The sequence below is a fragment of the Phymastichus coffea genome, unplaced genomic scaffold, assembly GCF_024137745.1.
Source record: "Phymastichus coffea isolate CEN01 unplaced genomic scaffold, Cenicafe_Pcof_1.1 PCOF00059, whole genome shotgun sequence".
Lineage (NCBI taxonomy): Eukaryota > Metazoa > Arthropoda > Insecta > Hymenoptera > Eulophidae > Phymastichus > Phymastichus coffea.
The window spans coordinates 1,468,507-1,529,454 of record NW_026706870.1 but is presented as its reverse complement, the minus strand read 5'-3'; the positions used below and the strand labels follow the sequence as shown (position 1 = coordinate 1,529,454).

The following is a 60,948-nucleotide window of genomic DNA, read 5'->3' as shown; positions in this document are numbered from 1 at the left end:
TGTTGATCGGACGTGACAATAATGATTATGTTTATTATGAAAATGCTAAATAATTTTCAGGAGCTAACATTCATGCCAGCATGTAATAATGAAAATCGATTGAATCATGATCAATTGCATAATAGTAGTGTTTATTATGTGTTAGAGTTAGAGTCCTTTTTATGTGTTAGTTATAGAAGTGAAAATAATTGATAATTATGTGAAAATAATCTTACCTTACAATGCTGTACCAATGATTGGAAGTATTTTATATTATTGTCTGTTTTTTGTATATTTGCAATCTTGGGAAAATCGTAAAGACAGAAATTGACATAATTTTTGCAAGTGACGTTTTTCTGAAAGACAATAAATTTAATTATTCATTTATCGGTACTATAGATACTCCTAACAAGTGAGTAATAAGTTATGGTAGTTGCGGTTATCAGTGATAAATTTCTTCGACTTAGGATCGAAAAAGTTATAGTTTTCCAAAGTGCATATTGTAGATTGTTTTCTACTTGAGAACAATACCTGTTTAATAGCCGCGAGAATTTTATTTTCATAATTAAAGAGGAATTCTTCATCTGGAATATTCTGAAAAATAATAATAGTCAGAATTTCTTCGTAATTTTATTAACAATTTCTAGAATACCTGGATATATCCTTTAGCCTCATATAAAACAATAAACGAGAATAAAATTAAGAAAATCACTTTTCCGTGCGACATTTTTTCTCTAGTTAAAGTTTGTTTGTGAGCGTGATATAGACTGAACTGTACTTGTTTCTTAAGAGAAACGTTCAGTTTATATAACGCAATTTATCGCGAATTTGTATTCCTCTTGCACGATTGTTAGGTACAACTGTACAAACTTCATTATCTTCAAGATTTAGTTTTTATTTTCTACCTATTCTTAGAAGTGGTATTGTAATGTTATTTTATGAATTATTCAGTAAACAAGCATGCATAAAGGGTAGTTCTACTCAGCTAAATATTGTTCCATGGAATAATCCAATCGATCAATTATAAAAGTATTTCCACAAGGGACGATCCAACAGATTTTCAAATATTTGTGTTATTAATATGTAATTATTTTCAAGTATAGATTAAAGATAATTAAATTATAATAATTAATTAATTGTAAGTATAAGTATAATTAAAATGTATCATATGCGATTCCATAAGTGATTAATTGTAAAGTCAACGAAATTGTTCGCTATATCAATTTTCGTTCGCAGATATTATTCGTTTTATACCTTTCAGTTAATCAATACAGTTTCTTCATTTTGCATATTTAATATCCTTTCTTTGTTGGATCGTCTTTGTTGTGCCAAACGTTCTTTCCTTTATGAGAACCCTAAAAATAAAAAATAAAATGAAATATCAAGTATTCAAGAAATAATGAGGTAGATTTATGTAGTTTAATAATAATTTTAATTATATATTTAACAGTAGTAGTCCGACATATAGCTCGTCTATTTGATATTGATGTTAATTTAGTTTGTTTTTTGGTTTATTATATATTATTTGATATTACGGTTAGTTAATTATATATTAATGACCAGTGAATAAAACTACATCACCTGATTTACAATACAAATAAAAGGAAAAATAAAAAATGAAAATGTGTAGATTTTAAAGCTATTGTTTAATTAAGGAGCGATTATATCTCAACCCCATATATGATTAAAATTTTTTAATTTCACAAGAATAATTTTTCTAAGACCAACGACAGAGTCGAAACCGTTTCCCATGAGCTGTGGGAACAGAGCCGAGTGTCGCAGGGAAATTCTTGATAGTCTCCAAGCAATAGAATCTATAGTCTAAATTTATACAACCGTGCATTCATTTTTTCAATACGCTATTCTGCCCTTCGTACCTTCGCACTTACATATGAAGTGTATGCAACCTTCGAACACGTGAGCGCTGAGATGCCGATGAGAGAAGAGGGCCATAAAACTGCAATCTGTTTCCCCGTTCTAATTTTTCCCACCGAATTCTTCTTTTTTAAGAAGACAAAAAAATGTTTACTATTCAAAGAGAATGAAATAGAAATATTGAAGTTATAAAAATTAACCTTTCACATTCTATTATAAATAATTATGGCTCTCCTCATTCTTTTATCGACTCACCATTTTCCAACATCAAAATATACAATTTAAGTTAAATAATAGGATCATAAGAAACAATAGTCTATAGTAACTAATAACGTAACATTACGTTCAGACAAATTCACAAATATTATAAATTCGTTTATAATAATTAATCATAGAATTTTTACATTTTTAGAATTATTTCAACTTGTAATTGATTCCCTAGTATTAAGTGATAATGTAAAATTACAATTATGTACTCTGATTAACATTCGTTTGCGTTAATTAATTAAAAATAATAGCGTCACTCTTGCTCTCAAAAATGAAACTCTAAGAGCCATCTCTGGAGAAAAGGGCCCAAGTTTAGAAAAGAACCGCCCTCTCTCTCTGGAAACTCACGCCCTCCGACCAATTATGTATTCCGGTTCGACCAAGAAAATTCTTCGGCCAATACGGAAAACTTTGAGTTTGTCACTCCATGGGCCTGAAGAAGGGGGTTTCCACACAACCACCCCTAGGTTATAAAAAGCCCTGCACAAGGCCGCGATAGGCAGTCTAGTGAAAATTAATAAAGTCAGATTATTTTAAGAAGTTCAGTGGAAATTAATAAACTCAGATTCAAGTTGAAGGAGCCAAAACTATTTTAAGAAACATCGTCAGCCCGAAGGAAACTAGCCGGATTTAGAGAGAGCGAGAGCAAGATCGAGAGAGCAAGAGTGACTTTAAAGAAAGAAATCTTCCTTACTTCGAAACAAATAAAAAAGAGTAAGTTACAAGATTTATTTGGCTATCTTTTCCTTCCGTAATAGTTATCCCTTTTCGGAGATTCATTAAGCCTGAGTCTGGTGGATTTCCATTCAAGCCCCCTTAAGAGCACATTAAGCTAGAAGCCTGGTGTGCTCATAATAACATTTGGTTATCCCCATAATTAAGAGTTTCTGGAGCAACAATATTGCTCGTCCCGGCTAAAGTGTTACGCACATGCCAAATCAGAGCAACCCTGAGTCTACGCTTACTCCAAGCGTACCTGAGAGTGACTTCGACGTCACACGAATTACAAGCAGCTGTACAAAATCAATGTACTACTTTCCAACTCGCTATTCGCCTATACGTTTATGAACTAGTCCAAGAAATAGATTTGACGTTATTAGTTCGTTAATGTTCTCATCCTCCGAGATTTCGTCTATATCCATGTCAGTGCAATCAAAATAGTGATTCGTGTCGACTTTATCTTGGATTGTCCACCTTTCATACTTTCTATGAAAGAAAACTTCTTAAATATATAAAATGTTTACTTACATTATTTATAAATGTACCTTCTACTGTTAAAGTTTTATCATTTTCGAAGAGGCTAGAGTCACTTTTAAAAAATTTTTCTAATCGATGTTGCATTAAATGAGAATAATTTTAAAAAATTTCTTGAATATTTTCCTGCATTTCCGTAAATAATAGACTGTCGATAATTATTAACAAATGTATAGTTAATCTTGGACCTGTTGAAAGACCGAAAACTTTGATTCGTGTTAAGCGTGGCAATATAAAAGCTCATTATTATTGTTATCAAGAAATGTCCAACATGACGATCCGATGAATTCTAAGTCTGTGTTAAACGCTTAATCTATAATCACGCTCAATGATATCTGGTAACTTAGACACTAGTGTCGTCAAGCGTGCTTCACTTTTGTTTGCGTGCCATATTGAGCTGCAAGTCAAATCTATTTCTTAGACTAATTCATAGAGGCATAAGCAGAAGACGGGTTTCAAAAATAGTACATTTATTTCATTCAGCTGCTTGCAAAAGCAAAATTGCAACTGGTAGCAGCAAAACTTCAGCCAATCAAGGGAAGAAACATTTTATTTAAATTAATTCTTAAAGTTATAATAACAGCAAAATAAAGGCTAAATGGCCACACAGGTAGGAGACACGATGTCTACACCTACACAAAATAACACAGCAAAATGGACAACTGTAAGAGGAAAAAGACAACGAAATAGCCCAGATATTAAAACACGTCAAAAAACGGCAAGCCCAGTTACCAGACTACTGGCTGAGTCAATCTACCAATAGATACGAGATTCTTAAGGACAAACAAAACGTGAAAACAAACACACTAAATAATGATATTAATACATCAAAAATTAAATGTCTACAATGTAGAAAACATTCGACCACTAGAAAAACTGCTTAACGACGTCGCCAAAGATAGCTATATGTTTAAAGTATTGGGACAAAACAAATTAAAAATCTAACCGTCAACAACTAAAAAATACCTATAGTTAACGAATTAAAGAAAAAAAAACATCCAATTTTACACATATCAGCGAAAAGAAGATAAAGGATTTAAAACAATATTGAGAAGTATACATCATTCTGTTGCCATTGATGATCTAATGATCAGATTTTTTTGCAAAAAAAATTTTTTCAACTTTTATAACCTTACAGTGGTTTTTTCTAAAAAAGTTCAATAAATTTTCTACAATTTTCTAAGACATAAAAACTCCTATTTTTAATAATAGGCAAAAAATCATTAAACAAAATTGCTAGGTTTTAAAAATTATATTCATTTATTTTTCAGATGGTCTTTACAAAATGAAGATTCTTCCCAGAAATCAAGATATTATTAATAACAATAACTATACAAATGGATCGGATCAGACAGTTCGCCCTTTGTTTCAAAGCAACTTCAATAGAGCTAAAAGAGGATCAGTGAACCAGCAGCAAGAGCAGGGAGTTGTTCCCAAAGAAAATAATGATAATAATAGAGATAAATTTATAAACAAATTTAAATTGTTAATTGATTGTGTACTATTTATTATTATAGTAATTTGTTTATTATGTATTTTTTCAGTATTTCGTAACAGCCAGCAATTGCAGGTTCAAGTTAACGGAACTAACCATGGTAATCGTCCTGCTGACGGATGTAAGTTTTCATACATATAGTAATAATAATAAATTTGTATTAAACCACTATAAAAAAATTCAACTAATCAATCTATGTTATTTTACAGGTGTAACGTATGACAGAAATGCAGCTAGAATAAGAAAAAATAATATGGCACTATTTTTGTGGTGCTTGGCGAAACAGGGGACTGCATAACCACATATTTATAAGAGTGTTCCCAAATGAACAATGAAAATAAAAATGAAGACAATAATTTATAGTGCTAAATAAAAGATTGCTTAAAGCGCTAAATAAAAGGCTGCTTATTGTACTTCAGTCGCTATTAGCGCCTAAACTACTGTGAAAAAACATAATTATGTACGACTTCATTACAAGAATTATATTATATTTATATTTTTTACAGAATAATTTAATAATTTATTTATAAATATATTTTTTTTAATATAATACATTTACATAAAATAATACGAGAGTTTCTACATATTATCTTAATTTAGAAGAAGCTTTGATGGTTTTAAATCTCTCAGAACTCCTGAAAGATATTCACATTGAAAAATTTCATAATTTATTTATTCCGGATAACACGACAGAAAATAGAAAAACCGATAGAACGTGATGCGCGCAGCTGGTTCGGACTCGTTGGTCGTAATTATTTAAAAGAAAAAGGTCGAGCACGAAATGTGGAAATTATTTTTATAATTATTTTATATTATATTATTTTAAATTATTTTATACCTGCAACTATTTTTAATCATAGGTCAATAGTGATATTATTACAAGTGTTTCTTAGTCAAAGCGCAAAATACAACGAACTGAAAAACAAACAGAACAAAATCAACAACCAACAAATCGCCTAGCAACACTTCTTTTTTTATCGCGTTCTAAAATGCATAGGTCGATTCATAACAATATATATTCTTGGAATATATATCAAAGCTTTGAGTAATTTTATTATATCAGCAGTCGCTACAGAGCTTTCACGAGAAACTTTACGGAAACTTCCTATCTCATATATATAGAACCGTTCCTTTATCAAATGTTTTGGGCAGCATCGATTAACCTTCGGAATAAATATTTTATTATCAACAAAAACTTGTTGACGTGCTTCAAAAGTAACTGTAATTAGTCTAGACATATTTTTAGAAATGAAAAATTTGTCTGCACAAGCTCTTTTCGAAAACAATTCAATAGCTTCATTTTCCACCGTTTTTACTTCTTTTGATTGATAAATTGAATCATTTTTTAATAGACTGTGATGCTGGTTCTGAAGATAAAGTCGACTTTTAACTTTCTGGCTGAGGAGCTTTTTCTGTCTCTTCAAGTTCGTCGCTTTGACTTTGCTAACCGAGCGATGCAACTGTAAGTGCTACATAGAATATTACCAACCATAATTGTTGTAGCAAACAATCTAAGAGATCTTTGGCTTTACTATCCGTATCGACAGTTCGTTTCCATCCAACCATTTTTTCTTTGACTTACCACAGGCTATACATTTTTTACCAAGACTTAACATGGTGACTAAAGGCTGAAAAAAAGAATTCATTAGTAATTTCAGAGTTTCATTTAGAATTTAAAATTCATTTAGTTTCAGACGCTAATATCCCTGAAAGATAATGTATTTTTATTACAATAAAAAAATTGTCCGTTCTTTATGAAGCATACCCACAACTTGTTTAAATAATTTTTATGAATAATTGCAAACAAAAAAAATTTGTTTCATTGCCTGTGCCTTCATAGGTTAAATTTGTTTTTATATTTGTCTCTCTCTAATTCACGCGTTTTTAATCGCTTCATGTTTCCTAGCCTAACACGCTAGGAAACACGAAGCATGCTGCAGCAGTATCTCGGCTTCTCCCATTTATTCCCGCCATGGCGCGCACACGCGTACTGCTGATCATAGTGTCTTATCGCTATGTTCTTGGCCTTGGCGCGACATGAATGCGACTCTCGCAGGCGAAATCTTAAGTAGATATATTATAACAAAAAAAAATGAAATGGTCCGTCACGTAACAAACTATTTAAAATATGACATTTTTTATCGTACGTTAATATAAAAAATTGAGAAATGAAAGGCAAGTAAATATAACTTTCATATAATTTAGGCAGTTGTAAGAGTATAAAAAGCTTTAGATAAGATTACAAAAATCTTATTACTTGGATTTAGATAAGGTTCATTAATTTTATTTGAACAAATTTTGTGATTTATTATTCAATCATTTATTTATTTTTAATAAGTAGAACAACTAACCTCATTCAATTCTATAGATGATTGTTCGTAATTAACATTAAATAAGCAGATGGAAAAATGTCCAGCCCTATAGTTTCTTCTCTTAATTTATCAATTATTTCTATCTTTTTAACTATAAATATTTAGAACTTATGAGAAAAAACTATTCTCTACGTTATTTCTTTCTACACGACAAGTTAGCCTGGAAACTCAAACCTGAACCCACGAACCCTGGGTGCTGAAACCTTAACCCAACAGAAAGTTAACCTCAAAACTCGAATTCCAAGTACCCAACCCTCGGCTTTTGAAAAACCAAACTTCATATTTGAAGTGTTATGGACCGTCGATGAAAAATTTGGACAACCATCTCCGACAATTTAAAATACTTGTAGAAAAAACTTATCAAAATAGGAACAGATAAAACCCCTTCAATGCGTTGTCCTAGAACCAACTATCTGACGTGAACCACAGGATAACGATACAGATTGCTTTTTTTATCAATGAAATACGCGTGGTTTTAGCAAAAAATATTTGCACAAAATCAGATATCCTGATGTGAAAAGTCTGACCCCAGCCAAAATTGGTACTTTATTTTTAAGCTGCCCTATATATTCAACTTTCATAATACAGTCAGTTACTGATCACAGATATCCGTTCACAGCGGCGGCATTTAAACATCACTACGACATTGAGAACATTCAGCATGATGATCATCAAAGTTTCAATAGGAAAAGAACAAACTTTGATAGTTAGAGCTGAGAATCAATCACTTGAATAGTGTAATAAGGTGAATATCAAGCACGGTCTTTCTTACAATTATGTCGTTCTTACGACGAATTTTCAGCAAATCATACTTTGATATAGTAAAATACCTACCTACCGCTCGAGCTCTTCCAAATAATATTTAATCATAAAACCCTTTCTCTCTATCTAATGCTGTACAAGTATAGCGCCGTTACCTCTTTATAGGAAATCAATTATTTATTTGGATTGGTGGTAAAAATAACTATATATATATATATATATATATATATATATATATATATATATATATATATATATATGTCGAAATCACGCGAATTACCACAAGTGGAATGTTTGCGATCTTTGAGAAATGAATTCTTAAGACTGCATATTGATGTCATTGTCACATATTTCGTTGTTGTCAAATATCTTGTCTTATTTGTTTGGTGAATAATATTCAGTCGATTTTGTAGCACAAGCGAATGGATCTGCAAAAACCCGACTCGCATGAGCCAATCATCATCGGCTCATCTCTTACAAGCAAAAAATTATCTTTTTCTTGGCTTTACTTTGCTTTCATTTTTTTCAATGGAGTATTTAATACATATCTCTCAGTATGAAAACTTTTAAATAAAATATTCTTGAAGAGTTTTGAAAACTTAATAGAAATATTTTGTGAAATTTTTCAGAGCATTTATTCTCAGCTTTCTAAAATATTTTATTTAATAAAGCGTCTTCCTGGTTCACTCATCAGCAACTTAAAGGCATGAACCTGCCCGCGAGCGGCAAGATACACGTGCTTGTTGTAAAACTGCATAGCGACCAGTACACTGCAAGCGTCTAAGGCAGGTGTTTCCAACGAATAAATGAACGAAAACGCGGAATCAAACAAAGGTCTTAAGTAAATTTACTAAAAAAATTAGATATTTTAATATTACATTTTCTACTAGCAAATATCGATGAGACAACTATTGTGTATTAATATTATATAAGAATATAATAATATGTTATAATAATAATCATATCATAATTCTTTTCATTTATTTTATATATGTAATATACTTTTAATATCGTAGAAAAGAGTTCAGTAAATATTTTATAATCATTTTAGATGATAACAAGTTCGTCCTAAAAAGCATAAAAGTATACGGAAAAATGCAAAATATAAAAAACTAAAACAAATCGAAGAGAAAGACGCTCGATATTTCAGGACTGGTCGTTCTCTTCAATAAAAAATCTTCGTTACAGATTTCTGAATCAGATTTTCATCAATTGAATGAAAACGAGAATCTTGAAGTCATTGAGCTTCGGCTATTGTTATTTTTGTATAAAAAAATTTTACCGATATTTATATAAAGTCACCGAACTTTGTTGATATTCATAAGAACGAGATAAAAGTCATTTATCAAACTATTTTATAATACGTTTTATCAAAATTATATTGAAGTTTTATAAATTGTTACTTCTTTGTTAACAGTAATTTGAGTACGGTCTAGAAATAAAATCAAAACATATTAACCTTATAGTTTATTGTTGGACGGTATCAGTTTGATATTTGCACAATATATTAACAATTATTATTTTATCAACTGAATAAAAAAATACACAAAATACTGATATGTTATAATTATAAACATCATTATTAGGACACACGCTGGAGCTCCATCCAGATCGAAGTCAATTGTAACAAGACATATATATATATATATATTTGTTTATTTATAATTATATTTTATATATAATAATTATGCGTGCTAGTACGAAAAACAACAAGCACGAATGAAAATCAACTCTTAAGACGTCGGTACTTTGTAGCCCCCCTCCGATCAACCTTTTAAGTGAAAATTTTCAGCTTATGCTCGTAGCATCCCGCGCATAACTTGCATAAACGGAAATGTACAACAATATCGGCCAAAAAAAATTTCTTGAATTGATGCTTAAATAAAATAAAATCATTAATTGGCCTTTGTAATGCTTATTTTCACAATTCATAAAATATAGTATAATAATAATAATAATAATAATAATAATAATAATAATAATAATAATTATAATAATAATAACTGATGCTTAACAAAGTTTACAAAATTCTTCATTGTAATTTTTCCATTCTACAGTTTTATACTTTGTATCGCGAAAGTCCATTCACCATCGTAGAAAAAAATAATATGCTCATTCTAACAACCACACCCCTCTCTCTCTCTCTCTCTCTCTCTCTCTCTCTCTCTCTCTCTCTCTCTCTCTCTCTCTCTCTCTCTCTCTCTCTCTCTCTCTCACTCTGTTTATTTTTCTCTACAAAAAGATCATAATAAACCTAATTATTTAGAAAGTTACAGCTTCACGTCGACGCATCGTGCTAAATGCGCTTAAATATATTTCATTGTCTCATACATCCTCTTTCTTTGTTTACTTCCAATAAAAATTGCGAGTTTAACTATCGCGCAACGCTCACTCATTCGCGCACAGTAAAAATATTTCGACTATTACTACTTAATAATTATGCCCGCGAGTGGCTTTTAGTTGACAATGGAATGTATGTTATTGTTTTTTTCGTATTATTTAACACCTTTATGGTACACAAATTGATAGAATGATAAAAAAAACACTTCGTAGTAATAATATTTACAAGACTTACACATCACAACTATGTAGGAGATGTAAGGTCTACGACCATGCAGACTTTGTTGGAGCCCATGTTATAAAATCTATAGTAAAATTTTACATCTCTTTTTCTAAAATATTGAATGACACAAATCATATCGTGTCTATTGCAATTTGATCTTAATATTTTCGAAAAAATATATTCTCTTTCTTTTTCAATTGATCACGCTGAGTGGAAGACAACGTTTGGTTACAATATATCACAAGTCAACTCTTATTCGATAATATATTGTTCACAATTACATTACAAAATCGTCAACGAAGTAAAAAAAGTGAAGATCAAATAGCAATAGAAGGAAAAGGAAATCTTAAAACACATTGGTCTTTATACCACGCTCGGCGACCTAATCATTACAACCATATGTACAAACGCGCATAACGTCATGGATTATGACTCAGATTTGTCCTCTTCGACAAGTTGCTGTGTGTCCTTGCCTGAGTCAATGGGCGTTGGGTCAAGTTCGCGCCGCTTTAGGTGAAGTTGCAGTGCTTCTTTGTGCTGAACACTCGAGGGCTTCATCTCAGCTGGAACCTCGTAAATGCCACTCGAAGCTGTGTTAGTACCGTTCGTTGCCGTTGGACTAGTCGTCTCCATGTTCACCGCATCGTACATTGGGTTGCTGAAGTCGCGATTCTTATTTCCCACTTCAGTCAGGTTGTATTCGACATCCAAGGGTTCCTATTAAATAGAAAAATGATCGTTTATTCACCTGTAAATATTTACAAATCCAATATTTTTTCAAAGGAAAAAAATACAAACCATTCGATCACCTCCGGAGCCACCGAATTCAACATTGCTGCCTTGTCGAAACGAAACACTTTGAGCACCAGTTAAACCACCAATTGTCTTACCACTATACATTATAATTTACATTATTTCACTGTTCAAGAAAAATCAATCATAAAATAAAAATCAATTGATATAAAAACTTACAATGGTCGTTTTTTGAGTACCATGAAGATGGCCGCAGCAGCAAGTAGCACGAGAATGGCGACTATGATGGGTACAATGATCGAAGCGGTAGAACCACCTGCCATTGTTGATGCAAAACCAACCTCGCATGTTTCACCGTGGAAATCTATGGGGCATACGCAGATTAACTTGCCCGATTCATTCTCCTGGCAGAATCCACCATTTCGACATGGACAGATCTACAAGGAAAAAATTATAAATTAATAATATTAATTACTAAAAAATACGTTAATTAACGAATAAGTACCTTTGGTGATGGCCTTTCTCTTTCGATGGTCGCATCACAGATGATATCATTAATAACAACAGGGCTGAGTGGTCCCTGTCTGTCGGGACATAGACACCTGTGGCCCTTGGGTACAGCAACACACAAATGCGAGCATTCGACCGAGTGACAAGGATCTCGCAGTGTAATGTTATACCTCAACTGGTGGTAAACTTTTACGCCACCAGGACTACCAAGATTCCGTGATAGCATCTGTGGTACTCCTCTGCCAAATTTGTCCTGCCTGACGAGTTCGTTGGCTTTCGTCGACCAAAAGACATTACTCTCAAATACATCCAGACTAACTGGATGCTTAAGGTGATCGCCACTAATGATAACCCTACGATTATTTCCATCTATCTGGATAGTTTCGATAGTATTCAATTTGATATCCGCCCAGTATAGAACATGGTCCATAGCATAATCAATTGCCAGAGCTGACGGTTTCCCCAGTCGAGTTACGACAATCGCCTTACGATGACTACCATCCATCCACGCTAACTCGATCTTTGGTGAAGGACCACCGTCAGCAAAGAACACTCGACCTAGTTGCGGGTCGACAACCACAGAAGTCGGTTCTACAAGATCCGTGATCAGACTGCGCTTATATCGCCCGTCAGCCTTTGCAACAACAAGTCGTCCACCACTGCGTGGTGGCATATTATCCATTTCCGTCCAATAAAGGTTACCCGAGATCCAATCAACAGCTAAACTTGTTGGTATTGTTTCCGCTAAAAAAAATATAGGCGAATAGTATACGTTTACAAAATAAAACAGTCATTTTGAGAAAAAGTTACTTACTTTTTTCAGTTAGAGTTTGAGCAAAACCAATCTGAACCATTTTGCCGTCAACCATAACAGATCGCTTGATGACGCGATCGTGAGCGTCAATCCAATAGACGTATTCCATTTTAGGATCAAAATCAATAGCGTTTACTCGTTTTTCGTTGGCTACAACACCTAGTTCTTCATTTTGATATATTTTTAGCGCTCGAATTTCTTGTCCGCTTCCAAACATTACCAATACCTGTGATTCATAAATAACAATCTATTAGAACACTCCTCATAATTATCAAAAATTAAATTATAAAAATAAATTATAGCACTACCTTATCATCTTCAGCCCTACATACTCCGCTTAAATTATCAGAAAGCTTGAAGCCGTCACGGCAAGAGCAAGCATATGAGCCGTTCAAATTAGTACAGAGCTGCGAGCAAGTGTGCTGATTTTTGGTACATTCATTGATATCTTCACAGTGTTTGTGATTCTCTTCAGTAATAATATAGCCAGGGTAGCAAGCGCATATATAACCTCGCGGTGCTGCATCCGTAGATAGAGACAGTGTATCAGTTACATTCTGACAGTAATGGGCACAACCGCCCTTGTCTGCATCATTGCACACCTTGTTGTGATCTATAATTACAACAGAATCATATCATAAGCAACATTAATTTATAGAGAGAGCGATTATTTGATCAATGTGAAGGCACTTACGACATCCGAGTTCATCGGAAAAGTCACCACAATCGTTAGCGTAATCACAGATTTTAAGGCGATCGATACAATTCTTGTTAGCACATTGATATGAGGCGATTGGATTGCACGGAACAATTTTACGTGAACATAAGGTCATGTTGTTTTCATCACTGCCGTCACCACAGTTATCGATACCATCGCATAATTGGTATTTAGCAATGCAGCGATGGTTGACACACTGGAATCGTCTTGACGTGTCGCATTTGAATGTTGCTACAATATTAAATTAATTTTCTATTCAATATCATAAAAATCAGTAGTAATAAATATCAAGTATTATTGATAAGCTACAGCTTACCGCACATCGTTTGACTTTCGTCCGAACCATCACCGCAATCGTCGCTACCGTCACAACGATCTGATTGTGAGACACACAAGTTATTATCACACTGGAATTGATTTTCCGGACAGAATCTACCACCGGGATATTTCGGCATACATCCAATCTCATCGCTCATATCTTGACAATCGCGTGCACCATCACAACGTAATGAAATAGGTATACAATGACCACTTGCACATTGGAAAGTATCGTTCTGTAAAAATTTAAGATAATCGTTAATACCATTGAAATATGTATATATACGTTATAGAAGATAACAGTTACTCCTATGCGGATAACACACCTTGCACTTGAATTCGTGACAGTTAACCTCATCGCTTCTATCACCACAATCGTCTTCGTTGTCACACCTCCATCTCGAAGCAATGCACTTGCCGTTAGCACACTTGAATTCGCTCTCGGTACAATCTCGGTATCTTCCTGAACAGGTAGCTTTAGCCTCGTCTGAACCGTCACCGCAATCATCAGCAAAGTCGCATAGCCACTGCTTTGGCACGCATCTATTGTTTGCACACTTGAACTCGGTATTTGGATCGCACTTGGGACAGCTCTCGGATCTCTCATCGGAACCATCGCGACAATCATCTTTTCCATCGCAGAACAACCATTTAGGTATGCAGCGGTAGTTGGCGTGGCCAGGGCAACGTTGCCAGCCAGTAGTACAATTGCGTTGACGACACATAAACGCAGGCTCGTCACTATCATCACCACAGTCGTTATCGAAATCACACATCCATAATTTAGGGATACACTTTCCATTTTTACAAGAGAACTCAGTATCAGGGTCACAAACACGATTATCTGGAAACAACACAATTTAAAGAATAACAGTGAATAAGTGAGAAATAGTTTATTACTAGACTATTTCATGTTTAGAAAAAACATTTACGGCAAATAGCAGGATCTTCGTCTGAGCCGTCCTTGCAGTCAGCATCGTTATCACATTTCCATGAACCGTGAATACATCGTCCTGTACTCTTACATTTGAATTCAAGCTCCGGACAATCAAGAGCACAGTTGGTTTCGTCGCTCCTATCTCCACAATCATCAGTACCATCACACACGGTGATCGTAGGAACGCAATTCTTGTTCGTACATTGAAAGACGCCTGGGCGACATACTCGAGTCGTCGAGCAATTCATTAGTTCGTCAGATCCGTCTTTACAGTCTTTCTCGCCATCACACCTTGACGCAATAAATAATTAATAAATAATTTAATAAGATTATTTAAATTTGCACGTTAATGTAAATCAGTTAATGAAATAATAATGAAACTGCATAAAAATCTGAAACTCACTTCCAGAACCAAGGAATACACTTTTCGTCGGGTGGTCCGCAGCGGTGTTGTCCAGTTGTGCAGTTGGCAATACAATTTTTGCCATCTGTACTTAGAATGTATTGATTAGGACAAGCACACTTGTACTGGGTGACACCAGGCTGTCCATATCCTTCCAATAAATACGAGCTTGCAGGCGGTGCAATTAAACACAAATGGGAACAGCCTCCGTTATTCTGGGTACATGGATTGTTGTATGGTAGCTGTCTCAGTGGATGATAAATGTGAATATCGTATGGCCTATGAGTGGTATTTCTAAGTACAGTAAGATTGGCTCCGGAGAATTTCTCGGCACGACTAATAGTCTTCAAATTCCAATCGGTCCAGTAGATGTGATCGTCAAACACAGTTATAGCAAATACGTGCGGTACCGATGGTCCAGAGAGGACAATACGGCGATGATGACCCTCAAGATCGGTGAATGCGATATAGTCCAAATGAGCATCCGCAAAGAAGAGTCGGTCAGTTATGTAATCGATAGTCAGAGCATTCGGCCAAGCTATATCATCATTCCACGTTAGGATACGCGTCATATTACTACCATCCATACCCATTTTTCCAATAAAGGCCTGTTTTAAAAAAATTTAAATATATTATTAATAATGAACTAATATAATTAATCAAATTAGAATCGCAAATAATCACCTGTAGATGCCAGGACGTAAAGTATAAATAACCAGTACCAGGGTGAACAACAATTGCTCGAGGGTCAGCAATGCCACTCAACAAAGTTTTTCTGTTGGTACCATCCAGTTCAGATACATCCAGATGTTTAGCATGTCTGTCAAGCCAATAAAGCTTCCTTCCTATCCAATCAATGGCAATACCTTCAAGTCCTAGGCTGTTGTGTCGAATGACGGCTTCCTTTTCTCCACCAGCAATTGGAGCTCTAAAACAGTACAATTTGTCAGTTGAAAAGCTAAACTAAGTACAATCAACTCGATAAAAAACAATACAATTAACTTAACCTTTTACTTATTTTTAAGATCGACATTTACCTGTAAATAGCTTTAGCAGTCACATCGCAGAAGTAAAGCATCTCTTGCAAATAATCTGCATCGAGAGCTACGACGTTAATCAAATCTTGATGCATAATGTTGTACAATGTTGCATCAGTCGACATGTTTCTCACGTAATACTTATTGGTAAAAATGATCCATGGCTGAGTATTATCCCTCCTCTTGCACGTATGTTCATCCGGAGCTCTATCGTACCATTTCTCGTTACATTTACAGTAATATCTTCCTGGAGTATTCTCGCACTGCTGACTACAGACCCACGGTGTCTCAGTACATTCGTCGATGTCAGCACAAGCTTTGCCATCCTCAAGCAACTTGTAACCTGGATTACATTCGCAATAGTAAGATGTTGGAGTATCCACGCATCGGTGTCCACACTGATTTAACTCGACTCTAGCACATTCGTCGACATTGCAGTGAGCAGGTTCATCGCTACCGTCGTTGCAGTCTATTATTTTGTTACAGACCAGCTGCTGATCAATACACTGGCCCGAAGTGCAGCGGAATTCATTTGGATTTGGACATGTCACGTTCTTTCCTTTTGGAGCTGAAAACAATACACTTTCTAAGATTTTTTTAATAAAAATATTATCAACAAGAATTAAGATACTTATATGTGTAGAATGAAAATATTAAACTTATTGTAAAAATAAAAATTGAAAGTACAATTTTGAAAAGTTGTTAAAAAAATCTGATGATTAATAAAAATAACTATTTAAAAATATTTATCGACGATCTTATTTATATAATAAAAGATATTGAACTTACCACATCCAACTTCATCTGAGTGATCACCACAGTCATCTTGACCATCACAGTAAAATTGTTTTCTTATACATTTGAAGTTTTGGCAAGTGAATTCATTATCTGAACACTGTTTATACTTTGAATTACAGAATTTGCCTTCATCTGAACCGTCGCCGCAATCATTATCGTGATCACAGAGCCAACTACGGTTCAAACAACGTCCATTGTTGCAAGTGAACTGGTTATCCGAGCAAGGTGTAGGCTCTGGACAATGGTGGAGAGTTACATTTTCATCAGCTCCATCGACGCAATCAGGATCGCCATCACAAAGCCATTTCTGTGGTATACATTGGGCACGGTTCCAGGCTTTATTTGCTACGCAGGTAAATTCAGTTTCCTCATCACACTTTCGATCATCTGCAAGTAGGTAAACAATATGATCAAAGGAACAATCAAACGATACAAAAAAATGATAAATTTGAATTTGTGAAACATAGTAATTACACACATACACACACACACACATACACACATTAAAGAGAACGTTACTCACTGCACTGATGACGTTCGTCTTCGTCAGAGTTGTCCAAACAATCATTATCTCCGTCACAGATATATATTCTTGGTATGCAGTGTCCATTGTCGCAAGTGAATAAATCTCCGAAACACGTTCTTCCTTCAGAATGACAATACTCCGGTGGCTCATCACTTCCGTCCAAGCAATCGTCGTCGCCGTCACAATACCAAGTAGCAGGGATGCACCTATGGTTTGGACATCTGAAACTGTTCTGTGGGCAGGTTCTTTGAGAGCAATGTAGAGGATCCTCATCACTGTTGTCTCCGCAGTCATTATCTCCGTCACACAACCAATATGGTTCCACACAAATATTTGTTTTATCACATTTCAGATGGTTTGGTGGACAAGTAGTATTTCGTGGGCATCGTTCGTGAGTCTCATCACTAGTGACGTTGTCTTTACAATCATTTACACCATTACAAACTTGCGCCATAGGTATACAACGTTGGTTAGCGCAGGTAAACTCGCCATTAGCACAAGGTCGATAAACGCAACCTTCTTCATCGGAACCATCTTGGCAGTCGTCTTCGTGGTCACATTTCCATGATTTAAAGATGCACCTGCCGTTATTACACCGGAATTCGTTAGGACTACATGAATGATAAGCTGTAAATAAGATAACAAATTTGTATTACTTATTTAGTAATTATTTATGTATAAAATTGTCATATTACAGTAACTTTCAAATAATGAAAACTTACCACAGTAGTTCGGATCTTCATCAGAACCATCCCCGCAATCGCTGTCGCCGTCACAAGCCCACATTTTGGAAATACACTTTCCATTGCGACAGGCAAATTTACTTGGGTCACAAGTTATATTTTTAGGTACGCACATGCGGTTTTCATTGACCAATCGGTTGTTATCATCACATTTACATTCTACGGTACCATTCGGACCTGGAAAACAGGCATGATCACAGCCACCATTCTTGATATTACACGGATTAACTTTGCACTGCTGACGATTAGGTGAATAAATGTGAAGGTCACGTGGTGAGTCCTCTAATCTTTTAACTGCAATAAAAAAAATTAGTTAATTCAAAAATTATCTCTACAAACAAGATATCAACTTACACATTTTTTAATTACAGTAGATTATATTTTATTTAAATTTATTCAAAAAAGTATTCTAAAAGATTTCAATTTCAACTCGGTATTATATATTAGTTTATAAATATAAGATTTAAACAGTTGCTCAATCTTGTTTTTTAATATTTGAAGATTAAAGGAAATATATTTTACGAGATAGTAGTAAATTAGAATTTTCAATTTTCACAACAATCTAAAATTTAATATCATACCTAATTCAATACGATCGCCACCGGTGTATTTATCAGCACGATAGACACCACGTAATTGAAGGTCAGTCCAATAAATATGCTCCCGGAACACCGTAATGGCAAATGGATAAATCGATGCTGGAATCAAGATTTCCCTGTTATTTCCATCTAGATCAGATCTTTCAATCTTTTCCTTAATAGCATCAGTCCAGTACAACATTCTTTCTTCGTAATCAATCGCTAAACCACTCGGTTGTGCTAAGTCTTTTTCAATAATAGCTTTTTTGAATGATCCAGCCATAGTAGTTCTGAAGATTTTTCCGGATGTACTGAAACGACCCCAGTCAGTGAAGTACAATGAACCATTGCATGGATCAACAACGATTGCTCTCGGCCTATCAACTCTGGCAATCATGACTAGACTCGTACCATCAGTATTCATGGCATAGATGCTATTATTTGAAGAATCAGTCCAATAAATCTTTTTTTGCGTCCAGTCATAAGAAATGCCCTCAGGATTAATGTTTTTACCCAACACAGTAGTGATCTGACTATTAGCGGGGTTATTGGAGTCTAACCAGGCGATCTTTGCCCAAGGTCTGATCTGCGTGAAGAATATCTTATCGTCGTCGTAATCGAAATCAACCCCAACAACGTTCGTTAGATTTCCAATTGGTTTAAAGGGTTGTGAAGTATCTTTTGGATGTAAATTGATGGCTCGAATTTCTGTTCTCGTGGCAAATACCAAATACTCATCAACGTTTTCACAGCTCTTCTGATCGCTGGACAATTTACCCACAGCACAGTCACAACGCATTTGTGTTGTAATATCTCGGGGAAAGGCGAAGCACAGTTGACTGCAGTCACCATTAGTTCCACGTCCACAAGGGTTACTATCATCTTGTGGCTGAGCACTTTTATCGTAGATCGCGATATCACGTAGTTTTGGTAAGTTAGTGCGCATTGCTGTTGGTAAACTCATGTTTCCTGGAAGTTTGCTAGCACGGAACACGCTGGCAAGGTTACGGTCCACCCAATAAACATCGCCTGGTAAATAAAAATTATAAATTTTTCAAGTATAATGTAGTAATTACGCAATGCAATTCAGTTTCTTACAATATATACTTACTGCCAAATATAGCAACACCCATTGGGTTCGGCAAATTGCGCCTGATGACTTGACGATTACTGCCGGAGTATGAAACTTTCTGGATAGTGTCAAGTTTCGAATCAACCCAATAAACATCGTGAGTGGCAAAATCGATGGTAAGATCCCGCGGTGTACTGATACCGGAAGTAACAATTGGTTTCCAGTTGCTACAGTCGAGGAAAGCTTTACCGATGCGTGGATACTGCCCATAGTCAATCCAATAAAGCATCCTTCTGATAGGGTTGACCGCAAGTTCACGTGGTGTATCGATAGTCGTCTTAACGATAACCTTGCGATGACTGCCATCGAGTCGACAGACCTCAACATAATTATCGTGTGGGAATACATTGGAGAAGTAAATGTTGCCGGCTATCCAGTCAATTGTGAGACCTCGAATACCGTTTGACCCGATGCCCGATTTAACAATGTGCTGTAACTCGGTACCATTAGGTCTGATTCGGAAAATTCCGTTCCACGTGCCTCTATTGAACTCGACCCAATAAATCCAATTGAGTGCGTAGTGTACGTCTACATGCAGAATATGATGACCAGGTCCAGAAATTGGTACCATTGCCTCCTTGGCATCCTTAAAACTGTATCCTCTAGCAACATCAAGTTGTGTAACAACAAGGAAGGTCTTATATGACTCACAATTAGTCTCACCAACTTTGCGATATTGCATTCCACAAGCACAAACTCTTGTGTTACCTATAGACGGAAGGCATATTTGTTCACAACCACCGTTATTCGTCAAACACGGATGAGCAGTATCGGTTAGTCGTTTTTTATAGATCGTTAATGTTTTTAAATCGGCGTCATTATGTAAAATTTGTACTGGATTGTCACCATCGGGCAAGTCAACTCTTTCTATCTTTTCGTAGGCAGGATCTAAATAGTACAGTCTTGAACCATGTACAGCAAGTGCCTTAGGTTGAGCAATATTATTAACGCTCGTGAGAATATTGTGTACATCACTACCGTCAGTGCTCATAGATTTTATGTACCCTTGGTGCTGGGTACTAAAATACAGCATTTTATTGGGAATATCAATAGTCAGAGCTTCGAGCCACTGTTCCTTCTCCATAAGAATCATTGGATCTGTTCCATCCATATTGACTCGTCCAATTTTAATGGGAACCCCGAAACCACCCTCGTCAATCCAAAACACATGACCATCAAGTGGGTCAAGGCACATAGCTTTCGGTTTTGCTACAGATGTTTTGTTACCGTCATTTGCGAGAACAATTGTACGATATTTAATGTCTCCGTCAATTTTGATCACTTCAATGTTCGATGCAATTTTGTTACCGATGAACACATTACGACCAAGCCAATCGATAGCAAACGTCGATGGTGATCCAACAATTCCAGAGTCACCTTGAGGATTAGGGAATTCGGTTCTGTTACCACCGGTGTAAGGCATTGTATATAATGTTCCGTTCTCGCTATCCTCGTCATTCTCCTTTGATTGTAACCAGTATACCATATGGTCTCTTCTGTCGTAGTCAATAAATCGACCATTTTCAACGCCCACTACCGGTGTGATATAGCCGCTCTTACTATCACCAGGTGTAAGCGACACATCTACAATCTGTGATCCTCTGAGAACCATAAGGAACGGTGTGTCCTCCTCGATGCATCTTCCATCGCTTAGTTGCTTGTAACCAACAAGACACTTACAGGTATATCCTAGTTGAGCAGTTGGCGAAAGTAAACATAGATGTGTACATGAAGCATTAGCACAAGGGTTTGGCGTAATGGGCTGCAGCACAGGGTGATGCACGTGAATAGAAAGTGGTTGTGAAATCACATGTGACACTACAGTTTGGTTGATACCCTTAAACTTGTGCGCCGAAAGAACACGGTTGAGTTGACGGTCAGTCCAGTACATTGTGTCTTCAAAGAGTGTTAACGAGTGTGGGTGCAACAAGTAATGTGAGCTTGCCAGTACTTGGAGACGTTCGGTACCATCGTAAAGGCACGTGTCAATAAAATCTAGCTTGCTGTCTGCAAAGTATACACGTTTTGTTGCAATATCCAAAGCCAAACCATTGGGCCAGTATATCTTGGTTGTTATAATAGCCATGCGGGAATTGCCATCCATACCAATACGCTCTACGCGTGGATTTTCACCTATAAAGTTATATAATTATTTAGTTAACTGTATGGATTACTGAATTTTAATTGGTATATGATGAAATAATAAAATATCAACTCACCCCAATCTGTCCAGAAGAGCCAACGAGCACCAGGACTAGGATCTAAGCACATACCTCGCGGTTGCGTGATATTTTCTTTTACTAGTACCATTCTATTTTGTCCAGTTTCTTTGGCGACCTCGATAGTATTCAATTTTGAGTCCAACCAGTACAAGTTTTGACCAATCCAGTCATAAGCTAGACCTTCAACCAAATCTAAACCACTTGAAATGACATCTTGCGGGTAACTACCCTTATCTAACCTCGAAATCTTCTTTAGTTTCATATCCGACCAGAATATTGTTCCAGTATGCATGTTACTAGCTGTTGCCACAACATTTTCTACACTAGTAGGTACTCGTTCCAGTGCCTGATCCTGTAGATCTGCCACGAGGATAGTATGTCGATTGCTTATGATAAGGAATGCTTGACTATGATTAAAAGCCTTGCAAGTGTGTTTATCGGCATCGAGACTATAGCCATCAACGCACTCACAGTAGTAGCTACGTTTAGTGTTGACACATTTTTGCGAACAACGTCCTGGAGGATCACACTCATTAATATCGTGGCAAGTAAATCCATTGTCACTGAGTTCCTCTCCCATCGGGCATGTGCACAAAGCGCCAAATGGAGTTTGAGTACAGTTGTTGCTGCAAAGACCATAGTGATGTGATTCAGAACATTCGTTCAAATCACAACCGGGACCTTCGTCGCCGCCATGTGGACAATCAACTTTGCCTGTTAGATGACAAGGACGTTACGTTAAAAAATGGCAAATAGCTAGTAAAAGAAAAAAAATACAACATACCGTCACAAACGTTTGTTATATTGATGCATTGATTAGTAACGTTGGGACACTGCCACTGCATTGATTCGCACTTGAATGGTGGCGGCGCACAAGCATGCAGCCTTGCATCTTCGTCAGAGCCATCGCCACAGTCTTCTTTGCCATCACAAATGTATGCCTTGAACACGCAATGTGAATTGCGACACTTAAAATAGCCTGATTGACAATCAACTTTGCCACAGCTTGATGGCTCATCGGATTTGTCGTGGCAGTCAGGAGTACCATCACAGTACCAGCTCTTTGGTATGCAAATTCCAGAACTGGCGCATTGAAATTGCTTCTCGGAGTTGCACTGGTCTGGCGCTAATGATGGACAACCAACCTGTAATGAAAAAATTTTCAAAATTTTAGTCTAAGAATTCTTAAAGTTAAAATGATTAATAATAAGGGTATAACACTTTTGTAATTATTTACCTCGTCAGAGCCATCATTACAGTCTGATATTCCATCACATTTATACGATTCAAGAACGCACATTTTTTGATCGGCACAGGTAAATTGAGTACTTAGACATGTTACGGGCGGACAATCCATTTCATCTTGTTGATCGAAGCAATCGTTATCACCGTCGCATACCCAAGATTGAGGTATACAGTGACCTGATCGAGGACAAGTGAATTGAAAGTAAGAGCATGTTTTGGCAGCACAAAAGTCGCCTTCATCGGAACTGTCACCGCAATCGTTTTCAGAATCACACTTCCAGTTAGCAGGAATACATCTACAACCGATCAAAATAATTAAAATCATCTAATAATTCACAAGATACTGCTTGAAATTTTTATAACTCTCTTTATAATACTCTACCTGTTATTATCGCAAGTAAACTGGCTAGAAGAGCAGGTGACATTCGGACAACCAGTCTCATCACTGTAATCACCACAATCATTCTCAGCATCACAACGGAAGCTCAAAGGAATACATCTTCCAGCTTTGCACTGGAATTCATTAGCACTGCACGTAGGTTTTGTACAGTTCTGCATTTCGTCACTGTTATCGAGACAATCGTCATCGCCGTCACAAACCCATGACTGTGGCACACAACGTTGATTTGCACAAGTGAAATCCCAGGCGTTCGGGCAAGCCAACAGCGGTGGTTCTGCTTCACGATCTTCTACGCATGTCTTACCTAAAAGTAAATAAATGATTAGTTGTCATTCAAACATAGAACTGAAACCGATATCGTCGAAATGACAACTGCAGGTTTCGTACCGTCCTCCTGAAGCTTTTCTCCATAAGGACAGCCACACAGTCTCGTAAGTGAGACTCTATTTGAACTGAATCTGGTAGTCTGATTTTTAGGTACACCGAAGCATAGTTTCTCACAGCCTCCATTGGCGATAGAACATGGGTGTTCATTGTTGGGCCTTTGCACTTCGCGGCTGAACACTTTAACACCATATAGACGATTGGTGGCGGGTTCGCGTACAAGTATAGACTCTTGTACGCCCGATTCTTTATGCATGCGAATGATGGCATCTAGTCGCCAATCCGTTATGTACATCCACTGCTCGTGTATGGCAATGGAAAAGGGATGACGAATTAGTCTTGAGTTCACATTACGCACGTCCGAACCGTCGAGGTTTGAGTGTTGCACATGGTCCAATAATGCGTCGCACCTTGAATCGTCCATTATTTATTTGTAATAATTTAATAGAGAAGTTTTTCTCAAGATATATCATATTTTTTTTTTTAAATCACAACTTACCAATACAGTCGATCCTTGGTAAAATCGATAGCCAAGCCATTAGGCCATCCCAGCGTCAAGTTTTTGAAGACAATGAGATTCGAACCATCGGCGTGAGCTCTGCTAATGTTAGCCGGACGGTCCCATTCGGAGAAGAAAATATAGCCCTGATTCGGATGAATCACAATAGCCCTTGGTCGCTTAAGATTCTTGAGTAGCGTACGACGATAGGTGACATTCCTCGTGCTCAAAACATTTAATGTACCTTTACGTGAATCTATGTAGTAAAGATTTTTAGCCGCCCAGTCGACTGCGAGACCTTCTACGCCCTCGTTCTGACTAGCCAGTACTATTTCACGGCCTGTACCGTTTTGATGTACCTGTCAATCGAAATTGGTATGCCGTTAGGACAATGATTCAGATAAACAAATGAATAATTGTTATCTATTACTGTCTATCTTTATTTTTATCAAGTCAAAAGTCTTAAGATAAGAGAAAGTGATCTACTTATACAAAGCATCATACAAAGCAAACGAACCCGATAAATGACGTCTTGGAGTACGTCACTGTAGTAGATAAACTGCTCGTGGGCATCGTAGTCAAGACCGACGAATCTGGCACGTCGTGAGACTACCGGAAGAATGGCATCACTAAATCCCTCAGTCACCGGATCTAATACTCGACCTTTGATGAATCTCTGCTGTGAGTACATAAGAAACTCCTCAACACTTACGCAATTGCGGAGATCCGTTGATAATCTATAGCCTGTAATCATATTTAGTTTAACGGATAATTTTTTACATAATATATATAATATAATTTTGTATAAGAATTATTTACACTTTCGCAACACTCATGTTCCATCATTATATATCTTTCATTACATACACTTTATATTCAATTAAATAATTAAATTTATAATTAGAATATTGACGAATTTCTAATGCCTATACTGATAAATTACGATATAACAATACGACTTCAACACTAATTACGAGATATTAATTACAAAAGATGATAATATAATCAGTGTTTCGGATGGTTAGAGTAATAAATCCGACAACGAAATGATCAGGCTAAAACCATGTGTGAACGATAAAATACTCGCTCGTAATTTATTTTGCATTTTTGTTTCGTTTTCTTTCCCTTTGTTGTTTCCATTATAAATTGCGCGTAACTCTGCTCGAACCGGTCCACACTCCGATTTGTGACAACTCGTTGAAAGTCGTTGAGCGCATTTAGGATAATTTACGATCGTTTGGTCGTATGCAAGAAAATCAGAGTCCGATAATAATTTCGGTGAGCGCACGGATGTTTTCTTTTGAATTTCATAAGACTCCTCGAAAAGAAATAAACCATTGTTTTGATCTTGTTTGTACTGGAAAGTGACGCACGCGTTAAGAATTATATTTGATATAAAATTGTCAGCGTAAAGAAAATGCGACGTTAAAAATATCAAATCTTTGTCTAATTTATAAAAATGCTTGTGAGCGAGCATTGCAAATGCTTTAATTTAAGTTATGAAATATTCTGTAGCTCCAAAGTCATTTTACTTTGTAATCTCCGATGCGAAAATCAGTACAAAGGCGTTATGTATTTATGAAAGGTTGAACTGCGAAATTGAGAGCTAACGAGATGCGCGTTGACACGAGTCAATGTCGAATCAGTCATATGTCTTTGAAGATCGACGAGACGCTTGAGCACTTTGAAAAGTAAAACTTGCGCTAAAATAAACAAACCAAGTTGGTTTTACATAAACGTGCGAGCGAAGGCCGTTGTGCGAAGCTTAACTCAAGCATACACATCGCCAAAATTACTGTAGTATTGCGAACCAACAAAAACCAACAAATCGGAAATGTGTATTTCCGAATCTCACATTGAGATAAAATCTCGAAGGTTAAAAAGATGAGGGCGGGGGTCGTGCCCCTCCTCCTTCTTTCCCCTGCAAACTAATCGTGGAGCGTGAAGCGAGTGAGAAAGTAGACTAGAAACACAACCATTAGCGGTACAGCGAAATCCAGCGATATCCCATGGCCCTTGAGCCGCGAGAGAGGGAAAATCAACTGGAAAACAGGAGAGGGAAAGCTCTCAATGATTAATTCGCTCAGCGCAATTCGTCTTTTCGCGGAGTTGTCTGCAGCAACTTTTCCTTTCTTTTTGTAATCCGCCATTTTTTGTACTACGTTTAAATTATTATCTTCCAACCGACAATGATATTTCTTTAAGTGTGACAATGATTTTTCTTTCTTCAATTCATGTAATTTGATTGTAAGTATCAACTTTGTAGATTTTGTGTTCTAATAATATTAAGTTGCGTGTTAATTTAATTAGATAAGTTAATCAAGACTTATCGAATAGTTTTTGATAGTAATGTAAAATGGCGTGGGGGGGGGGGTGCGCATTTGTTTGCATTATTACTTCACGTGACAACAAACGATAAGATATTGATAAAAGTTGAAACTGATTACATCGCAAAACTATATTCCAAATTGAATAAATCACTATGTTTGTTGCATTTATATGAAAAATATTCTGATTTTTTTCGGTAAAAATAAAAGATCAACTCACCAATATGACAGGCGCATCTGTATCCCAGACCGATCTCTATACCACCAGCGGCAGTAACTATGCACATGTGCGAGCAACCACCGTTATTATTACCACACGGATTCTGCACTGATTTTGGCTGCACAAGATAGTGCAGCGCTTTGATAGCTTTGGCGTCCCTCAGCTTGGTCACACTCTTCACTGAGTTCTCGACTTGACTGTTGAATTTTTCAACACTGAGTACTGCTTGTTTTGAACTGTCAGTCCAGTACACCTTGTTTTCGAAAAGCGCCAGTCTTATGGGTGACGGTACTTGATTGCCTCTCAATACCATCACGCGATTTCGACCCACGTAATCTGCTGTCTCGATGTAGTCGAGCAAAAGATCACACCAATATATCCTTTTAGCAATGAGATCAGCCGCAACCCCGGACACCTTGTATGCGGCCTCAGACACGATGGGGAAGGCATTGGTACCGTCCATGTTAGCTCGCAGCACTTGTTTGCTGTCAGCGACGAACATCAAACCGACTAGTGGATCTAGGGCTATATCAGTTGGAGATGTGAGGTTCGAACCGAGGACTATACCATGGAAGTGGCCGTTGAATTCGAACACGTCGATCTTCTGTACAATCGAGTCGACTACGTAGAGTTTATCACCGACGAAGTCTACCGCAAGGGCGACCGGCGCCCATGAGCCCGGTTGTGATATATGTGGATCGACGTGTTCCGTCGAACCTGCGTGACATGAAATTTCTTGGTAAAAAGGAAAAAGTAAAAAGTAAAAAGTATGTAAGAACAAAATACCCTTGAGCGGCTGCGAATGAATCTTTCTAGTTTTAACATCACTCCAGAACAACAAATTCCTGTCGTAGTGATAATCCAAGCCGCTAGCTCCGGTGGTATTGGCGATGAGGTGTCGCTCGTCATTACCGCTGCTGGGCAATACCCTCCAAATCGCGCGTTCTTGGGCAACGAGCAACTCCAGTGGCTCGGTGTCGATGGCTCGACAACGAGTGTTGCGAAAACGCGCGTAACCTTGTGCACAGCTGCACAGGTAACCGCCGTCTGTGTTGGTACACAGTTGCTCGCAGAAACCCCATTCTTGGCATTCGTTGCGATCTGCATTTTAACAAAGTTTATGATTTATATAAGAGCTCGCTCACAATTTTTTAAACTGCTTTATTTTGTTTTTTCTCATTGTTCCAAGCAACTTGTCGACATTTGACGTTTTAATAGATTCCACTCCTAAGACACCGAGATAGACCACATTTATATCCTCAAGGATATATGCGAAGTAGCTTGAGTAAACTTGATTGATTACATAATTTAATACTAGTGTCTATGGTAATAAATCTTTCGAGTTCACGGCCATCGCGCGCTGACATACATGGTTATTGATTGTAAATTATGGCAACAATAATGAAGTCGATTTTTATCCGTCGCCTGTATAATCGGCCTACACAACAATATATCAAAATATGCAAGTATTTTACCCATGCAACTTCTGGAGTCATTGGCTAGTACACGACCTTCCGGGCAATAACAAACACCTCCGGTGGGAGACGCTTGGCACTGGTATTGACAGCCTAATGAATTGCACATGTGCGTTGCTGTAATCAAGCAATAAATTCATTAATTAATGTGAAATTCCGAGCAGCTAGCCAACAGTTAGAATAACGAAAATGAAGAACTAACAGCAAGCAGTCTCCTCGTCACTGCCATCGTCGCAATCTTTCTTGCCGTCACAAAGCTGCGACTTGTTGATACAAAGCGGCTTACCGTTGGAACCTTTAGGGCAAAGGTACTTGTTACCTGGACATACTATGGATGTGCAGCTTCTTTCGTCACTGCCATCCTCGCAGTCCCTGTAACCGTCGCACTGGTAGCTCAACGGGATGCACAGTGCATTCGCACATCTGAACTGATCGGCCGTGCAGGCCGGGAAACCTGAAATAATCCAAATGGCTTACTAAGAATATTTTTCTTAGCTACCGAGTAAACACAACTTTTAATGCATGATGCGATAAATTACTGTCGATTTCCGGGCAAAATGACGATTTCACCCAACAAATAATGTGAAGCGATATGTGTGGGATGCATAATTAGAACAACAACTTGATAAATGCCAAACAATCTTATCGTTAGGTGCATTGTTGAGTGAATCACGCGATGGAATTTTAATGAAGTTGGCAAAGATAAGAGAAGGCCTCTGAACAATAGGGTCATTTGTTATACGAATAAGCAGTTTAAAAAACCTACTGCAATGCTCTTCGTCACTGTTATCGCCGCAGTCGTCCTTGTGGTTACATCTCATCGTCTGTTCGACGCATCTCTGCGTCACGTTACACCTGAACTGATCCAGTCGACAGGCTGCCCTTGCATTCGGACAACCCTCTTCGTCTCTTTCATTTCTACAGTCGAGATATCCATCGCAACGTTTTTCTTTTGGCAAACAAGGCTCAGTAGTCGTGTTGCCGCAACGAAAGTCGTCGGCTAGACACTTTCGATAATCTGCAAGTTGAAAGTGACAAGTAAAGATTTAGCTGATTCGATTCGGGATAGTGCTGCTTTGGGAATCCGAACTGTTCGTTAAAATCACTAATAGCGTTAAAAGTTTAAATCGCCATAATATTATATTGCAGTAACGTGACCATTACACTGACAATCTAAATGAAATATAAATGACGAGAAAGAAACGCATTACAATATGACTTGAATGTGCATATACATTGCAGTTTTAGATTCATTATCTATTGAAAATACCAAAAATTGTATGAAAAACTGTAATTCTACGGCACATCATTCTTTATAGAGCCGATGCTTTATCGCGACGAAGCGGCCTTGGCATTGGTGCGAGAACCAGAGTCTCGGGTTACTGAATTCCGTGCGTTGCGTAACTATTTCGTTGGATGTTAGACGGATCGGTCGTTCAATGTCTGCCATGGGCAAAGCTATCGACGCAAAGTTTCTCCTTCAACTATTTAATAGTGAAAAGTAAAAATATTCGGCTTTGTGGATCGACGCCGATGTGAGTGAAATCCTACGGCGACGCGCGCTCTTGTCGAATTCGGATCTACATCGTGGCAGTAATAATCAAACGTACTTCTGGGAAGACGTATTATCGAGGCTGATAAAAGCTATTAAAAGAAAAATTCATTTGAACGTAAACTATAGGTATCGATGTGCTTGTAAGTGAGCAAATCGACTTTGAACACCATATGAAATTCACATGGAAACTCGCACTCGAATGACACTCAGTTGTTAGCACGACGAAGAAAAAGAAGTCTGGAAAAATTTTACGCAACAGTGATCATCGTGACGGATAGTCATAGAGGAGGTGTAAGAACAATCGAAAAATCAGGCATGATGCGCATTCCTCGAGTGCGCATGCATGCATGCCTACTTGGTCGTAGCACGAGGTCGCACCTTTCTATCGTCGCTCTCTCTCTCTCCCTTGTAATGTACTAGTCGAGTGAGTCTGCGTTTTTTTTTCTCTGCCGCTTAGAAAGAGTGGGGCGACGAGAGAGGCAAGAGATCGGCGAGGTGAGCCGGAATTTGTACCATGCCGTGCCATCTTCTTCCCTCTCTTAGACACGCCGTCTCTCGCTACGTATGTGCACACCTATGCGCGTCTAGTATGCGTGAGTGTGCGCAGCTGTGTCGCTCGTTTTCATTTCGCGCAGATTCGTCTTGCGGAGATTTTCAGGATTCCGGGAATCGATTGGCAATCGAGATTACGCGCGAGAGCTTTCCTACTTTTACGTAGATGCTTGTTTCGAATTTACGAACGTTCTTTAATGTTATCTGAATTTCGATTGCCTTGACTCTTGTGATGCAATTAAATTATCTGTCTATTAAAGATTTCAAGCTGAAACGTATTTTTATCAAATGAAAATGAAAAACTTGAGCTGCGCTCCGACAACCTCCAATTAGAGTTAATATAACTTTTGTTACCTTGATTTTCTATTCGTCAGTTGTTCCCAATGCATTGAATAATATTTTATCATTCCCTCGTGTATTAAACGAATCGAACCCATGTAATCGCTAATGATGAATAATCAATTTATAATAGCTGCCAAAGCAATTTAATAGTAATCAAATTGTATACAAAGACGCGAAATCTCTTGAAAAATTCTTCGAGAAATATTTTTATTTTGTAAGAAAACTTACATTTCAGCCACAGAGTAATATCGCACTTAAAGCCATAATATATTGAGTGTGAGCATATATTGAGTGCGAGCTCAACTCGTTGCCGAGAGTTTATTCCTTTTCTGGATCGTAACCTGCGTTGCCTCATAGTAATTAAACAGTTGCTAACTACACTTATGAACCTAGTTTCCAAACGCATAACAGCAAGTACGTCAAATAAAACGTAGATAGTTCGAATATAGGCACAACGATCTTTCAAGCGTGGACGTTGCATCTTTATTTTGAGGCCGAAAGACGAGGAAAAAAAATGAGCGCACGATCGACGAGCGAAGCTTGTGCCATTCTTTCCGGGAACAAAGTGAGCGACAATGGGACTCGCGCGACTTTTTCGTTTATCAGCGCGGGCGGGAGGGTCGCCAAATGAAACGAGAGCAGAGAAGAAAAGGAAAGAAAAGTGGCCAGGCGTGAATTAAAAATCATCGGCGGTGCGACAGCGGACAAGCGGACTTGTGCGCGCGCGATTGTAAGCGACGATGAAAGGACGCTGCTCACGGCAATGCGAGCACAAAGGATCGGATTTGCGAATGACTGACGAGTAAATTGACGATAACGGGCCCGGCTCTTCTTGGTTTGTTTACCGCGCGCACATACATCTTCGGTTTTGGTGTGTGCCGCACTGGCCGCCGACGCAATTAGAACGGGAAAGCAGTGCGAGAGATGAGCGCGCGCCGACAAGATACGTGCGCCTTTTTCTTATCTCCCGGCCGGCTCTCCCGTGCGTTGTGTTACGAGCTCACTGCACTTCGTCCCCCCCCCCCCCCCTCTTTTCTCTTTCTGCGTCTCGCGGCTTGCGCGAGCGCTCGCGAACGAAAGAAATACACGCGCGCGTAGAAAGTATAACCTACATCCGGGGCTTTTGTTCCTCGCGAGAAAATCGTTATTGTCAAAACGCCGGACGCTCGACTTTATTTTCTTTTGGCCATTGTCGCGCGGCGTTCTTTGCCCACGCGCGCTCACTCTTATTGCTCAAACAAACGCGCTGGTGTATTTCCTGCGGAGCCGTCATTTGATAAGAACTCGCGGTATGCGCACCAATGATACTAGACGCGAGCTCGTGATAATGGCCATTCTTCATGGGCTGCTCCTGTTTTTCGCGGCGAATTTCACCGCAATTTAATGGCGGAGTGCGCGCGCGCGCGAAAAAGAGAGGCCCCCATAAAGGATGCATGCGCAGTAGGTGAGCGACTTGGCGGCAGTAACGTGGCAGGCGAGAGGCGAAGTGAGCGCGATGGAATTCAAATAGGCGAGGCTCCAACCTCGCGTCCCTTCATCTATCCCCTGTATATAACGAATACACTTTACTTTCGCTCACTTCTCTCTCTCTCTCTCTCTCTCTCTCTCTCTCTCGGCACTAAATCTGCACGTATCGATACTTTCACGCTTTATAAAATTTCTCGAGCTCGAGAGATGGCCGTTTTCCATGGCGGCCGTTATACGTATTTATTGCGACCGATTTTTATTACGCAAGCGTGGCATTTTTTACTGTCTTTTACTCTCAAATTGACCCTTTTTTCGACGAAGTATTTTTCGTTGAAATTACCCGGCAGTCTCACTTTTATCCTTTCTCATTAGCTGCCTATCAAATGATTTATTGCGAACGTGCTGCATAGAAGCCGATCATTACGTCAGCCATACAGCTTTAACACGTGCGTGTGATGATAATTACGTCACAAACAACCGTCGCGTCGCGGGGCACTTGTGATCGAAGCTACTCTATGTTTGGGCAAATTGCATCTGTCGAGGGTCTAGATAATGGTTAGAAGAACGAGGAAGTGTGAACTTACTGCATCCAGCCTCGTCTGTGCCGTCGACACAGTCGACAGACATGTCGCATCGATGATACGGAGGAACGCAGTAGGTTTTATTGAACACATACTGGCCACAAGTCAGTTGACCTGCCTCGCATTCTGGTGGGGCTGTAGTTTAAAATAAAATGTTGAGAGATTAATGGTGTGATTTTACAAAAATATAAATATGTGATTATTAATATTGAAACTTCATACACTGCTTACATTTATACAGTGGATTAGTACGTAATGTATATATAAGGAAAGTAATAGTATATGAAGAAGGTTATTCTACAAGTCGTGTCATTATATTAATTTCAAAATCAATATTTGGCAATTACGCGAAAAGATTTATTTAATAAAATTTGCATTCTCAGTTTGCTGATCTTGAAAATGAAACTATTATTGTACTTTTTGTTCTTTTTGTTGCAATTTTGATACATGACGCAATCTGATCCTTATAATATGGTCTTCCATCTAACGTTACTTAAAAAATTCAGAGATATTATGAATATGACCGAAGATACCTTTCCAAATTGGAATAATGTTTGTTACCGTCTCAACTTTCATTCGTTAAAAATAATGACCAATATTAAACGCTTACAAATTTAACATTTTACAAAAGCATACTTGACTGTACACTTACGATAATCTAATCACTCCTTAGAGACAGAGTGGCTCTTCAGATAACGTAATTAAAAAGCCTGAATCATACAATCCAATAAAAAATTCAACGAAGGTCAATAGCAAAAACGTTCTATGAAAACGATACAATTAAATAACAGCCAGTTTCATAAAGTTGCTCTCATTCAACGATACATCAAGTAGCGATCGAAATGATCAATAAACTGCTCATTCCGTGCGTCATATTTCTTTTTGTAGTTCAGAGTAAGTTTAAACTGTACCGTTATGGTAGGATATAAATTTTCATTAATTTTAAGACGCCATAAATAAAATGATAACGATTAAAAATGATTAGAGATGAAATATTTAAGATATAAATTTTTGTAAACAGGTACATTAGTAGCAGGCTTGTATGACAGATGCCATTTCCAGTACCAGGCCGACTGTCATTCCCATTGCAGGGGTGGTAACTGCATTTATGGCGAATCTTTTCGCGAGGGAATTTCATGGAGATGTTCACCATGTAGTATATAATATGTGACTTGTCCATACAGTGGTGACGTCAGAAAAGAAATAATTGATTGGAATGCTTCCGCCAATACAAAAAATGACATTACAAGTTTGTTATATTGGAATACATAATCGTTTTTAAATGTTATCGTACATCGATTGTTACAGGAATTCATTATAAGGTAATACTTAATTTTTATCTACTCCGTGCCCGAAAACTCGATGTACGCACGCTCAGGAAAGCAAGAGTGCTTCGAATTTCGTCTCGTACATGTTGTATCGAAAAATAATGAACGTTTGTATTAAGAAAATAACATGTAAAAATGTACAGATTATCAATGGACTGTTAAGGTGACAGAGCCAATTAAAATTTGCAATCTGTGTATGTGATGAAAATATAAATTATCTGAAATACTTTGCACTAATTGCTTTTTCTATATTATTAGATGACATACTGTAGGCGCAATTGGTGATTGAAATTGCTCAATGCTCGAGACAGTTGATTATAGAAAAAAATTACACGATTCATTATTTTTTTATAGTTTTTTTATATGTTTGATGTAATGTATTATACTATTACATTTAGAATTTAGTTATTTAGTTAAAACTATAATATAAATATGAATTAGCATTCATTGAAGTAACTCTACTTGTGAAACGCGTAAACTGATGAGTACAATACATCATTTTTATCCCTGGCAAGTCAAAAATAATGAGTAACATGCGTTACAGCGTGATTGCTATTTTATTGTTGAATTATATCATGCGTCCAATGAACCATGCTAAACGTTCATTGCAAAGGATGAAGATAATATTATTCACGTGCTTTCGGGTACGTTAGAAAAACAAGAGTGATAACGCATGAGAAAAGGGTTTTATAAATGAACACTCACTGCAAGACTGAAACTCGTCCTCGGCGTTCTCGCAGTCGCGCTGATAGTTGCAGACCGAGCTCGCGGGTATGCACTTGCCCTCGGGGCACCTGAACATGCCAAGAGGACATTGCTGGTTGGCCTCGGCGATGCTGCCGATGTTACTGCTGCTGGCGCCCGCTACAACAAAGAAAAACAGACAAAAAGCGTTATCGCGTCGTCGATGCAGTCGTCCTGGGTGAAAGGTCTCTCTATACGGGTTTAAAGGTGAGCGTGAGCTACTTTCCTATGTGAAAGTCTATGACCGATCCTCGTACTTGTTTGTTAACTCTGTTGATTTATTGTGGGCTACGCACGTTATAGTTTGTACACGCGAAAATCATGTAACTCGATCATTCGTTTCTATTTTGGGTGGCGATTTAAATTAATTCGAACGACATTCCTTCTACAAACAATGCATCAATTCTATTCGAATTAAGTAATAATAAGACAATGTCTAAAAGTTTAAAATTAATGTCCAATGTAGTACGGAATATAAGTTTCCACGAGAGTCATTAAGAAACGCGATTAGTAATCTCAGTTCGCGTGAAACTTTGAATCAGCATTGAAATCTTTAATCTATTACAAGCAGAAACCTTAGAATTATCATGATTCCATTGTGCCACTATCGCCAAGGCTATAAGATTTGCACGTTTAAATTGCTTTCAAAGTACCTCGACTGATGAAATAATCGACTGCAAGCGAATGTCTTCAAAGTCTTATTATTTTTTTTAACTGAACAAACAGTGCGAATTCCGATGTAATAAGAGCGAAGAAAAGAGTGAAAATACGAGGAGCGAATACATCCACGAACAGTTTATTCAAATAAGTCGGGCGGCGTGAGCCTTGGACACAACAATCGAATCACTCGGTGGCAATTTGCTTATGCACCGTCATAGGCGTAAACGTAGAGGAAGAGATGGACAACTGCCGCGTGGGCACATTCATTTTCCACGTGGCTATGCGCGTGTAGTGTCCGTATTAGTGGGCTCTCTTGCCGTAGGAAATTGGGTCACTTGCGGTTTTCATTGCAGACGACGACTCGGCCGATATCATCGATAATTCGATCGACGCCTTTGGTTAATCTGGCGAGTCGACTGATTAAGGTCGATCAATTACTATTGTCGAGTGACACCCTCATTACCATCGCGACTTTCGCATTGAGTGTCAAGGCGGTAGATGTATAAACAACGAATGTATGTTTTTAAAGCGTCATTTCGCACTGACTTTCCGTTGGTATAGGTATGTTTTCCGACTACATATCAACAGTGCTCGGTGATAATTTACAAATTATTCGAGCATGCGCGCATTGCAGAATGTTGTTGCGATTAATCTAAAGAGGAGTAATAAAAGTAGACACAAATTTCCATCGCCAATTGACCTTGAACGGTGGATGATATATCATTTCTCGGGAGATAAATTTATTTACGTGTAGACGTCATGTAAAGAATATATTACGTCATGTGTAATCATGTTTTGCCGTTGATATGCTACGTATATTATACACCAATGTCTACGAGTAAAATAATTTTATTACTTTGCAATTAAAAATTGTATAACGCTGCTTTAATTCATTAAAGCTGACAACAATTTTCTTTCTGGTCCACACCTGTTTCATTTCCGTAAAAATTCATACGATAAGCATTATATTTCTCGGCAACAGATTTCTACCGATACTTTTCTTACGTTTCAGAAACAATGTAGCGCAGATGGCATGAATTTAAAACTCCAGTGATATTTAAAGGTTTGATAAAGATTCATAGTATAGGCGTGCACCGAAACAATTGAAATGAATCACAGTCAGTAGAATAACATTACTTTTAGGAAACAACACTTATCAAGTAATATGCAGAATGATAAACACTTTATTCATCCTATTCGTCATTCTTCCTTTTGTAGATTACGGTGAGTATATTGAATCGCCTATCCGGTTGGACACAAGTATTAATCAATTTTTACTACATCACATATCTAAAAATATAATAATTTTGAATGAACTGACAGGACGTATTGATAATATAAATATTTCATTGCGGACAATACGGAAACTAGCTTAGACATTGCCTTAATGTCATCTATTTTGTGCGTTTGAATGCATATTTAAGATATGTATCGTGCTAGGAATCGTTGGAGTATAGTCATCGTATTGAAATAAAAGATTATCGAAAAAATTCAGTTTTTTCGAGTATTAATCAATGTCGAGCACACCTCTCCGTACGCTGCTTGATTTTTATAATTTCTAATTCTGTTATAGTATTTGTTAAGTACATAAAATATTTCTTTATTAAAAAAAAATTCTTTCAATTATTACATTACGAATTACACATCGGCACATCCAAACGTATTATCATCTTGGATTTCATTATAGGAGACGTCGAAAATAAAGCGCAATTAAAAAAGTTGAAGGTAAGCGCGTGAAAATCAGTTAAAAGTGCATCGAACGGGAGCAGTTTTCCGTAGATACGAAATCGTTCCGTTTCCGTCTGCGTTCATCGAAGCGCAATAAAAATCGAGAAACTCGCCCGGCGAAACATGAACGCCGAGGATTAAATTGAGCCTTAAAACGGCGCATCGATCATCGCGAGAATTCACCGTTACTCACGCTCATGCCCAGAGAGTGCGACACCCTTTCAGCGCGAGACTGCGCGAGAAATTACGTCAGGCTTACGCGCGTATCTTGGCTTTTGCGAGGCTTGTTCTCTCGCTCCCGCCCGCGAGCTCCGGCAGCTCTTTCTCTTTCTCTAGGCAAGATGAGTTTGCGTTGGAGTTATTATTTTACGGTTTAATGCAGCTCGAGTACATAGATCTATCAAACGTATCTTCTCTTTTCATTAAATTCTACTGAATCCAGTTATGTTTTATTGATATTACATTTGGACAACCATCAGTCTATTTTCAACAATGAACCGAGTCTTTTGTGTTAAGATTTGTAGTAACTCAAATCTATTATATTATAGCACAATCAAAGTGTTTCATCGTATAGATCATCTCAAATCATTAAACTCAATACCGTCTACTAATCTCTCGTGAATCCTCCAAACAACCACTTTGGATTTAATGTAATTGATCTCCGAAAAACACGATTCTCGGTGAAAAAGTTCGACTTGGTTTGTTCGCTATCGATCTAATCGAATCAATGCTCATGGATAGAAAGTAAGCGTTCGGCTGGAACTCCAAGCGCAAGGCAACGAGCCGTAAATCTGTCGGGATTAGTGCAGCGTCGGCGGCGCAGTGGAGCTGCATGCAATCAAAATGAAAATCAGAGAGAGGACTTTCTCATTGTGCGCGAGCATGAAGATGTAAGCTGAGCGAGCCTGCAGGTGAAAACGTGATACAGCCTAGAATGCATCTTCTTGCATACTCTTGCGTAACAATTCTTTGTTTGCCCCGTTCTCCGTTCGCCGCGGCTAAAATTCAAGTTGACGTGTATTCCAACTGACTCTTTTTCGTTGCCGATCAATTAATAGCCAACTGTCGCTGCTTTTTCCAAATTCAAAGCGACGATCGATTCAGTGATCGCTGGGTCGCGATTAAGGTTGCGTTACCGCAGGACACGATCAGTGCGAGTAGCTTGTTTCTTATCTATATTTTAGCAACGATTCTCAGCGAGCTTTCTCTTTTGAAAAAAAGCTGCTCAAACTATCCGTGAAATGAAGATTCACTTTTTTCCTGGAATCTCATTGTCGAAGTTTACGAGTTCGCGCGATGTTAAAAAACATACAAAATAATAAAGGAAGTTACTTCTTTTTCTTTATTTTTTTTCTTTTTATCGCGATAAAAGTAGATTTAACGAGTGTCAAATCGTCGCTACAGTTATTTCCCCGAGAGCTTGCCGAACACTCGGGATTGGAAATGAATTTGAAGCCATGCAAACTGGAAATTTCATCCAGTTTTCATGAGTTGAAAACTTGATGAGAGCTCTAGTAACCGGAACGCGATGATGGATATTTTAACTTTCAAAAATCAAGTCGAACGAGAAACTCAAAATTGCATATCAAGTTTTACCTCAGATCGAACGAGTTTCTCTTCCTTATCGAGTTCTTATAATGCGTTTGATGATGTTAATATCTGATTTATACACTGAATGAGTTATTCACGAAGTGCCAAAAACTTTACGTAAAGCAAATGATACAATTTGCTGTCTTGTGACTTTCCACGACTGCGAAAGCGAAATGATTATAAACACTTTCGGCGATGATCGAAAGAGCTTCTTATGCTCTGGAAATCCCTTTGCGCAAACGCAAGCGAAAAGCGCATCATTGGCAGCCGGCCGAAAGCCGTGTACATGCTCCTAGGAGAGCGGATTGAATCTTATACGTGCGAGCGAGAATTGACGACGACTTGTGCACGTGTTGCGCCATCAGCGAGGCATTGTTCTATGGTCTGCAGCCGTAAGAGAGGGAAAGAAGGGACCTCGATTCGTCGACGCCGCCACCTTCTCGCCTCCAGCCGACACAAGCTGCAATGCGACACGTGTTCGCGGCTTACACGCATTCTCAGCCGAGCAATTATTACGAGAGCATTTTCTGCCGGTGGATTCTTACGGCCATAGGAGACACTTTTTTTTTTTCTGATTGTCTCGGTCGGTGAGAAAGTTTGATTGGCAATAGCGATTTTAGTATTCTTCGGAATTCTGTATTTATTTGTCGGTTTTATCTTTTACTGTGATCGGTGGTTTACTATGATAATTAAAAGAGAAATTGATGACTATTTGCGGTTAGACTTTAGTTTAGCTCGCTAAAAATAGATTAAAATCAGGGACAATGCTTCGTTATTGGTTTATTTCTAAATTCAAAAATCGTTACAAACATTCTAGGTTTATTTTTTGCTTCATTCTTCTCGAGCTAGAAAACCTGAAGAGTCACTTTTATGAGCCAATTACAGTAATGTAATGATCGACTCATAAAAATGACCATGTATTTTATTTTCCTTTTTTTTTGTTGTTTTTTCTAGTAGAAAAAACAAGCAACTTTTATCAACGAACGATTCCGAGGCGTAAAAAAATATGCAGAATTCTGTTCCAGCTCTCCGCGATACAACTTATTTTCAGTACGTTCCGAATCTACATTTGTCTTGTGCATAATAGAACAAATAAGCTTGGCTGAAAATGCATTGTTATTCAAATGTAAGTCGACACAAGTTCGTGCGCATTAACAATAGCACTTGTGATTTGACATGATTGTCACGCAGACACAAAGTCCGTTCGAACGTTATTTCGAAGTTGAATAGTGCGCACGCACGCGCGAAGCCTGGGCATTAAAAAAAATGACAACCGTTGCGTGAAAAGGCATCCAAACAAAAAAAAAATCAAGCAGGCTCTGCGGTATTGACCTACAACTTGAATTCAATGGCCGGCGCGGCATTCAAATTGCGCGCACGGGAAAAGCGAGAGAAACGGTTGGGAGGGGGGGGGGGGGCAGGCGTTGCAGGGGGATTAGCATATAAAAATGCAGACACGCGCGCAGGAAGCGCGATGGGCAGCAGCAAAGCGAAAATCCGTAGGCCTGGTGAAAGGGGCAACGGACTCGAGCTACAGCCGCGCGGCGATAGCGCGGCAGCTCGTCGTAAACGAATATAAGCGTAAAAAGAAAGGAAAGAAAGAAGGGAGGAAGAAAAAAAGCGGCGGTCGTTCGGCCGCAACGCCGGAGAATCGGAGCAGTCGTACGCGGCACGTGCTGCCTGCTCCAATTCGCTCGGGTTTCACTCGCCGCTCGCGAGACAGTACACGAGGCGCAGCTCTCTCGCCTGCTCTTCCTCGCGGTAGGGCGAACTGTCGCGCGACGCTCACTCCACCTGTAACGCCGGGTCGGGCTGTACCCGGAGATGACCCGCGGCAGGCAAGCAGCGGCTGCGAAAGAAGAAAAACCGACTTGGCATTACGGCAGAGACGTCCGCCGTTGCGCAGTTCTCACTTTGGTTTCATTGGAGTTCGACCGGCCGAACGATCGGTCCACGATCGCCACGGAGAGATCGGTTCGCGGTCGACGCGCTGATTAAGCGAACCCGCGAGGCGAAAGCTACGAAACGGCGTGTCTTTTGTTTGGGAGCAGCAAGACGCGAATGTAAATGGCGAACGGCACGCGTATGATGGAAAGAGGACTGTCGCAGAGCCGTTCCCGCCTGTCCAATGTCTCGAGCGATCGCGAGGGTACAGCGGGTCGACCTCGGCGAACCGGCCCGAACATAAAAGAGCTCGCGCCACGGGTCAAAGTCAGACGAAAAGTAGCATCGCGCTTACGTAAGCGCAGACGGCAAAAATCGGCGCTACAAGCTAAAGAGAGTGCTTTGGAGAGCTGCGCGAGCGCCAGCAGCGGCGACGAGTGACTCACACGATGTGTACGCACGCGAGAAGCCGCTGCCGAGAGAGAGAGAGAGAGAGAAAAGAGTGGGAGGTCGCCGCCGCTGCAGCTAAAAGCTAAGCGGTGCCAGGCCGTGCCAGCTCCCCAGAAACAGAGAGAGAGAGAGAGAGAGAGAGAGAACGACAACGAGCGAGCCTACCTTGCAGCAGCTCCGCCGCTGCAGCCGAGCTCGCTTTGGCTTACTTGCGCGCGATTTTTCCGTCTCGACGAATGCCGCGATCAAAGTGCCTCTCCACCTTCTCGCCTGCGCCGAGGGGACGAGCATCCGCGTCGCGACTCGATATAAATCACTTCGCGTCTAATGAGCGTGCGACGCGGTTTCGCTAATTGTGTCGTCGCTCGGCGCTCGCCGCTGCCGATCGACGCGGGCCGAGCGTGCCAAACGTCGTCGAACGTCCCTACGATCGATCAGCAGCGTCCAAATTTACCCGCCAACGCCAGCGCGTCGCTCGCGAGTCCCCCTTTTATCTGGAAAGTAGAGATCGCATTTGCCATCGTGTGCGGAGGATGTTCCGTTTGCTGCGAGGTCCGTTGAAGCCGAGATCGCTCCTAATGATTCGATTTGCCTTCCAGTCGGCCCCCACCGAGCCTAGTCAGAAAGAAAACGAAAATTCCCGACTCGCGAAAATCGGCGCTCGTTAACAGCAAGATTATTGTCAAAGATTCGTTGAGCAATATATTCTCAACTATACCTGTACTATACCATAACTGGAGGGGGAGGAGGGGGAGAAAAGATGGCCGCACGTTGTAAAGCGCTTAGAGCGTTCGCGGAAGATAAACCGATCCGAGTGGCGCTTTCGAAGACGCTATCTCAGAGTTGCGTAACCTACGAGGCAAAGAAGAGGCCGATTTGTCGAAATTCCACAGGTGCTCGGCGACGACAGATCGGATCTTCTGGACTGAAACGAGCGAAGGCTGCGGCATCGACGCAGACCAGCCGAACGAAAGGAATCGTCGCCTGCGTACGCAGCGACTGCTCCGCTTCTGAAAAATGGACGCGAAAGCTGTATCGATGCCACGTGCCGCGTACGCGAGAGAGTTTCGAATGCACCATTGAAAATTGACGAACGTCGTTCGTCACGCGACTCAAGCGCGCGTCGTGGCAAGATCGCGACCCGTCGTGAACCGACCGGACGGCATATCGCCGTCGTACCCGTTACAACCTTCAAAATCGGCGCGAGGATCCAAGGTCGGCGCCATCGGTCCGTGCTGCCGCGCGTGGCACAGGGGTGCTCTTCGAGGCTTCCACTCGAAGCGTCCGTAGAAAAACGCTCGTAAGAGAGAGAAAGAGACAGGTGACGATGTCGCGCCGAGCGCGTGCCTACGTCCGAAAATGAGATTGCGCACGGCGCGGCATGGGATTCGTCCGATGTTTCGCGAAGCTACAGGCAGAGCGTTCGCCCGTGTCGAAACGGCGTTCGAGCGTCTGCGCAACGATTCGCCGGTAAGGCATTGCCGCTTATCAGCGCGCTTCGCGAGCCTCTCGGCAAAGCGGAATCGTAAAAGAAAAAAAAAAGCAAAAAAGCGAACTAAATGAACGCGCGTAAGCAAGCATTTTCTTTAATCAATCTTGCACAATCGAATTCCAATAAACGGCGATGTCGTAAATTCGTTTCTCAAGATGCGCGGCGCAATATCGTTCGCGATATTTTCATAGCGAATATTCAGATGTGCCCGATGAGAAACGTGATACTCTCCTGGCGGATCGTCCGCTCGAGCGAACTTAAGTAAAACAAATAATTTGCGCCGGCTGATAGAAGAAAAAACAGCATCGAGTTGCATAAGTCCTTTTCGATCAGCCTGACGACTGCTTAATTGCATTAATTTACGACAAAGTTTGCATTCGCTTAAAAGCACAGCCATTCAAGGCGACTCAACCGAGAGCTCGCCTCGCGTTCACGACACAGTCAAACTAATAACGTCGTTATACTCCGCGAGATATTTTCCGTTGTCAAATCGCTCGCGCTGTTTGGAAAAAAAAGGAAAGGAATCGAGTCGCAGACATGCTCGCGCAGTGCGCCGTTTAATCGAATGAGTTCAGGACAAAGCCTGTATTCTCTCGAGCAGATGTTTATGCGCTGCGCGTCACATTTTTACAAGCAGTAGTGAAGATAACATCGATGCTCGACTTTTTGCCTCGTCGCGCCATCGGCGTGGTAAAATAACGCTGGCGCGACGTTCGTTTAACGACTCTTCTACTTGGAGGAGGTCCCATCTTTTACCGATCGCGTCGCACGTCACTTTGGCAAAATTAGGCGTCCGACATGATGGAAATTTCTTAGGGGCCGATCACATCGCGACCGACGTAAGCGATCGCTATCGCAGCATCAAGGTCGCCGCCTCGGGCCACTTCTTATACCTCTCCTGCGATTAAGTATATATTCTTAGCCACTCGGCCGCACAATGATGGACGAGCTGCCCTTCAAATGGTTTCTCGAAGATTTACACCTGTTGGATTTTGCAGACTCGACAAATGGGCACAAGCGTTTCGCCAGGCGTCCGTCGGTGTTGGATCGATATAGAAATTCAAATCGATGGAAAGTTTTATCTGAATAAATTTCGTTTTATGTTATTATCTATGGACTTGTAATTGGCAATCGGATGCCTTTAATGATATGTCAACGTTGTAATATCGATCGATTTGAGACAAATTTTCAAACCACTATATCCTCGCCGGAGAACAAAGATTTCAGTAGACACATTTTTTCGAGTCCCACATTTAACAAAAGCGTCATTCGATCACTTCAGCAGTCGAAGCTCACTTCACGTAAGCCTTCTTCCGATTCCTCTCGTAGTCGACTTTCTCTACTTGATTTGTCGTTAATCGAACACAACTATAGTAGCTTCACTACAGGTTCGAACCAAGGTTCATCAATTCTGTGCAATTTCTAAAAGCCCATTGCTTATCCTCCTCGGGACATATTCGACTCTGAAAAAACATGCTGTACTAAAAGTAACGCGAACGAACTTTTGTGTCCTAACCATTAATTTTTCTGGTAGTATTATAGGTTATGTTGACCTACTATCCGATACATTAAGCCAGATACATTAAGAAGTATACATTAGCTTCAGATTTACCGCTACACTTTAATATACCGCGGTACGTAAAAAAATGTCTAATAGTAGAATAGAAACGAATCGAATGACTCGGCGAAGTGAATCTCCTATACCGTCGCATTGGAAAACGAAAGAAGATGAGAAAGAAAGGACGCTCGACGAGGTGGAGACGTCAGGTGTACGCGCGATTATTAGCGAAGCGCGCGCAGCTACGGCGCACGCGAGATCGGTCTTTCGCTCGTCGACCCGCCCAAGTACGAGGTATCGAAGTACATAGAAGAGAGACGCGTCAGTCGAATATTCGCTTAAACTTTTTCCAAGCGACTCGAGCTTCGCAGGCAATTTCTTTTTCCCACAATTAAAAGACTCGAGCTGTAAGGGGGGGGGGGGGGGTAGTGGAATATTTGATTTCGCGCATGGGAATTGCTATAGAAAGCGCGCGCGCGCGCGCAACGCAGGACGAGCCTTAAACGGCGAGTCGAGTTTGCGCTGCGGCGAAATTACGCAACCCGCGTTCGCCGAGCCCGAGGGGTTAAAGATAGCGAGGCGAGGTGCGTGTATATCGGCAAGACGGGCGTCCGGCGCAGCGCGAGAGACTCACTTTTCGGCTTTTTTCCAACGCGAGTTACGTGGATCGGGGCAGCGCTTGCACCTGACGAGCGAGCCGAGGCTGATATTGGCGCGCTCGACTGCTCGCGTTATTAGAGTGCAAGCCATTTCGATTGCGCGAGGCCTTTGATCGGCGATAAATCAGCCAGTGGCGAATATTGGCACATTGGATCGGGCTTAGTTACTCTCCGATATCTGTGCTATACATTCGTGTTTGTTTTCGCGAAATCGGCTTTTTCTTCATCTTTTCCATTTGATTTTCTCCAATCCCGATTGACATTTTTATCGCTCAATTTATTACCTCTTCCGCGGGCATTTCCGACACTCTGTACTCGGACATTTCGAAAGATCGCAATTTTAACTGACCGCCGTCGGACATAATCAAAGAGAGATCGCCAAAGAAACTTGGACAATTAATGTCGATAATGACGTTCGAGAGAGACGTTGAGCGACACATGATCCTGTCTTTGTTTCAAAGGCAGACATAATACGTCGCCCACATTGCAATGAGCACGCGGATACTTTGCAAAATAAATGCAACGAGCAGGTTATACGAGCAGCCGCAAGGCTCCAGCATTCGCACGTTGCATCAGCCTCGTCGATCCGCATAGCCGTCATGCCAGTCGATGAAAAAAGAGAAGCCGTAGCGGCTTGGCGCTCGAAATCGACGAGAGAGAGAGAGGAAAAGGAAGGAAAAAGGGGGTCAACGAACGAGGGCGTGTCGAGGCGACGGCCGGCGACGCTTTACGCACTCGTCAAAAGTCGGCTCCGAGTGTCGCAGAAGCGCGTGCAAGGATGCGGGCACCGCTCGACCCTTGCGGCTCGCGCGCGCCGTGCACCTGCGCCTCGCGATGTTCGCGCGCAGCTGCGGCACACACGCGCGCGCGCAGAGGCGAATGAGTCAATCGGGCTGGCGCCAAGCCGAGCGAACAGCGTTCCGCTGGCTCGGTTTCGCGGGCGCGCCTTCGATCGACATTGACATTTTCTTTTTTTTTTCCCCCCGGCATTTCTATGATATCTACTGCGAAAGGCCGGAGAGTGCGCGAGTCTGGATTCAACGACACGCGCGGAAGGTGAAAAAAAAACGCGATGATTTGTGTTTCCTCCTCCATTGGAAATGGCCGTTCGCTTATTTTTTCTTATTCCGTTCGATATGCGATCGACTGCGTATTACTGAGTCAGGTCATTTTTTGCTTTTGTTGCGACAACGAGCTTTTGATTTTTCAAAACACATCTTTAGCTCGACATATGTCAGCGCGAACGATTGCAATATGTCGTAATCAAGTCGAGTTGAGGATTCACTCTTCACAGTAAACTCTCATCGCAATATTCATTTCTGCGTGTATTTCACTTTTTCTGCATCGACACATTGTTAGTTATGCTAGTACTGAAATATCAATAAATGTGTCAACTAGATAACTGAAAAACTTGTTGGTCTTCGAATACGTTTTCATTATGAAAAAAAATTATGAAAAAAGCTATTAATTATTTAAGATGATCTTAAAATAATTGCCAAAAAAAAAAAAATAACAGACGACGACGAAGCGTCGGCAAACATAGTTATGCATGCGTGTACGTGATGTCGTTAATTGGATCGGTTGGATCAACGAACGCGCAGTTTACGTGCTTTCCCCGACTCCCTCTCCCGATGTAGACTATACTCAATTCGTATGTACGCGTGGCTGCTGTTGCTGTGCTCCGTTCCTTTCCGTTCGCCGCGTGCGTTAGACTTTAACTGTATTCCCGGTCTGTTAAAAATTAACACGATCGCTCGATCACGGAGTGTTGAGCGCTCGTGAAAAATTGATGATTCAAATCGAAAGCAAGTTTAGTTTCGAACAACGGCGAGGAGTGGTGTTCGCTGAACGGACTCGAACTGTACTTCGATAAGCCGTTTGATTGAAGTAAAACGGACGATAATTGATACTTCAGAGGAACTTCCTTTAATATCCCGACGACGGCTACACACAGCGTTTATTCAATGGAGCGTTTTCACTTGAAACTGCATTTAAATTGCTCATTAAAGTACAAGCGCGTACAACTTTCCCAATGGAGCCGAGCCACGTTCGTTCGATTATCAGTGAAAAACTCGAACGCGCAATACCGACACGATTTATACGTCGTCGATAATTTTCACGTGGCCAGAAGAACAATAATCTCCGAGCGGCGCGATTGCGAGGCCGTGAGACCTCCCTTATTTCGCGAGTGACGAAAGAATAATCGCGCGGACGATCTCCCGCCGACCACAGTTGCGCGTGAAACTTGCAGCGCGGTATGGCACATGCGCGCCGGACGTACGTCTCCACGGCCTCGTCCAACTTCCGCGGGGCTTCCGCTCTCTCTCTCTCTCTCTCTCGCGACGACAGCCGCGCACGCTGCTCGTGCAAACCCCGCAATTGCGTGGCACGTATGCATACGCATCTGAATTTGCGATCCTGCTGCGAAATAACACTTCATCAGTTGCGTTAGCTTCGAGCAGCTCCGTTGCTCGCGTGCCGTCAGCGATTCGATAAACTCTCGATGGCCCTTTCGGCTCGCGAGCTTCTTTTATAAACGAGACACGAGGGAAATACTCATTGGGCCGCCGATCGGCTTCGCAAAAGCAAAACGAAGCTCCGTCGACGAGCTGCCCGCGGGAGGAATGCCGACTTTTACTCTCGGTCGCTCGTAAAGCCATCGATCTGCTCGCGAGCCCGGACGAGTCGATCGTTGGCGAAGCGTGTAACGCGACGGAGCCCAGTCAGGCGCAAAGTATTCGAGGCAGAGCGAAAGAAAAGTTCTCGTCGCTGGCAATAATGCGCTCTGGCCTTGGGACACAGGCTCGCGGAGAAAATCTCTCGTTTTCTTTCTGCGCGGCATCTCGCGGGCCGTGACTGCGATATAGGTGGCCGCCGCGTAGCGAGATCACGATGCGCGAGCGGACGCGCACAGCCATTTTCGGATTTTCGTCTCGACGTTCGCCGGGAAGCCGTCGCGTTGGGCGGTCGGGTGTGTGGGCTAGCCTGTCGGTCGATCCTCGCCTCTCCGCTCCAAGAGTTCTTACGCGTGCGTCGTGTGGAAATCGCTTCTCGGCTATCGCATCGACCCGATGTCATTCTGCTCGGCCGACATTGCGGCATTGCGCTAAAGGTTCGTTGCGTGCATTGTCTTGCGTGGAACTACAATGTATACGCGTGCACTCAAAACAGCGCGCGAAACACGTAAAACCAAATTGGCAGTCATCTCGAGACCGAAAGTCTCGAGCGATCGACGTGTTGTCGAGTTTGTTCTCGTCAATTACAGCCGCAGCCGCTACGGTGTGTGCATAAGAGAAGGTCGCGCGAGCAATCATCTAATGCTGCGCAAGATCGGAGCAGAGAGAGAGAGAGAGAGAGAGCCAATTGCCGCGCGCGGCACTCTCGCCTTGCTCCCCTTATTTACCGTGCGCGCGTACACTTTGGCGTCGCTCTCGAAAGTGTCCGCTCAAAAATGAACCGAGGAAGGGAAACGCAACGGGAACCGACGGGGTTGACGCTCGCGCGTACGTTCGCGTTGCAGTCGCGGCGCGACAACGACCACGCCAGCGACGAGGGCGAACGCCATCGGAACAATGGCCCGACAAAAGCGACGAATCCACGAGTGTGCGCAACGCGCGAGACCGAGGGGTGGGAGAGAAACGCGAGCCGAGCGAGTGAACAACGCCGCCAAATCCACGGGCGACGCGTTAAAGTCTCTTGAAGCCCGCAGTGCCGACGGTATGTGACGGCTCCGCTCACGGCACGCGACATAATCAGTGCGAGCGCGTGGGAAAAAGGAACAGTCGCGATCGCCGCTGCACGGCGACGGCGAACGCGCGAGAGAATTGGAAAGAGGAAAAATTGAGCGAAGAGGCAAGGTGGCAGTGCCTAGTGTAGCAAAGAAAAGGGGAGAGAGAGAGAGAGAGAGAGAAATGAAAGTAGTCCGTTAGAGATCCAGCGCCACTTGTGGGAAGCGTCAACTTTCACTCATTGCAGCAGTTCGACGACGATCCACTGCAGGCGACCTTCCGCGGCTGCCGATCGCTTCCACATCGCGTGAGAGTGTCGCCAATTGTCTGTGACGGTATACAGATCTTTGCCTCGATGCCCAATTTAGAGAACGCTTTTTTCACTTCTGCTCGTGTACACGCGTCGCGGCTCCGTTTCATTTTTCTCGATCAAGCTTCTCGCGGCTTGCCGCTCGAAAATAATTAAATACAGCTGCGCGCCAAGTTTCTTCGCATTAGCTTGGATGATTTGACAATTTTCTCGCAGCTACGGTCGTCAAAAGAAAACTCGACTGACCGAACGATCTTAATTAGCCGCATACAAGTATCGAGCATGGCAAGCTAATGAGCATACTTGTACGAATGGACGGTTAATTTCAGATCGACTGGGAATCAGCCTTTTCTTGGCAAGATTAACTTGGAAAAAAGAAGAACAACGCGTAGAACGAGTATTATGAAACAGTTATGAGTGTGGTCTTCAGTGACATAATCAAAGCTCGCACGTCGTCCAAGCTGAGCACATTCGCAAAACTCGTCCTCTCACGCAATGTACTCTACATCGCCGCATGCGTACGCATCCGTACGATTCCCGTTGGAACAGTACATCGTCTTTTCCTCGAGGCGTACGAATCGCAAGTAACGTTCGCCGCGCGCACACGCTGATATGATAGGCCAGCACGGACATTTGGATGGAAATGGCAAATCACGCATGGGCTTACGCAAGCAAAAGCGTGCAAATGAAATCGGCAGGCGTATTATAAAGCAAAATGAGTCGCTCGCGAGCATTATAAGAAAGAAAGAAAAAAAAATTCTTCCGCTCGCTGCTGCAGCATGCACATTCTCTTCCTCTCCGCGACTTTCTAGCGCGCAACTCGCGACGCGCACCTATACGTGCACTTGTATGCGCGAGCTTGTCCGAGTCTCGCCAATACGTCCATGTATCCTCTAACTCGCCAACTGTTCTCTCGGGTATCTCGCTTATTTTTGCTAGGCTCGACCTGTTTTACGCGAGCTCTAGGCGATGTTCGTGAGCTTCGGCGACGTGAAATGTCAGCTCGCTTCAATGGCCATCGGACAAGGGGGAAGGACGAAGGGACAAGCGAGGACAGATAAATTTTCTCTTTTAACCGCTTGCGCGTTTTGTTTGGCGCGCGAAATTGCGAGCAAAGAGCGACTTGTCGACTCGACACCTTCCGCGAGGGCCAGTATCGGGACGCGCTGTGTCGCGTACGACCAGCGGCGCGCGGTGCACTCGCTCGGCGAAAATTAAAGCGAAACGAGCTCTTTCCCCCCCAACGGACGAACGCGCGAGCCAAACTGGGTTAACGGCCATTTTCGCAAATACACCTGTTTGCGAAATAAAACAACAACGCAGCACGAGCGAGTCTTTAGAGGCAAATTGAGCTGACTTTTTTCTTGTTTTTTAAGGACGAGTTTCTCGAGTGAAACGAGAGCAACGTGTAGTACCTCGCCACCTATGCGCAATGCACAATTAGTCGAGAGACAGAGAGAAGAGAAGAAACAGCGGCCCGTAGAGGGAGAGGACATTTATTTACTTACTAGGAATCGCGTCGAGCGCGCGAGCTGCGTGTCTATTAATAGAACTGGGTGAACATAATTATATTCCACGTGTAATTCGCCTTTTAACTTTTATGGGATGGAGCATTGACGCCTGACAGCAATCGTTGAATTCGCGTGGCTTTTCGTCGGCAAGCAGTTGGCTATGAAATAATCAAACGAACCGTCGTCGACCGATTTACGCGAAGCGACGCCGATCGTTGTGCCCGTACGATTCCGCCGTTGCCGTTGCATATAGAGAGGGGCGGCCCCACTCTCGCTCGTCGAAAATCTCGTTAGCCGTCGAATTGGAAATTGCGATCTTGCGCGAATGCAACGACCGTGCGATTGTCATTCAATGACGAAATAAAAAATAAAATAAGACTATCGACTTTGTAAAAATCATCCGCAGCCTTGGCTATATGAGTAATCGAAACGGCTAGTCTGCATAAATGAATGAGCTTTTGGCAAGAGAAGAATGCGATCAAATTGCAAATGTGCGTGCCTCCCCCGACGCTCTCTGTAATTACGCCATTTGAAATTCCGATCGGCTCGATCGATTTGTCGCCGCGTGCATATACGCACATCGACGGCGATCACTCCCCGCATTGTTCGCGGCTAATTGTTTCCTCGGCTTCATTACGGTGTCGCGGTCGCGATGACGCAACGCGGTCCACTTTCCACTAAAGTCGAATTTTTCATGGTTAGCGCGGCTTCAAGGCCACGCCACGTGGATCCGACTGCGCGTCGGTGATAGCCTGCGTCGGCTCCCGGAAACCCGTTGCCAACTTGTATTCGAGAAAGCCTCGCGCTTATTCGGCTTGACGATTAGCGGATAGGAGTGATTTAGTGACTCTGACGACTTGCTGCTGCGTTCTCCGTGGCTCTATCTACACTTTCCAGCCGGTCGCCGCTGAAAAATCAACACATTTACACGCGAGTGCCGACTCGCCATTAAGTATTCTGAAAAACAATGGAGATATTTTTATTTCCACTGTTCGGCTCGTTGTTGAGCGCTTGGCTTTAGAAAATGCAGTTATCATTGAACACGCAAGGCTTCCTAAAGTTCAACGTAGATACAGGATCGGCGACCGATGTTCAGGGATTGGCGATCGACGGGAAACAGCAAAATTTCGAAAAATCAAGGCACACTCAGGAACTAAAATTGCAATGAAAGCTGGCAATCACAATTGCACGCGTAGCAGAATGAGACAGTAATTGGAGTAGTAAAAACGAGGGCTACAGTATGACAATGGATGGGAGGGAAGGTCAGTGCCTGGGAGATATACCGCGAAAGCAACGATCGCGCTTTGGCGGAAAAAACGCAGAGAGCGAGAGAGAGATGCAGTGTCAGCTGACACGTCGAGATTGTAGGTTATATGGGATTTGCCCCGTGATCTTTTTTTCTCCGCCGGTGACCCAGTGAGCAAGAGAGAAGGGACAATCGGTCCTATTTTCTCGCGCGTTTCCCTCTCGAACGGCGCGACGCGGAGCTTCGATCTCGAGTTTCGAAAGGATGAGAAATCTTTTTTTTGTTCTTTTTTGCTTGCGGCAACTGCGGCGACATCTGTCGAGTGCGATTTCAAAGTTCTTACGACTGTGAGAGTATTAAAACGAAATGCGAGTATGTCAGACGTAAGATGGTGCATGCGTGTGTGCGTGTATGTACTTATGGGGTGGAGAAAGGTGATAGCACTCGCAGCGGCGGCAGAAAGCCAGATATATACATATATATATATATATATATATATATATGCGCCAGTAGGCGGACTCGAGTTCATTCACCTTACGGACTAGCGGGCAACCGGATAGCGGGACCCTCGCCTCTCTCTCTCTCTCTCTCTCTCTCTCTCTCTCTCTCTCTCTCTCGTTGAAGAGTGAAAGAGAGTACGTGAGTATTTTTTTCCGTCTTTCTCTCTCTCTCTCTCTCTCTCTCTCTGACTCTTTGAGTTTCGGGACGCCACGTCCCGGCGGTCCCTCCAACCGATACATTTTATCGGGCTACTGCAGAGCGTGAAAGAGAGGGATAGAGCGAAGATGCGCTCTCTAATTGATCGGGGTCGTTCACATTGTCGGTCAGCGGAACACATTCACAGCGGCGGAGTCAAAGTTCGTCACGCCGTATGAAAATATCCTTCTCTCAGCCGACAGTACGCGCGCGCACATACGACGAGCTCCGTGCTCTGAACGCGCTCTCCGTGCACGCGACTTCGCTGATTGCTCGTTTTCCTCGGATTCGATGAGCGCGCGTCAGGCGAGCGCTGCCGACGGCGTCTTTCGACGGATCGACGCCTGGCTCACCCTTGCGCGCTTCGAACGTAGAGCGTCGGCGGATCGATACATCGCCAACCCACATTCGCGAACGAGCCGCCCTTATGGATTTCATTGAGGCGTTGGTTGTCGATCGGCAGCGCAAAGCAATCGATTGTATGTGTGCGCGCGAGAGCGAGGCGCGCTTGTTTATTCAGTACGCGATCGGCATGCGATCGGTTAACGGTCGCCCCGCGGCATTGTTGGCACTCGAGAGAGAGTGCGTCAGTCGGTTATATACTGCCTTTGTTTTTTTTTTTTTTTTTCCTTTTATTTCTGTCAATTGAACCACGGGTATTTCTGGATCTGGTTTCGTGAGAAGGAGACGTACTTGTGGCTCGAAACTCGCAAATTGCAGGGTTGGCGCTTCAATTGCTTACTCTCGAGTAATTTGAAGGAACTTCATTACCCATTACGTCGTTTCCCTTAAGATCCGACACTCGGAAAATCATTGTTATTTCTTTCTCAGCGTCGCGAGCGAGTTACAACAAAATTACACATTCAACCAGACAACGAATCTGCATAGGAGCTCGCGCTCGGGCGTTTGAAAAAGGCGGATTGAAAATCACGGCCACGCGCCCAAATCGAGAGATTCGTTTAACAACAGGAAGAGGCAGATCCCAAATGGAACCTGACTAGAATTGAAAAACAACGTCGACACATCCGTGGCATCAACAATTGGCTTCGACATGCAGCCAATCTCGTTGATATCGCCGCCTCTTTGGCGACGAGAACATAATCTCGTGTGTTTCATCGCGCCTCTACACCGCAGATATCGCAACCAACAATGGCAGTGGCGTGAGTCAAGACGAAGCCTGCAAAATATGGGAAAAGCACGCGATCTGTGCGATCGATATTATTATCACGGGCACGAAATCGGAAAAATCATATTGACAATTGCATGGAAAAAATAAAACTCGGCATACGTGTCAATTGACGAGAAAGAGAAAGAGAGGAAGGGAACCGGTTAGCCCGCTCCTTTGATTTTCCTGGCATCGACCATTACGCAGTCGAGGAGGTATAGATAGAGAGAGAGAGAGAGAGAGAGAGAGAGAGAGAGAGAGAGAGAGAGAGAGAGAGAGAGAGAGAGAGAGAGAAGGACGGAAAAGACTTGAAAAAAGAGAAAGGGATGAGCTTCTTACACGTATCTATCGCTTTTTAAAAGTTTCCTCTGTTCATCGAGTACTGGACATCATCGACACTGATAGAGACAGAGAGAAAGAGAGACGCGTTCTGAATGATTGTGGACACGCAGGTCGTTTACACGCGTCGTTGAATCACATAACCACTCGATGACTTCTTCGATATTCCTAATCGCTATACTGAATCGTTTTTATCTTTTGTAGAACATGTCGCGGCTCATCGACGTTCGTTGCTGGCAAATGCCGTGATGATCGGAGATTAATTTGCATAAACAACTGACCCTGGTAAGTCTTCAGTTCAAGCGCTACATTTCTCCTCTCCCTGCACGTGTATAACGATCACCGCGGGTATTGGCAACGATCAAATCTTTACAGCTGCGTCGTCCCCCTCTCGCCTTGAAGGCAATTAAGGAGGAATATTCAATTTAAGGCGCGTAACCTCGTTTGCGGCTCACTTCTTCACGTATGTGAAATTCGGTTATGACAGCCCACTCATCCGGCTAATTTTTTTTTTTCAGTTGGCAATAAAAAGAGGACAATCACGGATCAATATAATGGTATATTTTTGGATCGCACCTAATGCTCGTTCGATTGTGTCTAGCAATCGACTGGACGGATCATTCGGCATCATTACTACGACAATTTGTGCGCGTGCGCTGATTTGTATTTTTCTAGATGCGACGACGACGACGACAACTACTGCCGCAATACTCAAACTCGTGAAAATTGGAGGTAGTATTTGGCGAGAGAACGGCTTGTTTCGACTCGTACCTGGTAAACCATATTTTCGGGTGGCCCAAGTGTACTGCAAGAGAACCGGACGCGACGCCGCGAAAAACAATCCTCGGGCTCCTCGGCTTTTCCCCTCCGTAAAATGTCGCGCGACGCGTCCACGACTGCGAAACCTGTTATCGAGAAGGAGGCGAAAAGGAGAATCACGAAGGAAGCGCGCACGCGAAGCGCCCTCGCGTCAATTTGCCCGAGACGCGAGCTTCGAGAGGAAAAGGCAGGCGCGCGCGGCTTTTATAAAAGGAACAAGAGGAGAAAAGGAAAGTGGCTGCGATAACGAGAGCCAAGTTCAACGCGGGGATGAGCGCCAGGAATGGGCGCGAGCAATGTGTGTACGAACGCGCGAGAGAGTTGGGCGCGCGGGAACAAACCGGTTTCCCCCGCGGCGGCCCGATATGATACGCCGCTGCGCGTAACAGGCCGGGGGGGGGGGGGGGGGTGAGGAGGAAAGATAAAAAGGAAAGAAGCGAGCGCCTCCCGCTACCTTCTGTTCGCGCGGACATCTCTGCACCTTTGGCTCGGCCAGCTTTTCGGCGCCGCGCCCACACTTTCGGATCGTCGCGCGCGGTTTTCCTTTTCGCCGATTTGCCCCCTAGCCGACACTGAAAGACAGTTAGTCGCCGTTGGTAGCGCGATAACGATCGTCGGCTCGAAATCCTCGGGCGTGCCTCGAGAACGCTCGTGTCTCCCCGTCGCTGGCGTCAGTCCGCGGAAGCGGCAACGAGTCGTGCTTGGAAAGAATCCGAGCTCCCCGCTGTAACGGTGTCCGAAGGCGAGCGTCGGTTTTCGGAGCGGCGCCGAGTATTGGGCTTCGACGATCGGCGGAGGTTACAGCATCGTCGGAGATGCCAAGAGAGGCGCGCGACAAAAAGAAGCGAGCGCGGCGACTCCTAACTGTAACTCAGCCGACTTTTTTCCTTTTTCTTCCTGTTCTCTGTTATTTCGCAGCCGCGAGAGGAGGGAACGCGGACGGGTGGCCGGCGAAAAGGCGCTCGCCTCGGCGAAGATCACTTTGGGAATCGGAATGCGCCGAACGGCAGCGCGTGACCGATTGCGCAACGATTCCGGCCGAGGAAGCGACTCGGCAATTTTTCGCCTGCAGTCGAAAACGAGCGTTGCGCAAAGGCCACGGCCGGCACGGCCCGGAAGAGGCGCTCGCCTCCTGTCATTTGACGGGCGCGCGCGCACCGCAAATCACCGATATTTCCAGCCCGACTGACCTCCCCGACGACGACTCGGGCCGCGCGATCGAGCTCTCCCTCGAACGCGCGTCTACTCTCGTTTGGATTCCTCCGCGAGCCGAAAAGCCGCGGTGGCTTATGAAACGCTCGGCCGCTTAGCCAACTGTTTTTTTTTTTCTTTCTTCTTCGTCTTTTCCATCTCGGAAGCAGCGTCGGCCCGAATTTTCGCCCGCGCGGCGATTTATTTTCTGCGCGCTTTACTTTTTTTACTGCCGATGTGTTTATACAAACGGTCCTTACACTCTTTGACATACTTTCTTTGTGATGACGTGTTGTCCTTTTTCTCTCTCTCTCCCGCAGCTTCGAACGCATCGTTACGATAACTTTTTTGTTTGGAGGACTCGCATGATCCCATCGGCAATGATTTTCGAGCGCCACGACGAAACCGTAGAATTTTACTCGGTATGACATAACGTTAGAGAACTCTCGGAATACTAATTTCAGTGCCATTAGAAGGCACTCAGGCTGACAAATTTTTAAAGAGCTTCGGGTACCCATTGCGCGATAGAAAATTCCTGTATTCAAACCCAATTTCACTCTGACGATTTTCGTGTTTTTTTTTCTAGCGAGACAAAGGGGGGCCCGCAACGGCGCAAGCGCGCGACGGACTAATGAGTTTTTGCCGTGGAAAGAAAGTCGGTGAAAATCCGCTGGATTATCGCGTCGCCTCGCCGAGAAAATACACGGAGACGAGTCACGATACCATTTCCCGTCGTCCTCCCGTTCCCGTAGTAGCTGCGTCGTCGTTTTTTATTCATCTCTATTTTTATTTCTCTCCGTCCGAGCACATTTGTTTTTCCCGGTGGCGCGTGAAATCGGCATACTTTTGCGCGGCGCGGGCAATTTCGTGGCACTTTCTAGAAGTGGCGCGCCGGAGCAAAGAAATCCAGCGGCGGGCTTTTTGAGCTCGCCGAGAGATCTAGCCCGCGTAGCGTTCGCCCGCGCAGTAGGTAGAAAGCACGCAAAAAGGGAGAGACCGTGTGGCACCTGTTGAGGGGGAGCGCGCGACTCTAGTCGCATACCTGTGAATAAAAAGTATAGGTATAGGAGCTGGCCGAAGACATACCGAGTCCCTTATTGGCGGCACCGGCGAGTCCAAGGTAGCAGCAGCAGCAGCCGAGCACGAGTGCCAGCAGGACGAGGCTACGGTGGCGCTCGGCCATGGCGCCTCCGCTGCTGCACTAACCCCCGGGGCCTCACTTCGTCGTATTTAATCTCCGCGGCTCCCTTTCCGTCACAACTCCCTCGCACTTTCGCCAGTCGCTGTCCGGCGCACCGAAATCTTCGCCTCCCTCGGGAACTCGACGGGCTGGGGCGTAGCGAATCGAGGGGAGGGGGGGTGAGATTGGCACGTCAGTCCATCGCGTGCCTCGCGCGTGTGCGTGTGGGTGCGTCGACGAACGCTCGAGCTGTGGCTGCCGAAGCCCGCGCGCGAGTCTGCCGCGTGTGTGGACCCGGTCGCGGTCAGCGGGCGACTGGTCCCAGCGAGGCAACATGGCCGCCGCCGCCACCGCCGACCGGCGACAGGTACCTTCTCTCTCTCTCTCTCTCTCTCTCTCTCTCTCTCTCTCGCCGTACCAGCCGTGCATAATACAAACTCGCACCGCCAGCCTCTCTCATCCAGTTATGTCTATAGACAGAGCCCTCTCTCCTCTCTCTTCTCTCTCTTCTCTCTCTCTCTCTCTCTCTCTCTCTCTCTCTCTCTCTAGAGCCGAGCAGGGACCGACGACTTGTCGGCCGCCGCCGCAGCCATGCAACGTGGAGGTTTCGTTGAGAGGCCAGCGATCTTTCCTTGCGCCGTCTTCCTCTCTCGTCCTCCTGGATTTCCCGCTGCTCCTTCTTTTTCGCGCTCGGAGCGCGTGTCTGGCTTGCTCTCGCCTCCAATTTCTCGTCGCTGGCGGCGCTTCTCGCGCCGATCGCGCGACCAGGGCTTCCTAGACGGGCGCAAAGGGTCCTTGGCGAGCTGGGACTGCTGGGTTTACGCCAGGCTTGATGTTTTCAGCTAAGAGCGTTTCGCTTCGGGCAGGTCTCTCGTCTCCGTTCTGGGATTTGCTGGATTTCTCGCCGGATCGGAGCTGCTGGAGGGAGGCCTCGTGTTTTTACCGATATTGGGGGACAAACGGATGGCTACGTTTCCGAGCGATCGTCATCTGGCGGTTGAATTATGCACACTACACTTTTTACCGATAGGATGGTTTGGAACACAAAACTCCTTCAACTTGATCACCCAAGGCTATTGATTAACTCGCGACTATAATAGAAATTGAACAAACACACGCAACAAAAATAAGGTGACTGTGTCATTCGTTTGCTCCGCGTAGCTTTGTTGCCTAAATTTCAATAATTATGAATTACACTAAAGTTGTCTTTCCTCTTATAAAACTCGAACCCACGGTGCGCATAATTCGTTGGACTTTCATTCAACGAACGACGCGTGCGATTCGCAAAATATCATCATCATGGCAACACATCTATGCGAGCGCTTTGTAAATTACCTCGTACAAAATGGAGTTGTTTGGCTTGGAGATCGCGATTGAAATGAAAATTACATGACATCCCGACTCTCGTTGATTACCCATCTGTATTTACGGAACAAAAGACTGTCGAAAAGTGGAGGCAGTTGTGATAATCGTGACAAAACAATTGGCGTCAGACCAGGCAAAGGAAAAAGAAAAAAAAAAAAAAAGAAAAAAACGATGCCAGCAGGTTCTGCGAAGCGATTTCTCGATACGTGTCAGTGACATTGTCGAATCGAAGCGAAAGAACGAGGGAGAATAGAATAGAGAAACAGTCGTCCGCGCGTATATAGGATGGCATTGCGTAGGCGCATTTTTAACGCTAGCACACTTGAGCGCCGAGTCATATACGTACGCGCCCGTACCAGCCGCACTCTCGTCTCTCTTGTTCTCTCCTACTTCCTACCTCCTCCTCCTGCCGCCGCCGCCGCCGCGCGGCAAGCCGCAACCAAGCAGCCACTCGACTTTACTCTTGTGCGCTCTTCCCGGTGTAGTTTTCCATCTCGCCTGCTGTATCTGTTTATTTTCATTCGTCCTTATTCCACGATGCCTTGCGATAAAATTATCTAGCCGCTGGCTATGCCTTACGCCTGCGAGAGCTCGAGAGCTTATTGAGCTCTGACGTCGCGGGACTATTTTACACTCTCGGCTTCGTTCAGGTTCCGACTGAGTCTCCGTAAGATTAAGCTCGATAAATTTTATTCGACTTTGCAGTCCGCTAATGTACGTCCTGCGGGCGGTTATACAGCCTTTGTTGATCATTGAATTTTTCTCTCGCCATACCTAATTGTACGGATGTCCTTTTAACGATTTTTTTTCTACAAAAAAATTTACGACTGCTTGTTAGTACTATCTTTGTTGACTCAATCTCAATTACGAACGATTCCGAATTTATCAGATCGTCACGCGAAACTTATGCAATAAATGTCATTCATTGTTAATTCACGGTAAGTTATGCACATAATCCACGTTTGCCTGTACTTTGCAATCATACACCACCGTTGAATAATTGTCAAATTGTAATATTTCTAAGACTAGTTTCAATTTATTCTGAAATTATTATATTATTCTTTGCATATCAAACAAATTGTCGTTGTTTCATGCAAAACGATCAATTCATTTATTTATTTTTATTCTAAAATTAATTTTACGCGTAAAACCTGTATTTTTCTGAATACGTCCAGTTTTTCAATAACAAATTTTATTATAACTCTGCAATTTACATAGCTGTTATACCGAGTAAGAGCATTTTAAAGAAGTATCTACGATAATTGATTCAGTGGAAAACACTTTTAAATGAAAGAAATACCTGTTGTTTTTTTATCGGCATTTCGCGATTGCATTTTAATTTCAAAGGTAATCGTATGTGTTCCAGTGGATGACTATTAACAATTAGATATAAATAGAGATGTGTTTTAAGTTCAATGAAAATGCAATAAATGGAGTCGACAAATGGCGAAGACGAGTACGAAATCTCAAACTCTCACGAAACGTAAAATAAAAAACGGTGGTTCCGATAATACGAAAGCGCGTATATATGTATGTATATCGAAGGGACTGAGAAAGTTGAAGGGATTTTCCCACGTGGACACGTTTGTACATTCCAGAAGGGTTCTCCGACTGTCGATTCTGTCACATATAGGCTGCATTCACACGTGCACGCGCGTACGCACATACTAACACATTCGTCGAAAGTATCACGGGATTTCCCCTACTATATAGCCGTCCGCGAGGTGTGTCCGTTCGTGCGGCGATTGGAGACCCGATATCTATCTAAAACGTTTTAATGAGTACTGGTTTTCGACGATCGCTCGTGCGTGTCTGCCTGTAAGTATTAGCGATACAGGTATACTACTTTTTCCTCGACGAGGGTCGCTTTTTGTTCGCAACAACTGTGTGCTTTCTTGCCCATGGAAAATTCACGAGATCGTTGTTTACCCCGATCAGGTGAGTAGCGATAAAAATACAATGGAAAGCACCAATAAGTCTTATATGAACGGAATCCGTCACAATGCCGAGTAGACTGTGTGCTATTTGTGTAAACAAATAACTCAGTGGTCGAAGGAAACGAAGAAAAGCTGTATAATAAACCTTGGTCACAAGTAGAGGAAAGCCATGTAGAGACGCATAAGGAAAATGCAACTTGACGCGTAAAAGTATGGACCTATTGATTATCGCGCAAAGGTCAAAGAAAGATTTAAACGAAAATAC

The 60,948-nt window shown here is 42.1% G+C and overlaps 1 protein-coding gene and 1 long non-coding RNA gene across 2 annotated transcripts; one reads left to right on the top strand and one right to left on the bottom strand.

The window, feature by feature from the left end:
• Positions 1 to 9,849: 9,849 nt before the first annotated feature.
• On the bottom strand, positions 9,850 to 57,677 carry LOC131666615 (low-density lipoprotein receptor-related protein 2). Its single transcript, XM_058939448.1, has 33 exons — positions 57,288 to 57,677; positions 35,137 to 35,295; positions 33,107 to 33,238; positions 29,373 to 29,624; positions 28,809 to 29,060; positions 28,607 to 28,723; positions 27,918 to 28,232; positions 27,132 to 27,848; positions 25,102 to 25,328; positions 24,585 to 24,943; positions 24,089 to 24,495; positions 23,684 to 24,005; positions 23,294 to 23,597; positions 22,841 to 23,201; positions 22,054 to 22,770; positions 19,814 to 21,967; positions 18,706 to 19,731; positions 18,104 to 18,418; positions 17,379 to 18,008; positions 16,847 to 17,242; positions 16,058 to 16,625; positions 15,705 to 15,948; positions 15,021 to 15,628; positions 14,613 to 14,908; positions 14,007 to 14,524; positions 13,679 to 13,916; positions 13,339 to 13,593; positions 12,953 to 13,257; positions 12,645 to 12,870; positions 11,826 to 12,574; positions 11,540 to 11,757; positions 11,366 to 11,459; positions 9,850 to 11,284 (listed from the first exon to the last, which is right to left on the bottom strand). The coding sequence occupies exons 1-33, from the start codon at positions 57,382 to 57,384 to the stop codon at positions 10,994 to 10,996; spliced, it is 13,869 nt and encodes a 4,622-aa protein (XP_058795431.1). The 5' UTR covers positions 57,385 to 57,677; the 3' UTR covers positions 9,850 to 10,993.
• Positions 33,889 to 34,664, top strand: LOC131666621 (uncharacterized). Its single transcript, XR_009302113.1, has 2 exons — positions 33,889 to 33,997; positions 34,125 to 34,664. It is a non-coding gene; the product is annotated as an uncharacterized LOC131666621 (long non-coding RNA).
• Positions 57,678 to 60,948: the final 3,271 nt, after the last annotated feature.

Coding starts and splice junctions, on each gene's coding strand:
- LOC131666615 (XM_058939448.1), bottom strand. CDS start 57,384: ATGGCCGAGCGCCACCGTAGCCTCGTCCTGCTGGCACTCGTGCTCGGC. Junction 27,849..27,917: donor TCATTCGCAGCCGCTCAAGG/GTATTTTGTTCT, acceptor CATGTCACGCAG/GTTCGACGGAACACGTCGAT. Junction 17,243..17,378: donor AGACGAACGTCATCAGTGCA/GTGAGTAACGTT, acceptor ACCTACTTGCAG/ATGATCGAAAGTGTGATGAG.